The 60,948-nt window shown below is 53.1% G+C and overlaps 4 protein-coding genes across 13 annotated transcripts in view; 1 reads left to right on the top strand and 3 right to left on the bottom strand.

The window, feature by feature from the left end:
- The first annotated feature begins 2,218 nt into the window (after nucleotides 1-2,218).
- Nucleotides 2,219-5,574, top strand: Nkiras2 (NFKB inhibitor interacting Ras like 2). 3 transcript variants are annotated; one of them, XM_027947036.2, is made up of 4 exons: nucleotides 2,219-2,303; nucleotides 2,754-2,861; nucleotides 3,241-3,482; nucleotides 3,875-5,574. In XM_027947036.2, the coding sequence occupies exons 2-4, from the start codon at nucleotides 2,768-2,770 to the stop codon at nucleotides 4,112-4,114; spliced, it is 576 nt and encodes a 191-aa protein (XP_027802837.1). In that variant the 5' UTR covers nucleotides 2,219-2,303; nucleotides 2,754-2,767; the 3' UTR covers nucleotides 4,115-5,574. The 3 variants fall into 3 exon arrangements, with proteins under 3 accessions (XP_027802837.1, XP_071459766.1, XP_071459765.1); XM_071603664.1 differs by lacking the exon at nucleotides 2,219-2,303 and adding an exon at nucleotides 2,354-2,459; XM_071603665.1 differs by lacking the exon at nucleotides 2,754-2,861.
- Nucleotides 5,510-24,039, bottom strand: Znf385c (zinc finger protein 385C). Of its 5 annotated transcripts, none has more exons than XM_071603660.1 (8): nucleotides 23,991-24,039; nucleotides 13,974-14,122; nucleotides 11,957-12,067; nucleotides 10,214-10,379; nucleotides 8,557-8,838; nucleotides 7,746-7,942; nucleotides 7,344-7,454; nucleotides 5,510-6,845 (listed from the first exon to the last, which is right to left on the bottom strand). In XM_071603660.1, the coding sequence occupies exons 3-8, from the start codon at nucleotides 12,065-12,067 to the stop codon at nucleotides 6,609-6,611; spliced, it is 1,104 nt and encodes a 367-aa protein (XP_071459761.1). In that variant the 5' UTR covers nucleotides 13,974-14,122; nucleotides 23,991-24,039; the 3' UTR covers nucleotides 5,510-6,608. The 5 variants fall into 5 exon arrangements, with proteins under 5 accessions (XP_071459761.1, XP_071459762.1, XP_071459764.1 ...); XM_071603661.1 differs by having other exon boundaries at nucleotides 8,557-8,835; XM_071603663.1 differs by having other exon boundaries at nucleotides 7,359-7,454; nucleotides 8,557-8,835.
- C17H17orf113 (chromosome 17 C17orf113 homolog) lies at nucleotides 15,736-21,683 on the bottom strand. Its single transcript, XM_027947035.3, is given in 3 exon segments — nucleotides 15,736-15,856; nucleotides 15,858-17,299; nucleotides 18,589-21,683. Coding segments are annotated over 3 exon segments (2,025 nt in total). The 5' UTR covers nucleotides 19,132-21,683; the 3' UTR covers nucleotides 15,736-15,816.
- Nucleotides 24,040-59,874: 35,835 nt separating the features above from the next.
- The window catches only part of Dhx58 (DExH-box helicase 58), a 12,123-nt gene continuing 11,049 nt past the window's right edge, over nucleotides 59,875-60,948 (bottom strand). For all 4 annotated transcript variants that reach the window (XM_027947206.2, XM_071603086.1, XM_027947204.3 and 1 more), the window contains exons 12-13: nucleotides 60,797-60,893; nucleotides 59,875-60,508 (exon numbers count right to left, since the gene is read on the bottom strand). In XM_027947206.2, coding sequence (XP_027803007.2) covers nucleotides 60,323-60,508; nucleotides 60,797-60,893 — 283 coding nt within the window. In that variant the 3' untranslated portion in view covers nucleotides 59,875-60,322. The remainder of the gene's footprint in view (nucleotides 60,509-60,796; nucleotides 60,894-60,948) is intronic.

Raw genomic sequence — 60,948 nt, 5'->3', positions numbered from 1 at the left:
GGCAGCTGGTAAGGATTAAAAGGGGGACAAAAGCTCCAAATTTGGTATAAATAACAGAGCAAATGAACAGATATTCAGCCAGCCAACACTGATGCCCTCACGCTGAGAGCCTGATGAGGACCTGGACTGGCATCCCAACACTTTTTATTGTTGCTGATCCTCTGCATCTTCCTCACCACTCTTAAACTCTATAGCCACATCTTGACCCTGGTGACAGTCACAACTTCTCCCTATGACCCTCTCCTCAACCAGCCATCAGCTCCACCTCAGGAGAAGCCTGCCTTGGTTCCTGACCTGATCACTCCAATCTGAGTGAGTGTGCATCTGCTGGACTTAAAGCCTAAGGCTTGAGACTTTTGATCTGACACGCAGAGGGAATGTCTGTCATTAGCCTGTCATAATTAAGTGTTTGCAGTGCTTAGAATTAATCTAGAATGGTTTGCTGGGAATCAATCTAGAATTGTTTGCTGTGAATTGATTATGTTGTTGCAGTGTCTAACATTAAGGGTTGTCGTTTTCTCGATTAAGAACCTATAGAGTGAAATTGTATTGAGTGATTTGAGTGAATAAAGCATTGACTAGGGCACAAGTGCGTGGACATTCTTTATTTCTCCCCCTGGACTGCAAAAGTCACACCTTTTACCCATTTTGACAGCCTGCCACACAGCCTTTTGGTTATATGGCTACTTTCTACCATCAATATTGAACCCAAATGCTTGTAGTTCCAGAAAATGCCATGACTCTTGCAATGTTTTCGCCCCCCCTAGTGAAGCCAGAATTAGACAGGCAGTCAGTATAGATAGGTAAATCGAGTCAGGTCAGATCAAGGAGGCCAATTTTGAGTGATTCTGAGAAATTGGAGACTGTCCCCTGAGGGATTGAATGTTAATTCCTTCAGAGCCCTTCCTCCACCCTTATCAAGAATCTGCCCCTGCCCCTGCCCCAACCTGTTGCTATAGTAATTTATCCCAGGGAGCTATAAGATTGTTAATTAATGTGTCCTTGGCTGCTCCACCCTGCCCTTCCCCCTTCAGCCCACCTGTTTCCCACCTTTTGGCTACCCCACCAAGCATTCCTGGGCTTAGTCATCACATACCCGGAAGGAGAAAGATAAGAGGAAGAGAGCAGGAGAACAAAGGAAGTCTAGGACATATAAAAAGGGCAGAAGGCCTCCCTTCTTGGGATACCTTCTCCCTCCTAGGAGAAGTCTGTTAACCCTGTTTTTTTTTTTGGTACAGGGGACTGAACTCAGGGGTACCCGACCACTGAACCACATCCCCAGCGGCCCCCCCCCCCCTTTTTAAACTTACAGATATGGTCTCACTGAGTTGCTTTGTGCCACAGCATTGCTGAGGCTGGCTTTGAACTCATGATCCTCCTACCTCAGCCTCCCAAGTTGCTGGGATTACAGGCATGTGGCACCGGGCCCAGCTCTGTTACCATATGTGTGTGTGTGTGTGTATAAAAAGTTGTTGATTGACCTTTATTTATTTATTTATATGCAGTGCTGAGAATTGAACCCAGTGCCTCACACATGCCAGGCAAGTGCACTACCACTGAGCCAAAGCCCCAGACCTTCTGTTACCCCTTTTTAAATAAACCCTGCTTTATATGCTTGCCTCAGCATGCTTCTCTAATGTTCAAAGTTCAATATGTGAGGAAGCAGAACTCCACCTATAACTGGCGGTATCACTAGGGTACCCTTTCCCCCTAAGCCTTTCAAACCTCTACACAGACATGACCTCTTCCTGGAATTTCTGCTTGATGTTGCTGCCCCCAAGTTAAATATCCCTTTTTGGGGGCCCTCCATGGCACCTTTGTAACAGTACCCACCATAATGTACTGTAATTGTTGGTTTGGAGGTCTAGCTCCCCTAGAAGGTGCTCAGAAAACATTTGATGAAGGCTGGTTCAGTGTTAAAGCGCTTGACCGTAAAGGAAAAAAGAAACCATCTGACGATTAAATGATGGAGTAAACGCTGCGTTACTATACAATGCCAGCCTTTAGAAAGAGCATTTGAGCACAGGCAGTCTACCTTCAGGAGCCTAGAGCCTTGAACGCCCCCGCACTACAAGGCCAAGTCCTCTCTGGGATTCCCCCGCCGGCCGCTGGGGGCGCTGTGCGGCCGGCGCCCAGCTCTCCTCCGCCGGAACTCGTCTTGCGGGGGAAGCTGGAGGACGGGGGCGGAGCCCACGAAGTCTACTTCCACCCGCGGAAGAGGGAAGTCTGTGGCGGTGCTGCGGCTGCCCTGTTTTCTGCCAGCTGGGAGGGGCCGGGTAGGGGTTCTGCGGGAGCCCTAGGAGGTACGGAGCTGGGAGGCGGGGTTCGTCCTGCGTGGATAATGCCCTCTGCCCTTCGGCCGCTTTACGGGATCTATCTGTGCCTCTTTTTCCCTTTGCAAGCCTTCCTACCTGGGGAAATCTCTGGCGGAGACATACCCCTCTGGCAGTCTCTCTTGGGTATCCCTTCATTGCAGGACTCATTGTGTGGGAGGGTGTTTATGTCAGTAGCTTCCTCTGGAGAGGTTTGTTTGGGCAATCTTTGGAACTCCTGGGGGATTCAGTGTTTGGAAGTTTCCTTCTGGGGCCTCTTCGGAGAAAGGGTGTCTGAGTCTAGGTCTTCTGAGTAAGGGCTGTCCTGATTCCCAGAAGCTTTGCATTCAGTTCCAAACTTGGGTTTTTGGTTATTGGGAGGTCTGCCCTGTTTTGAACCTCTCTTTCCTCACCTCACCCAGGGTGCTTCTGTTCCTCTAGGTGGAAGGTTAAGCATGGGGAAGAGCTGCAAGGTGGTCGTGTGTGGTCAGGCATCCGTGGGTAAAACTTCAATCCTAGAACAGCTCCTGTATGGGAACCATGTAGTGGGTGAGTGTTGATGGGGCTTAGGTAATGGTGGAAGATGTTGAAAAATAAGAGGATTTGATTAAAACACGCAAAGGCTAAAAGCTGCTCCAATGGTTTTCACATTCTGAAGGGTAAAAACTAACATCATAATCCCTAGTTCTACAACATTGAATAAATCTGGAGGGAAGAATCCCAATATCCAAGATAGGAAGGAAAAACTCCTATGTCACACTTTGCTTAGTATGATACACATGTCTGTTCCCCCAAATCATTCCAGTCTTGCCAGACTCTCCTTAGTTCCCACATTACTTTCTCTCCCTGTCTGGTCAGCCTGCCAGAATGTCATCATCACTCACATTTCCCATCTCCCTTCCCATCAGATCTTCTCATTTTATCCCAGGTTCTGAGATGATTGAAACCCAGGAAGATATCTACGTAGGCTCTATTGAGACAGATCGCGGAGTGCGGGAGCAGGTGCGTTTCTACGACACCCGGGGGCTTCGAGATGGGGCTGAGCTGCCCCGGCACTGCTTCTCCTGCACGGATGGCTACGTCCTGGTCTACAGCACAGATAGCCGAGAGTCCTTTCAGCGTGTGGAGCTACTCAAGAAGGAGATTGACAAATCTAAGGATAAGAAGGAGGTGTGTGGCCCAGGCTTCTGTTGGAAACCCCAGTGGTGGGAGAGGATGGGCCCTGGACTGGCTTTAGGAGGCCTGTCGTGGCTCCATTTTTCACTCATTTGCCAAGAGGTAGGTTATGAGCTAGAAAGTCACTGAAGGGTGTTACCTCCAGGGGTATTGTTGAGACAACTTAACCAAAGAAACTTCTGTCTAAGGAATCCCTGACCTAAATCATGAAGCTCCTGCTAATCTTCTTGGTAATTTCATGCTCTTACTTTAATTCTCCAAAACCTTCCTCTAAGCTGCAGGCCTGGGAATGCTTCTTACCAGTTGTTTCTCCAGAAACTGACAGCCCAACAACTGCACCTGATCTAGTGTATACCCACAGGCTTCTGTTCTTTGTCTCTTTCCAGGTCACCATTGTGGTCCTGGGCAACAAGTGTGACCTACAGGAACAGCGGCGTGTAGACCCAGATGTGGCTCAGCATTGGGCCAAGTCAGAGAAGGTGAAGCTGTGGGAGGTATCAGTGGCTGACCGCCGCTCCCTCCTGGAGCCCTTTGTCTACCTGGCCAGCAAAATGACCCAGCCCCAGAGCAAGTCTGCCTTCCCCCTCAGCCGCAAGAACAAGGGCAGTGGCTCCTTGGATGGCTGAAGAGCTACCATTCCTTCTTCATCCTCCCAACCCTGTTCCAGCTTTTGGAACTCTAGAGGATAGGCTAAGCGTAGGGCGTGTATGTAGGCAATCTGTCCTTCCCAGTCAGCAGAGGGAGCACCCCACTAGCCTAGGCATCTGGGCTATCTCAGGCCCATGCCACTTCTCTCTCTGAACTCTTAAGAAATGCAGATAATTTTGACTAGTGCCCTCTTCCCATACTCTGCCTCCTTACCTCCCAACTTACGTCAGATTTATCTCCACTGTTGCCTAGAGTTGTGGGTCAGCATCCCTTCTATCTGCCCTGGACAGGAAATAGAGCTATCATACTGAAAGTGCCCAATTTAGGATTTGGGTCCTATTATAGGGTCCCAACTTCCTGAGCTTCCTGCCAGTAACAGACACACACACACACACACACACACACTCACTCACTCTCTCACTCTTAAGGCACTATCCTGGACTTTGAGAATGGGTATCCAGGTATTGTATGCGTGGCGTACATGTGCTTACTTGTGTTAGCATTAGGAGAAGCTCCATCCCTCACCTAACCTTCTTCCTGGCCTATCCTTGGCTGGAAGAGGCTAGTCACCTAGGAGTATCATTTTCTGTATGAATTCTTTCCCTGCTCCCAATTATTTCACTTCCTCTTCCTGTTTGGAGAGCAGATGGGCCTCTTTGGTTGAAGTTGAATGGAGAGATGACTGGGCTAAGCAACAAGCTATGACCCAGCAACGTGTTGGTTTTCTCATCTGTAAGTGATAGGAGTTGCTTAGACGATCTACATCCTTTCCAGTTGGATGACTTTCTAAAGCCAGAGGCTTGAGCCACCTGTGACTGGCCCCCTTGCTTCTCCTTCTTCAAGGTGCTATGCCTGCCAGCCCTGGAGGCTGGACACGTCTCTTCCTCCAACCACCAGGGGGCAAGAGTTCACTCTCCACTCTCAGTTGCCAGAGTGGCCAATCAGTGCCCAATCTATCCACCTGCCCTTGAGGGCTGGTCTTCATCCCTTCCTCTGGTTGTTTTCAGCTAGTAGCTGAACTATTTATATCACCTATATTTATATGCTTGCTGCCATGGTGAAAGCCGGACAAGGTGCTTCTCTAGCCCTTCTTACCTCAGATGTCTGAACAGAACCAGGCAAATCACTAGCAGCTTCCTAGGAGCTCCCAGGTCTTCCATTGGGGCTCTGAAGGATAGCTACTCACGCAGATGTGCTATCAAGTGAGCTTAAAACCTCCAACCTTCCAATGCCCTCTTCATGCTTCTGGTGTGCACACTTAACAGGTGAGACACTAGCCAGGTGACCTCCAGTACATGCCCCTTCTCCCCAGAATGGGAGAGGTAAGCAGGGGCAGGTGTCTAGGGTTGGGCAAGGAGAGGGCATCTACAGGCTCAGGCTCAAAGTTCATTTATTGATATGTTGGACACAATAAAACCACAATTGCTATTATCAAAAAGTTTCCTCCCCTCCCCTTTTTTTCTTGTTCTCCCATTGGAAATCTTTTTCAAAAAAAGATACAGGTGGACACTGGCAAAGTCCCGTATTGTGGGATGAGGGGACAGTGCTGGGGTCGGGTGGATAGGATTTGACACTGACTGGCAGCACAGAAGTGGGTCTGTGAGAGTATCGGACTACATCCCAGCATTCAGCTTTACATCAGGAGGGGTGCTTGGGAAGAAGGAAAGCTGAACTTAGTGCTGAGGACCAGTCTGGGGTGGGGAACTATTCATGTCAGAGCCCTGGGGGTGGGGGGGGCAGATTTGGTGTTAGCTGAATCCATAGTCTAAGGGGGACCCAGTGTCCCCCAGAGCTGGGGTCCAGAAGTCAGAAGGGAAAGCTGTATGTGATGGCTCACTTGAGTCTGGACACACAATACCACCTTGACCTATTCTTATCCTAGCCTCATCTGAAAGCAGGTGGGCCTGTCCTGGCTCTACTCCACCCTAGCACTGCTTGATCCAGAGTATTTGGACTTCTTTCTCCTCTGTGGTTCTCCACCACATCCCAGGGTCACCTTGTCATGAAAGCCTTGAACTCTCCAGCTTGAGACCCCATCCCTATTTCCAGCGATTTCTCCAGAGCATGGGGTAGAGGTCATAGACTTGTCCGCAGGCCAGGTGAGGCTGTTATGGGAGCTCAGATGTCCAGAGCCTGGCCATGTGGGTGTAGGTCTCAGGGAAATGACAGCACCACGAGGCTGGGGTTCTGCATAGATCTTTGGGATTTATCAGGCTGGGAAATGCAGGCGAGCCTAGGACTAGCCTCGGAAGGACCTGAAAAGGAGGGTGAGGGCTGGACGGACACCTGGTGAATCCCAGTCCAGATGAAGCAAAGGTAGCTGCCCTTAACTAGCCCAGTTCTTCCTAGACTGGGCAGGACCCCCCTCCCCCAAGTTGTAAAAGGCAGTCCTGTGGGATGCAGGAAACTGAGGTGTCTTGGGGGAGACAGTAAGTGGCTGTTTGGGAATCAGCCTTGGCCTCTTCAGTAGGGCTAATAGGGAGCAAAGACAATGGGTCCCGTGGCAGGGCGGATGGCTCCTGCTGGAGTGCGAAACAGAGCTGGGCCCAGGATGGGAGCTGGGAAGAGGGTAGCGGCTGCTGTGGGGGCAGGCCGGAGGGCCAGGGGTCCTGGCAGGGTACAGATGGCAGCGGCAGCAGTGGGCAGTGGGCTGGGCAGGAAGCGGGCTGCCAGCGTCTTGGTGAGTTGCTTCTGCAAGGCCAGTTTAGACTACAAAAAAACAAGAGAGGAGTGACAGGCCTCTGACCCCCAAAGAGCTCACCCCCTGTCTGGGCCCCATTTTGCAGGCTTTTTGCCTCATGGAGCGTGCTTTTTAGAGTTCCAAACCTAAATCCTCCTCCCTTCCCACTCCCAAATAGTCATTCCAAAGAGCTTTCTCCACCACCTGTCTTCCTGCCCAGAGGGAGGACAACCCCAGGATGGGAGAAGGGAGGAGGCTGTGGGGGATGGGGTAGAGATGGTCTCTAGGAGATGCACGCCCACCCCTCTTGCCCCAAAGATTACAATCCCAGCCCACCTCCCCGGAAATTCCTGTGGGCAGATCCCTGGGTGGCCAAAGCCCAACCCTAGCTCTCCCCCTGCTCAGACAGCCTCAGAGCGAGGTGGCCTCCTTCCTGCCATACCACCAAGCCCCCCAGCTGGCCCTCCCTTCCACCCACTCTCTCCCTCCTGACCCAGGTCCCAGCTCTGTTGCCTGGAGACAGATACCTTGAGGATACTCACAGCCAGCGCTGCGTGCTTCTGCAGCTTGCTGTGCTGGCTGGAGGGCTTTGGGGGCTTCCCAGCCAAGCGGTCTTTATGCCTCCTGCTGCTCATGTGCTAGTGGACAGATGCAAAGACAGTGAACAAAATAAGGAAGCCCAAGGGCCCCAAAACTACTCCATTACCTTCGACTGCCTGACCTTCCACTACCCGCAACCACACTTTGAATACACAGGTACTGGGAACTCGCCACGGTGGCCCTGGGAGCGAGGCAGGCTTGGCGTCAAGGAGCCCACCCCAGCTCCTTAGCCCTCCCTGCGACTCTGCCCGCTTCTGCGGGTGCCCTCCTGCCTTGCTTGCCCACCCTCTCACCAGCTCCACCCCCAGTCAAGGACTCCTTTCTCCCACCTGCTTGAGCTGGGTCTCTGAATTGACCTGGAGCTGACAGAGAGCACAGTGGAAAGGGGGGCTGGGGCCCTGCCGGCCACCCTGACCCCCTGTCACTCTCTTGGCCTTGTGTCCAGCCCCTCCCCGGGATACTGGGCGGCCCCGGCCCTTTCGGGGAGTCCCTCGTTGACCTTCCACCATCCACCGGTGCTTGGCTCCTGGAGGAAATAAGGAAGAAGACAGTCTGTCAGTACCACAGGGGGTCTCAAGGACCACAGGGACCCCCTCCAAACCAGGTTAGCTGGGCTGTCCCTTGAAGCCTCCAGGCTACTCAGAACACACTTTGCCCTCCAACCTCCTAGACTTCACCTCTTGGTATCTCTAGCTTCGTGCCAGGCTCCCCCAAAGAAAGCTTTGTGGGCAACTGGTCAGGTTCCCTTCTGCTCTGATCCCAACCCCTCCTGATCTTTTTTTTTTTTTTTTTTTAATATTTATTTACTTTCAGTTATAGGTAGACACAATATCTTCATTTCCCTCCTGATCTGTTCTAAGGAGAGATGGAGGAAATGGGAGGAGGTGCCTCCTGTTTTCTGGAGACTGGAGTAACATCAGAGATGTGACCTTCAATTCTTGCTGCCTCAGACTTCTCTTCCCAGTTCTCCCTCCCCAGGGATTAGCAGGAGGACCCAGAAATGCCTGCCCAGTAACAGCTGAGCATAGTACTTTTGTCACCCGGAGCTGGAAGAAAGTGCCCAGGAGCTCAAGCCTGCCCACACCTGGTGAGGCTCAGCCTTCCAGCCTCCCCCAACTCCAGCTCCTTGGGGGCACTGACCTGTGTTGTGAGCTTGAAGCTGGGAGGTCGAGTTCACTGTCACCTTACATGTGGGACAGTAGAGGCGCCCCTTTTCGCTCCTGCCTTCCCCACTCACTCCACTTCCCACAGCTGCCGCCACTGGCTCAGGCCCTGGTGCCTCTCTGCCAGGCTCTGGGGAGCAGGGTGGGCAGGAGGAGGAAGAAGAAGAGGAGGCAGCATCCAAAAGGTCTGAGGGGGCTGGTTCCCTGGATGGGGGGTCCGGGGTCAACGGCTGCTGGAGTGGAGGGCCTGCAGGAACTGCTGGGGAGAAGGGAGGCATGGGTGAGAGTAGAGATCCAAGATGATTCTCCAGCCCACGATTCTTAGCACTAACAATGAAGATGGTAGGGTAGGGTGGAAGGGTCCCTGGTGCAGGGATGACCAGCACTGAATTCCAGGCCCCACTCTACCACCAATTCACTAGCCAGACCTGGGCCTCAGTTTCCTCATCTGAAATCAGAAAGTTGAACAGAGTGGTCTTAGGAAGCCGCACAACCCTGATACTCAATATTGATTTGCTAATGTTAAACAGAAGTCACCAGAAAGATGTGCTAGAATGTTCATTGAGCATTATTCATAATAGCATAAAACTGGAAACTATCCAGGTGTCCATCAAACAGAAGGATTGTGATATATTCATGCAGTGGAGTACTATGTAATGAAGAAAAAGAAAATACACCTACACACAACACCTTATAGACATGATGAATGTTGGTGAATGTTCATGAGATGAACAAAAGCAAGTCAGACACAGAAACCTGTGTACTGGTATGATCCACCCAAACCAGGTGAAACTAATTTATGATGAGAAAAGCCAAGATCAGAGTTACTCCAGAGTTGGGGGTGGGGTATAGCTGATTGAACAGTTTCCCAAAAAAATTCATATCTGTATGGTCTTATCTGAAAATAGTCTTTGCAGGGCTGGGGATGTGGCTCAAGCGGTAGCGCACTCGCCTGGCGTGCGTGCGGCCCAGGTTCGATCCTTAGCACCACATACAAACAAAGATGTTGTGTCTGCCGAAAACTAAAAAATAAATATTAAAAAAAAAGAAAATAGTCTTTGCAGATATAATTAGTTAAGATGAGGTCATGCTGGATTAGGGTGGGACTTATCCAATGACTGTTGACCTTATAAGAAGATCACGTGAGAAGACACAGAGACATGGGAGGCAACGTGATGTAAAGACAGGCAGAGACTGGAGACTGGAGTGATGAGTCTAGGGGCCAAGGACTGCCGGCAACAAACAGAAGAGACAGAGAACAGTTCTCCCTCTGAGCCTGCGTAAAGGAACCAACACCTGAATTTTGGACTTCTGGCCTCTAGAGATGTGGGAAAATAAATTGCTACTGTTTTCAGCCACCCAATTTGTAGTCATTTGTTACAGTGGCCCTGGAACTAATACAGAAAGATGGTGACCAGGAGGGGGCCTAAGGCAGGCTCCTGGGGATCTGGTCACATGTTTCCTGAGCTAAGTATGCTCAGATGGGAAGTTCACCAGGCTGCAGCCCATGTGCCTTAGACTCTGTGTACGGAATACTCCAACACAAGAGAGATAATAAGCCGCAGAAATCTCTGAAACTCTGGTCAGAAGCTAGATCTGGAGTTAGGGCAGGTAGAGAAGAGTTCAGGACTGACCTTTGTTCTGTAGATCTCCAGGTGCTCCACTGGCCAGAGTTGGGGTTGGGGACACCACTCCGGCATCCTGTGTCAGGCTTTGTGGCCTCTGCTTGCTCTTAGCAGCTTCAACAGCCTTGAGTTTTCTGGCATGCTTGTGGCCTTTATAATGTGCTTCAGCCTGGTTCTGGAGAGGGGAGGGCCTGGGGTCAAAATTTCTTGCCTGGTCCACATGCCCCACCCATGACTGAAGCTGAGCAGAGGGACACGTTAAAGGGATGCAGGGTTCAGGTCACACGAAGTGCACTCTTGTCATTACATCACAGCACATAGATGACCCTGATGTTTACAGAATGTTTTTCACACAGGAGCTCCAAGGCAAGTGGCCTCTACCTTCAAATTCTGACTCAACCACTTAAGAGCTATTCATCTTTGAGCAAGTCACATCGTCTCTCTGAGCCTGAGTCTCCTCACTCATAAACTTTGTGATGATAAAGCCAACCTCACAGGGCCTAGTACATACAGTTGCTGCTCAGTAAATGTTCATTATCAAGTTTATAGATGACAGCTGGATGTGATGGTACACACCTGTAATCCAAGCCACTTAGGAGACTGAGGTAGGAGGATCGAGAGTTGGAGGTCAGCATGGGCAACTAGTGAGACCCTGTCTCAAATTTTTTTAAAAAGTGGGGAAATGTGCATCATACCGTGCACGAGGCTCTGGGTTTGAACACTAGCACCCCAAAAAAAGTTTCTAGATGCACACATGAAGACAACAGGGTAGTCATCATATGTGGGGGTCATGTGCCCTGAAACATTCACTCCTTTGTTCATGTTTTCACCACATGGTTGCTATTTATCATTTGCTCTTTGTCAGGCACTGTGCCAGGGAGAAGTGTGAGGAAGACACGGTCCCTCCCTCAGAGCAAGTTCTCTGTCCATCTCTTGGAAGGCCTCATATGACCTGATAGACTGGAGGGACCCTCAAATCTGGGCTGTCAGTGTCTTCTCTGCTTCAGCCAGGGATCCCTGCTTATTGCTCCCAGCCCACCTCCCTCAAAGGTGAGAAAGAGGCCTTCTCAGCGCCCCACGGACTCTTGCACAACAGCAGTTCTGACATCCAACCTAAACACCAGCATTGCCTGGACAGGAGGTAAACCTTTCTGAGGAGGCCAAAATGAGGCCCCTGCTCTCCCCAGGGGTAGGCTATAGTAGAAAGTATGCAGCCTTGGGGTTGGCTAGGCCTGGGTTTGCTATTTACCAGCTGTGTGGCCTCAGGCAAGTCACTTAACCTCTCTAGGCTCAGTTTCCTCATCTGAAAAGTGTGGATGATAATAGTGCCTCTATTTCTTTCACAGCTGTATCATTAGAACCCGTCAAGATGATGGGAATGACACATTCTGTAAACTCTGAGGTGCTTTAACACCTCAGCTCCAGACCAGGAGCTTACAGGGGAGCCCCTGGGACCCAGAGTGGGTAAGGGCAGTCTTCTCTCTTGCAGAAGGATCCAGAACATAGGAGAGTTGCAAAGGGGGGGTAGATGGAATCCCAGTCGTCTAGAGGTAGGCAGAAGAGGGTTATGGAAAGAGGCAGGAGAGAGGAGAGGATGGGACAGTTGAAGTATCAGAACTGTCTCTTCTGCAACCAGGGCTCGAAAATAAGGACCACAGCCTCTGAGCTCTGGAAGGACCCTAGAAGGAAACCCAGTCTCCAGCCCCCTCATTGCCCAGCCCCCTCCCAGGAGTTCCCATGAATCCCTCTCACCGCTGAGTTGAACCTCAGGTGACAGATGTTACAGGAAATGAAGAGCTTCTTCTTCAGAGGGGAGGGGACCCCAAATGTGTGGCTGATGACAGCTTTCTGGACTGGGTCCATCTGTGAGGGGGATGGGAGGGCACAGTAACTCTGGGGTTGATTCAGGAAGGACAGTACCAAATGCAGAAAACTAAAGACCACTGAGAAGTCAGCCTCTAGGAAGAACTTTCCTATCCTGTGGATGTTAGACAAGAGATAGCCTCTTCCCTGGCTGACTTACTTGTCAGCCTGGACTTGTTTGGAGGCAGGGGGATGGCCAGGGTAACCCAATGATTTTGAGAAGTAGAACCATGGGCTAGTGAACATCTTGACATCTCTTATTGTCCCTTTGGTCTCTGTTTTGTTGTTTTACAAGAATTACAACTATTGGGACAAAGAATTGGGTACAGAAGGAGGCTGATTCATAGTAGGGTAGGGAGGGGGAGCCTGGGAGGAATGGGCGAACTCTAGATAGGGCAGAGGGGTGGGAGGGGAAGGGAGGTGGCATGGGGTTAGAAATGATGGAGGAATGTGATGATCATTATTATCCAAAATACACGTATGAAGACACGAGTTGGTGTGAATATACTTTGTATACAACCAGAGATATGAAAAATTGTACTCTACATGTATAATATGAATTATAATGCATTCTGCTGTCATATATAAATTTTTTAAAAATAATTAAAAAAAAAAAGAAGAATTGGGGGCAGGAAGAGGCAGGGAAGGGACAAAGAATCCTCCTGTTGGGATTTCCCCTCCTCTAACCCAGCCTGTGTGCTCGGACCTGGGAAGATGAGCCCTACTTTTGTTTTGGCAGTTTGGGAGACTGAACCCAAGGGCACTCTACCACTGAGCTACATTCCTAACCCTTTTTATTTTTTATTTTGAGACAGGATCTTGCTAAGTTGCCCAGGCTGGCCATAAACTTGGGCTCCTCCTGCCTCAGCCTCCAGGAGACCCTTGGATTACAGGCATGCACCACCAGGGACTAGTCCTGTCTTATCAGTTCTACCTGCAACTAGGCCTAAGGCTCTGATAGCTTGTCAGGATTCTGAAAACTATGGCCAGAAAGGTGGTGGCCAGGGAGAGAAGCAACTGGAGGCCTGAGGGTTCCCAGAGCAGTCTCATTTCCTTGGAATATTAACCTAGGTGTTTTCTTTATTTTGCTTATTTTAAATAATTTTTTTCCTCTACTAAACCAAGCTTTTATGTTTCTTTTTCTCAGGAGCTTAGTTATTTGACCAAAAGCAGAAGTTCTCTGGTTTTGTCAAGAGGAACTTTCCAAACCTTCCCACAGGAAGAACACAGAGGATTTGAGAGAGCTGGGTGGGGATGAGACCTCAGAGGAAATGGCCTACAGGGCTCTCAGCAAGGAGGACAACAATGATTGTGGCCACCCTTAAGAGTCAATGAGCAGGTCAGTGAGGTACAGTGAGGAGTCTGGTCCAGAGGCCTGTCTCCAAAAGTCCTTGACTCCTTAGGATCTCTGTACCACCCTGGAGAGCAGGAGGAAGGAGGCTCCTAAGGGTGACTGAGATGGAATTAGAACCGTTCAGATACACAGGCATACACATTAATCACAATTACCCAGGCACAAAGAGTTGCTCACACACACACAGGACACCAACATACACACTCCATCCACACACAACACACAAAGATCTACAAAGACACAAACTACAATAGAAAAGCACACTGACTGCACAGAGACACGTGGCTTATCCACAGGCGCTGCACCAAAAACTCAAGGGAGACCTACCATCTCTGGGCAGTAGTGATGGCAAGATAGGGGAGACACCATCTTGTTCCCTAACCTCTACTGAGCCCAGGGGTCCCTATTCAGGGGGCTCCTAACCACTGTAGGGGATGTTGCAGGAAAATGAGCTCCTGGTTAGACCCAGAGGCTGAGGCTGACCTCTGAGCCACCCTCCCTGCCCACCTCCCCAGCTGGCCACACTCACCCACCCGCCAACCCAACCCGTACCGTGCTGAAGTTGGGGAAGAGACTGAGCGGGGCGGTGCCATTGAAGTGGAAGGCGAGCAAGTGCTTGAAGTCCAGCGGGGGCTGCAGAGGCCGAGTGGGCAGGGGCAAGGAGGCCAGCAGGGGGCTGGGGGCACTGGAGGCTGGGCCTGCTGCAGGAGGAAGAAGGGCAGGGTCTGAAATGGGGAACCACAGGGCTCTTTCCTACCTCTGTAGCCAGAACAAAAGGCCGATGGTCTTGGGTGTGGAGCCAGGGCAGAAACTCCTGTTTCTTCACAAAGTAGCATCAGCCAAGCAGACAGAAATCATAGGCCCCATTGGTGGGCTCTCACAGGTGGGCAAGCAGAGGCAGGAAGTCCACAGCTGAGGGTTCCCAGCCCAGAAGGATGACCCTCCCACACTCATAGACAGAAGCAACATAATGGTCCAAATGCACTCCCCAGGGGAGGTCAGTCAAGGCAGGGGACAGAAGAGATAGGGCTGGCCCCTGACATACATACCACCATGAAGACTGCAAAATGTGCTGGGTTTCCACTTTATTGCAAATGAAGCCCAAATTCAGGGGGCTTGGGAAAAGGTCAGCCCCCTTCCCTCTCACTCTCTAGCTGTCCCCTCCCTCTATCCATATCCCACACCATTCACAGGAAGGGCTGACAAAAGGGAATGGAAAATCCATCAGTCTAAGGGTTGTGCTCCTCAGCCCTGGTGAGGTCCCAACAACATTTCCCTGGAGGCAAAAAGTAAAATAAAAACCCTAAGCATCCTGGGTCAGGCCAGAGGCCAGCCCTTAGGGGCAGCAGGTACAGCAGCACCATGGTCTGCAATCTTTGGTCTTAAAGGTCTGAGGCAAGGGCAAAAGAGAGCTAGGAATTTGAACAACCAGATTTTAAGTAAATTAGAAATAAATCCAGTCCAGGGGTGTGGGGCGAGGTATATAAAAGAAAGAAATCCAGTCCATTTGGGACTTTTTTAGACCCTGTCATTGCACAACCAAAAGAAGTCTTTTTGATTTTTATGTGTTAACACTATGAAAGGATAGATTTATTTCACATCTGTAGATTTGTATGTCTATATACATGGTCATATACAGAAAGGCCCTCAGGCAGCCTACTGGCAGGGAGGGGAGAAAGGACACCACAATCTCCATGATCCATTGTGCCCTTGAACCATGAGCACATGCAGAGTATGCTGTGCTGTGTGTCAAAAAAGAACATGGTCTAATGAGACTGAGGCCAACCTGAAAAACATGGCAAAAACCTCCATCTCAAAAAAAAAAAAAAAAAAGTTTTTAATTTTTAAAAAAATCTGTAAAAACAAACACGGGGCTTGGGGGGTAGTTCAATAGTAGAGCAACTGCCTAGTGTGCATGAGGACCTGAGTTCCATCCACAGCACCCCAAAAAGTAAGCACAGTCATCTGCTCTCCTGTCTTACCTAAAAAGAAGAAATACTGTTGAGTGTTGGGCTAGGAAACAAAGACCAATTCTTTCCCTCAATTTCCAAGACCCAGTTTTCCTTCCTCCAACCAAGAACCCCCAACTTTTCTAGGGCCAAATGTGCGTGGGGTCCAGAAAGGGAAAGGGTAAGTTACTTCTCACCAAATTCTGGAAAGGGAGGAGGTGGGAATGGGGGGTTCCGATGCCCTGACCTTACGTAGCTAGCCTCTCTGTCCACTTGCTCAGGCCCCTCTTCCCATGCAGCCCCCAGGGTTAGGAGCTCAGCAGGGGTAGAGGGTTAGCTAGGTAGACCACAGTTAGTAGGTCAGCTTGGTTGCAGCATAGTCAAGTCTGGCTTGGCCCTTGGAGCATCCAGGGCTGCAGGCTGAAGGGGCAATGAGGAAGCCATCCTCAGGTGAGCTGGGATCCCAGGAGCCCCTCCCCCCATCCACTCTAAGAACTCCGCCGCCAGCGCAAAGTCAAACTCATGCAGCGGGGGCCCGTCCACGGCGATCTTCACCACGTGGCCTCCCCGGCCTTCCCCGGTCGCGCTCTGTCCCCACCATCGCAGCTCGCGACTGCGGCCGACCTTGTCCAGGAGGCCGGCGCCCGCGGGCAGAGATAAAGCCAAAGCGGCCAGGGCAGCGAAGTCGGGAAAGAGCTCGTGCAGCTCCGAGTTCTCGCAAGCCAGCTTGGTGCACAGCGCCCGCGGGCTGAGCCGCCCCAGGCTGAACACCACGCGCTTGAAGAGAGCGAAGTCGCCCAGCGCGCGCTGGCGCACCACCGCGGGCGCGAAGCCGCGCAGCAGCACCCGCAGCGCCCCCTCGCCGTGCGCACCCAACTCTTCCGGGGCCTGCGGATAGCGGCGGGGGTCAAAGATCGCCGCAAAGGCAGCCACGGCGTCCAGCGAGGGCCCGGGATAGGAGTCCCGCAGCCCCCTCTGCATGGAGTCCAGAAAGGCTCCCCGCAGCCGCTCCAAGTCCCTGATCGCGGCCTCTGAGTAGCCGACCAGCTCCAGGCTGCGGTAGGCGCAGCGCCCACCGCCCCGGTCGGGGTCTGAGAGTGCCAGTTCTCGCAGGAAACCCTGGAGGCGGGCTCCCCCTGAGCAGCGCTGGGCTTGGAGGGAAGCTGCTGCCGCCATCACCATGGGCTGCAACAAGGCCAGGTCGGGCTCTTCCGGCTGCAGGATGAGGGTAAGCTTCTGCACCGAGGGCAGAGCGTCCAGCAGCAGGTGGGTGAAGGCTACGAAGGTGAACTGGCGCAGGGCCAGAGCCAGGGCTGCAGCTGTCGGTGAGGCTGGGGCTGCGGCTTCCAGGGTGGACACCAGGCAAGGCCAGGCCTCTGCCACTGCTTCCACAACAGGCAAAAGGGAGGCCCAGGGCACTGGCCTTGGTCCTGCCAAGTCAATTGCTGCAAGGTCCAGGGCTGCCCGGAGCTCAGGGACCATGTGAGAACTGGGGCCACCGTGCAGGCGGAATAGGGCATCCAGTATGCTCTCATATTCACTCAGGTAGGCAGGGGGTTCAGGATCTGTCCTGCCAGGGAGGCAGTGCAGTTCGGTGAGCAGTGGGCAGGTAGCCTGGAGCTGCAGGCTGACACTCCCTAGGCGGTCACTGGGGACGGTTGAGCTGAGCCAGGCTAGCTTGGGTGCAGATACTCCGAAGGCCTGCAGGATGTCCAAGAGCTGACTAGCAGTGGCCCTGCCCTCCTGTAGTTCCACACTACCCAGGAAGGTGGTAGAAGGCTGGCCATCACATGGGGATACCGAAGTGGCAAACAGGGCTAGACTGTGGGATTCAGGCCAGTCCCTGGTCTCGTCTAACACCAGCCCCACAAATGGGGATGCCTTCAGGCGCTGGCAGGCCTCTGTGTGCAAGACACTGGCAATGGCCACCTGGGACAGCCAGGGAGAGAAAGGGAGGGAGGACAATTAGGCTTGTCCCGAAAGGGAGGTAGGCAGTGCAGGGTGGTGGAAAGAGCACAGTTCTTGGAGTCAGACAGACTTAGGGACTAATCTTGGCCTTGCCACTCACTCATTGTGTGCTACCTTGGGAAAGTCCCTTCACCACTCTGAAATTCAGTCTTCTCAGCTGTAATACTTGGTCTCAGCTAATATCTGCCCCCAGTCTTTATAAAGGGTTTTCATGACTTAAAAATGTAAATTTTCATTATTGGTCTCATAAATTTAAAAGTTCTTTATGATCTATAAAGCACTCTAAGAAGGCTAGTTTTTTTCCTTTTGTTTTTCTGCACATGGTCCCAGTCTACCTTATTCCTGGGAGTCTCCTTCCACTGTTCAGCTCAGACATTAGCAACAGACACGTTCACTAACAACTCCTGACTTTACATAGAGTGCCAGCTGGGTGCTGTTCGCCATCTTTCTATAAGATGATATGCAACTCACCTACTCCCAAGCCAGCCCCCCAGGATTCACACAGCTGAACCTAGGACACAGCTGCAACTTGTAAGCCTCCAGGAGCCATGTGAGTGAGTTTGAGCTTGAAGTGGGCCAGGGGCAAGCCAAAGGGTAAGGGGAAATGATGGCAAGCCCATACCTTGCCCTGAGAGCATGGGGACTTCACTTTTTAGTAGAAGCCACAGATCTAGATCTTTACATTCATCTCCTGGATGTTTTAAGTTAAAAACTAACACTTTTTTTTTTTTTTAAACAGGGTGAGCTGGATATAGTGACCCACTCCTGTAATCCTAGTGATTTGGGAGGCAAAGGCAGGAGGATATCAAGTTCAAAGCCAGCCTCTGGAGCTTAGCAAGGCCCTAAGCAATTTAGGGAGACCCTGTCTCAAAAGTAAATAAATAAATAAAAAGGGTTAGAGATGTGGCTCAGTGGTCAAGTGCCCTGGGTTCAATCACCAGTACCCCCACCCCCAAAAGTTGAAAACCAATAAAACCCATCTATGGGCCAATCAAGCCCCCAGGCTGCCAGGTTGCCTCCTCTGGCTAGCTAGTGAGAGGAGTGCCCCGTGTGCAAGGCCAGCCTGGCCTCTCACTCTTGTACCCACTGCTGGCCCAGTGCCAGCCTGTGATAGGCCCCAGTGAAGCTTCTGAAGGGTGGAGACAGGAGTGAAGTGCCTGGCTGTTCCACAAGGGCCTAGCATGCTGGGGCTGCTCCCAAATGGCTCAGTGTCCTCCCTCCCACTCCCAGACCCTCTGACTGCCACCCACCTGCATGTCCCTCACTCTCCTGGGGCTGTAGTAATTGCCATGCTCTGTGCCTAGCAGCGCTTGGCACAGGTTGAATCTCTGCAGCTCGAGCAGGGCAGAACAGCGGTCTTCGGGCACATCCTCCTTGGCCATGCAGTACACAGTGGTCAGCACCGCCACTTTGGCAGAGTCCACCTCTACTTTGACATCCCTGGAGGTGGGGGTGGCAGCCAGGCTGCTGTAGGCCCCACCTCCCTCAGCAGGGCCCTCGAAAGTGGGCTGGCCCTGGTTGACTGTCAGAGCCTGGCGGTGGGCCCCCGAGGTGACATGGCGCAGCAGGGCGTGACGCTGGAAGTTGTCAGTGCCCACGGTGAAGGCGTTCTCCGCTTTGCCGTGCTTGTTTCGTACCAGGGCCTGGCGACACTCGAGGCAAAACATCAGCTTCCGCTCATAGTCAAAGTCCAGCCAGGGAAACTCCTCCTTCCAGTGCTCATTGAAGTAACGCTTGCACTTCTTGTTGGAGTTGGAGGCCTCTCCTGCTGGCTTCTTCCCCGGGGGCACCATTCCTACTCTAGGGGCAGGGGACCCCCAACCCCCACCCAAATGCTTGTGCCTCCTCCCTCCCCAACCACACAGACACCTCCCTTGACAGGGGAGCTGGTGTGGAGATGAGGGGGGCAGCCCACCAGGCTAAGGGGCACCATCCATCTAACTTAGCCTGGAAAGTTTATTCCTGCTCTGCCGGTGGGAGACTGGAGATGAAAAAGACAAGGGAGAGGTGTTAGGGGGACCGTCATGGTGGGGGCAGATTCTGGTGGGGTGGTGGGGTTCATCCTGCCCAGAGTCCTCCCAGGCTGAGGAGTGAACTGGACTCAATGGGGCAGGGGCTTTGGGGAGTGTGCACTCATACCAAGGGCCAACATCAGGGAGGTACAGGCTCCCAACCCCCTCCAAGGCCTCCTTCCATCCAGGACACGCTATAGCTTGGCTTTGACAGCTGCAGCATCTCAGAACTCAGAGCCTGGAAGACTGCCACCATCTATGCAATCACATGTTATAGGACATTTTTAGGGGAAATTGAGTCCCAGAGACAGAGTGATTCTTAGGGCTCATGAGTAGTTCACGGCTGAACAAGGATTACAATGCAGACCTCGTGACTCCTAGCCCAAAGGATGACCAGTCCCCTGCAGCCCACAGCTACCTAGCTCATCAGAAGAAGGTCAGAACAGGATTTTCTCTGGCACTCCCATTCCTGCACACATGCAAGTGTATACACACACACACACCCAGCAGTGATTCTAGAACAGTAGCCTAGACCTGTGGCTGCTTGGGAGGCTGAGCCCCAGAGTGAAGGTAGCTAGCTTGTGCACCCCCCCCAAGCATGAAGCCAGGAGAAGCCATTTGGGATCAGAAGGTCATGTCTAGCCACCAACCAAACCTGCCAACTCCAACTCCTAATGATCTCATATCTAATGATCTCCATGGCTGAAAGAGGGAGGTAGGCAGTGCAGGATGGTTAGACTCAGGGACTAATCCCAGCCTCGCCACTTACAGTGTGACTGTAAGCAGTAACTATCACTCACAGTGTGAATTGAGCCAGGCCCTGTGCAGAGTACTTTACAGTGATTCCTGAAGAGGATCAAGGTTACTCTCTGTGGGTAAAGAAATTGAGGCTCCATGACTAAGTGATCTATCCCAGGTTTTGCAAACACTAAGTACCTGAGGCAGAATTGGAACTCAAGTCCTCCTGAACCCAAAGGCCATTCTGAGCTCCTGGGCTGCACCAACCTCTGCCTCCCATCTTTCCAGCCTCAGCCCAGTTCAGGCCCCACTAGCTCACATGGTTTACAGCTGCAGCCTCCATCTCTCTGCTGTCATTCCCCCCACACTTGTCCCTCACCCCACAGCCTGAGAAAGCAAGCTCAGGCACAGATCTACCTGTCACTCCCTTGCTTCTACTTCTTCGGTGGTACCCCATTGCCTAAGTCTGTGCACCTCACCAGGAGCCAACAAGACCCTCCACAGCCTCTGGATACCTCTAGAGCCACCTAGAAGTTCCCATTTGCAAAGCCAATTCCAAAAAAGCCATTCTCCACATATGCAGAGCTGGTACTTTTGTCCCTGTCTATCCTTGAGCCTCCTTTTCCTGGCCAGTTGCCACTCATGCTTTGAAAGCAGCCCAGGCATCCCCTTGTCTTCCTGATGCCCCCAGCTGGGCTGGCACCTGTCTTCTAGTCTCCTGAAGTTCCCTATGGTAAATGCAGGGATTCTCCACGCATGTCTGCACTCGGGTTCCTAGAAAGTCAAGACCAAGTTTGTTCATTTTTGAATCTCTAAGTACTTAGATGCAGATGCCTCACAGTAAAAGCTGATGGCTTAAAACAACTACAGAGTTGGGTGTAGCGGCGCAAGACTGTGATCCCAGGTACTCAGGAGGCAGAGGCAGAAGGACCTTGAGTTGGAGGCCAGCGTAGGCAACCTAGCAAGACCCCTGACTCAAAAACAAAAAAAACACATAAAAGAACAAAAGGATTTGTTATGGTTTCATGGAAGAGCTACCTGTGTCTGAAACTGCTGATTAGAAGAACCTAAGCTCTGAGACATCACTAAATGACCATCTTGTCCATTTGCTGTGTGCCCAGTCCTGCACGCCAACTGGCACATGGGGAATACATGTGGTGAGTAGGTCAAACAAGAGCAGAGGAGCAGAATTCCAGGGGCAGCCCACTCTGTGTCACCAGGTGCAGGAGAACTCCCTGGTCTTCTTCCCCTGTACTCTGAGTGGCATTTGGTGCTTCTCACTATGCCCTCCTTGAAACATTCTAATATTCTTCTTCTTTTGTACTGGGATTGAAATCAGGGGAACTGTACCACTGAGCTACATCTCCAGCCCTTTTTTGAGACAGGGTCTCACAAGTTGCTGAGGCTGGCCTCAAACCTGTGATCTTTCGGCCTCAGCCTCCTGACTCATTGGGATTACAGCTCTGTGCCACCACTTGCCTTCCAAGACCCCACATCCCCTGGTTTCCCTTCCCACTATGAGCCACTCCTTGGCCTCTGGAGTTCATTTCTTCATCCTCTTCCCAAGCTCAAACTATCTAAAGGTTTTAGAACCACCTCTGTGGACCACTCTGAAATATACAGCCCCAGCCTGGTCCCCAATCCCCTCCCTCTAGCTGCCTTCTTGGCTTATCTACATAGAACTCTTGATTGATCTTCACAAATATGCCCCTGTCTCAGTCATTTTCATCTCAGAAAATAGCCCCTTTTCCTTTCCAGGTGCTCTGGCCAGAAACCTGCAGTTCTGACCCTACCTCTCTCCCAGTCCAGGGCCTGGTCCACCAACAGGATCTGTAGATCCCACCTCCAAAATCTACCTCAGTTGCATGCCTTCTCTCCATGCTATTGCCTGTTGGTCTTGTTCAGCCCACCTTCATCTCCTGCCTGGACTAATACAGTCACTGTCTGAGAGCATTCTGGGTTTCCATCCTTATTCTTCTCTGACCAAGGGGACTTTTTTCCCCCCCTTTGGTACCAGGGATCAAACTCAGGGTCACTTAACCACTGAGACACATCCTCAACCCTTTTTATTTTGAGACAGGGTCTTGCTAAGTTGCTTAAGGCCTTGCTGACTTGCTGAGGCAGGCCTTGAACTTGCTCCTCCATCAGCCTCCAGAGTCTCTGGGATGACAGGCGAGCACCACCCATGCCCAGCCCAGGGGGACTTTTAAAAACTTATTGCTTAGGCCAAATGTGGTGGTGCACACCTGTAATTCTAGCAACTAGGGAGGATGAGGCAGGAGTACTGCAACTTCAAAGCCAGCTGTAGCTGTAGCAACTTGGTGAAACCCTGTCTCAAAAAATGAAAAGGGCTGGGGATAGAGCTCAGCCATAGAGTCCCCCTGGGTTCAGTCCCTAGTACCACCACCAAACAAACAAACATACACCTTAAATCTCTCCAAGGCTGCCTGCTGCTCTGAGGTCAAGTGCCCAAATTTCTTTGCAGTCTGTTAATGCCCAGCATTGCTGACCCCACTGGTGGCCACTCATCCCCAGGGCCTTTGCACACATGCCCAAATGTTCCTACCCTTCCTATGACATTTTACCTGGCTTCCTGTAGTTTACAAAGCTCTGCTTACTTTTGCATAGTTCTGTGGCTTCACATCCCTTCCTTTCCTCCTCGGCCCCCTCCCTTCTCTCACAGACACTCCTCGTGGGCTGGAAAGTTAGCTAACTACTTCTTGTGAACAGTGCCATGCCCAGCAGGCATGCCACAAAATTTGAGGGGGTGAAAGAATAAGGAAGAGGAAGCTTCAGACAGAGCAGTGCAGTGGGACCGTGGACCCCTGCTGTGTGGTTAAAATAGCTGCTTTTGATATGCTTTCCTCCTAAGAGGCAGTGATTCTATGACCTTGCCCAGCCCAATGCCCAAAGGATCTTAGAATGGGGGAGGGGTGCAGGACCACTATGACCTTCTGGAAGTTTCTCAGATCCTTTCTATGTACTTGGAAGCCAGCTATCCCATCCTGTTCTGCAGAGGGATAAATGATATGATCTAGGATGTTTTGATGAAAGAACCAAAGAGCAGGCAGCTGGAAGCCTGGAACGTGGAGATTCTAAAACTGCACTTCCCAGTACAGTGGCCACTTAGTCACATGTGGCTGTTTAATTGGAATTAAATACAAAAATTTAAATTCAGTTGACACTAGCCATATTTCAGGCACTTAGTAGCCACATGTGGCTAGTGACTATTGGACTAAACGGCACAGGTAGAGGGAACATTTACATCATGCCAGAAAGTTCTATAGGGCCCAGCTGCTCTAAAAACATATTAAAAAAAAAAAAAAAATCCATTGACATTACCCCCCACCTCAGGTCTGAGGGAACCAAGCTACCAGGGGTAGAGTGTAAATAAAACATTACTGTGTGCGTCCAGTTGTGAGTAAGGCTGACCAGGTGGGAGTCCTTGTGTGGTCCCAGATCCTGCATCTCCACACCGGGCAGGGTAGATGGGAACCAGCCCGAGCTTCCCTTCGGGCAGTTGTGTTGGTCTGCTCCCCCAGACACAGTAAGCCTCAAACCCCAAACTGATGTGCCCCCAGGATGGAGGTCCCTGGCTTCCTCCTCGGGCTCCTCTGGACCCTTTCATGGGACCCCACCAAGTGAAGTCCACACTTTGAGCAGAGTAGGGACCAGATGAGATGAGGCTCCCTTGCACGCCTCACCCATCCTATGGGATGCAAAGCGCTGGGGGACTTCCTCTGGGGAATGCCTCGGTTGGGTCCCCAGAGACCCTGCTTCCACCTGCCCGCCCCCCCCCCCGCCCGCCACAAGGCCCCCAGTCCCGGCTGGTCCGCCCCCTGCCTGGAAGCTCCGGGAGGGGGCGCCGGCCCAGCACCCCTGCGCCGACCGCACACACTCACAGAGACACGGGAGCCACCATCTTGGGCGGTGGACGCTCTGGCCGTGGTCTCCTTGGGCTCCACTGAGCGACAGCAGCCACTAGCGGTAATCGGGGTGAAGAGGCGCCAGCAGCCGGCGCGGCCTGGAATGCGAGCAGGGAGGCGGCTCCCCCTGGGCTCACCTGGCTGCGCCCACCTGCCGCAGCTCCCAGCCAGCGCGCTCAGCTTCGCCTCAGCCTCCTCCCACTACGCGCACTGCAGCAGGAGCTACTGAGGTCAGACCGCAAGAAGACGGAGGGACAGGAGTCCGTTCAGTCATCGCGTCCACCCGTCGGTTTCTAGAGGAGCTCACGGGCAAGACACAGGAAAAGCTGTGCCGGCTGCAGCCAGCCCCGTGCTCAAAGTTTGGGACCAAGAGCTCTGGGATCCACCGGCCGTGGTGTAATACCACCTGTAATCCCAGCAACTAGGGAAGCTGAGACAGGAGGATCGCAAATTTGAGGCGATCGAACCTCAGCAATGTAGTGACACCCTGTCTCAAAATAAAAAAGGCTGGGCATATAGCTCAGTGGTAGTGCGCCCTGGGTTCAATTACCAGTACCGGGGAGCGGGGAGGGTTCTAGGATCAGAGAAGCAGGCGATAAAACTGAAGGTCTGCAAGGAGAGTCCATTAGGTTTCAGAGCAGAAAAGTCAAGTTTTACAAGAAGAAGCGAAATTTACATGGGGAAGGGCGTTCTAGGACTGGAGATGACAAAGCAAGGTTCCATCAATGGGTCAGTAACCTGAAAGGTCACCGCAGTTCCAAAAGCTCCAGACAAAACAGGCATGGCAGGGAGAAGGGGGAGAATGCCTAATGTTGGAAGGCGTTGCTCACAGGGAAACCTGGGGATTTGGGCCTTTATCTCCCCAGGGATCCCGCAGGAGGTGTCTGGGCTCAATGGGAAGCTGTTTCTAATGAGATCCTTGTAAGGGGAAGACATTAGTGGGGAAAAGAGGGAGGTCAGGAGGTCGGAGTGACCTCTTCCTAGAGTTCTCAGGTGCACAGGGTGCCCTCTTCTGTCTGGGGTCCTCCAGATGTGAAAGGGGTAGAGGGGTGGGTTCCCTGCAGGAAGAATAAGGGGTTGTGGTACCCCAACCCTCCCAGAAGTCTGGGACAGAGCTCCAATTATATTGAGCTGTGCAGTGGATGCTTAGCTAGGAGCTGCCCATCTGTGATGAGGGAAGGAGGAAGGGCAGAACAGGAATAGGTCTGGGGACCACAGGAGGGGCTGGGTGTGGAGGCAACTGAGGAGGGGTGTTGATCAAGGAGGTGCCAATGAACTTGGCAACTCAATCTCTTCTTCCAGTCAGCAGAGTCCCCCAGAAGTGCCTTCCAGCCCGCCCCCCCATAATTGCTCTCCTGCACAAGGGCTAGGGTACAAGTTGCATCAAGGCCTGGGCCCCTCCAGTAGCTACCGGGCACTGTTCCCCAGTACCCTTCATACAGCGCTGCTCCACCACCCCCTGTCTGCCTCTGACAGTCACCATTATTATCCCTGTCCTCCAGGGCCTCTGGGATGGAGCATGAGCCATGGCACATGGACACACACGTGTGGCTGCCTGGCTCCTGGCTACACTCAAATGAAGGGAGCTGCCACTGTCGCCACACCTGCCCCAGGATGGCACACTACATGGCTGACAGGTCTAGACTCTGCACCCCAAAAAACATTGGAATGGAGGCTCTTCTCTGATAGCATTTTGCAGCAGAACATATACCCTGGCTAAGTGTTTCAGAGCAGTCCCTCCCCAACCCTGGCCAGGGGTCCACAGCCAGGAGCTACAGATCACTGGACAGCTGCCTTAGGAGGGTGGATTGCTGGCTCTGGTCACAGATGGAACAAACCAGGCTGACATGGAGGAATGGAGGCTGCCCCAGGGCTCCACCAAAGGCTGGGGTAGGGGCACAGAGCAGGTGTCTTATGAAATAACATCAGCCTGGCTGCCACCCAACAGAGAGGATCTAGGGAAACCACATCCTGCTGTTGTGCCATAACTAGAAAAGACACACACACACACACACACACACACACACAGGGACACACTCCCTGAGGACCACAGGCACCCACACAGAGCAGTAGGCATAGACAGCAAGGCACAAATATACATCTCCCCACAGCGAGACCAAGTCTTCCATCGGCACACCCTATACCCTGGAGTGTGCGGGCATGGAGGTGGTGCCCATGCAGAGAAACTTACCCACGGAGGCCACAAGGGAGCATGCACGTAGACACAGACACAGTCAACAAAGACATACTTGTACATAAGCACACCCAGAGGGGCAGATACACAGACCCCTACAGATGCATCTGTATATCTGTGTACAAAGCACACAAACATGCATACACATGGGTTCCTAGACAGATACATTTGCCCAGAGACAGGTGGGTGCAAACACTCTTATGAATCACATGCTTCTGACATCAGATCATATAGCGGAACACGACATGTCTCCCACTCCTCTCACCCCCACCCCAAGTTACAGGGCACATGACAGGGTCCTCCCAGAGGCACACACATGTGCCCCCCCACACACACACATAGCAAATTATAATGTTGCTGTTTCCATCAAATCAAATCTGCAAAGAAAAATGGGAATCTAGGGGAGAGAGAGCCAAAGGCAAGGGTGGGAGAAGGACCAAGATCTACTGCACATTGCCTGGTAGGATTCTCATCATGGCCCGGCGTTCCTTCCCACGTTCTCCCACCCTCTGGGGCTCTGGGGCTCTGGATGTGTAATGCCCAGCCCCTCAAGCTGGAGTAAGATCCCAAAGCCCAGGCACAGAGATGCTGCCCCCGGCCCCACTGTCTCGGGGCCCTTTCCCTGGAGGGGTGATGGCTGTCTCCCTGGACAATGTCCAGGCAACCCCAGTGTGGGAAGGCAAATGGGGAGATCATAGATGGGGAGGGCAGTCGATCCCAGTGCTGGGACAGGCTGTCCAGTAGCAGCCCCCAAAACCAGCCCCAGCCTCCCTGTCTGCAGGGCTGTCTCCTCCTCTGAAGCAGTTACAGCTCCCTCTTTCGCCCCCTCCAATCTGTCCCCCTCCCCTATCCCCTTAGAGGCATTGAAAGTGTGATTCCATACAAAAAACCTTTGACCCAGGCTCCCCGACTGCATTTGTCCAGATGTGCAGAGACCTGAAGTCCTGCAGGGTATCTCCAGCTCTCCCTGTCCCCTCCCTGTCCCTGTCCCCTCCCTCCAACCTTATTCTTAACCAGAGGGGGGCTACCAGCCCAGCCCTGAGCCTAACTGGCTCCGGTGTCTCAGGCAGACAACTTTGGGGGACCAGAAGTAGCAGGGAAAGGATAGGGCTGAGGAGGGTGGGAAACCCTGGCCTCTAAGCTTCTAACCCCTGTTCCCACTCCCCAGGCCAGCCATCCTCAGCACTCACCCAAGAGCATTCTCAGCCTTTGGAGGCACCGCAGCTGAGCGCCTAGCAGGAGCAAATGAAACCCAGCCAGAGTGACAGAGGGAAGGGGGATGTGAGGGACAGAAGGGGAGGGCACGAGGGAGGGACTCCTGGTCCTGGCTGGAAAGCTGCATCATTACTGGGCCCTGGCCCCCCTTGCCAGGAAGGAGCTGCCCATTCCTTGGTTGCCCCCATCCCAACTGCAGGTGGCGAGAGCAGAGTATGTCCTTCCCCAAGGGTGGAAGTGTGGGGCGAGGGGAGAACTCAGATATGGGAGAGGGTGTCAGCGGGTGTCCACTCACCATCCCCCTCTCCTGCTCCCAGAGGGACCCTGCCTAGCACCTTTTCCACTGAAGTGAAGGGTTGACCTTGTCCACAGAGACCTGAGGGACAAAGGTTCCGAGGCCACCTTGCCTGCTGGAAGGTTCTATCCCTGCTGCTTCAGGGATGCTGTAGGAGCCCCCACACTCTGCCCAGCTGTATTCATTCCCTTCCGGACATTTATCTGCTTCTGCTGAAGGAGGAAACTGAGGCTTAGTGGAGGGTTACCACTTTGTCACAGAGCACTGACCGTGGGGTGGGGGGACCAGTGGAGCCCCTTTGGATGTACTGCTTGGACCATGTCTGGAAGGGAGGTCGTTCACCTGATCAACCAGAATCTGTGACACCCCTCCCTGGCCCACACACCCCTCCCTAGTCCCTTCTCTCCTTTTGCTCCTTCCTCCCCCTCCTCTTGCTGAAAGGTGGCTCTCGACTCACCTGAGCACCTGGTGGCAGGGCAGGGGGGCGGAGGGGGAAGAGGAGCCGGCCAACCCACAGCTGGATCCAGTCTCGCATTCCAAACCCAGTCTGTGCTGGCCCCCACCCCCTCAGCATCCTGTCTCCACCAGACAATAACCTGTAATCTTGGGAGCAGCCAATACCCAGACCACAAAGCAGGTCTGGGGAGGGGCTGGCAGCAGCAGCTCCAGAAAACAGGTTTGTTCAGAAGGGGCTCTGGGGGAAGGAGTTGTTTATGTGGGGAGAGGAAAGAAACTCAAGCCCCGAGCTAATTAACCCACCCAGAGATACAGATGGAATCTTTGTCTTCTTTGAGGGCAGGGATCTGAGCTAAGCCCCCTAATTCTCTACCCAGACAGCCTTGCCTTTCCTGGTGGTCTGGGGGAGGGTGCTGATGGTCAGGGTCATACCTGGGGGAGGGAATGTGATGGAAGTCCAGGAGTCCAGGGAGAGCCCAGGGCACCTGTCACCTGCCACCAAAGAAGGATGCAGCAGGAGGCACTGGTTAGACTGCAAGAACTTCTCAGTGGCCCCCTGGGGGGAGCACAGTTTCTTTAATGGTTGCACCCAAGGGGCCGCAGGATGGGGGGGGTCAATGAGGGGGGAGCCAGCAACCCAGGGAGATGCCAAAGGATGGGGGCAGGCTAGAGGGCTTCCGGGGCCTCCTGATGGGACTGAAATTAACCCATCTGTGGGGAGCAGCGGGGTGAGGAGCTCATCAAGCCAGTGACTCAGGCGTGACCCGAGCTTGCGGTCTTTGATCTCCAGGGCCCAGAGTGCAGCCAACTTCTGTGGTCAAAGCTTGGAAAGGAGATGGAGGGACTGATTTGAACAGGAGCTAGGGGGCCTGTAGGGTGCAGGGTGGGAGGGGTGAGGCTCCACATGCCACCGACTGCCGACTGCCGTAGCTGCAGCCCTGAAATCCATCCTCCCCCTCTAGTGTTATGTTGCAATGGCTGATGGGGGGGCTGTGGGGGGACAGAAGGTGGGCCCACCCTGAATTGGATGGCTCAGTTAGTCTTGTCTAAAAGGGTGGGAACTGGTTGGCTTTAGGAAACTCCTTTTTCCCGTCCCTAGCTGGGCTAGAGGAGTCATAGGATAAAGGAGTGGCCATGGCCCTGAGCACTTGTGGAATAATTTTGCTGGGCACCAGCCTGTGGGGCGGTGGGCATTCCTCCTGCCCACTCCCAGGCACGGCAGCCCAATCTCTCTTGATATATATGCAGCTCTCCTCAATGGGGCTGGGGGGCAAGTCGGGTGGCATGGAGTGAGAGAGGGTTTATAGTCAGACACCTGGGATGCCAAAGCAGCCGTATGGCCTTGGCTATGTTACTTTACCTCTCTGAGTCCCAGTATTCCAATTTGTAGAGTGAGGACTGAATGTCATCATCTGTCCCTAGGATGGCCTGGTGGGGAGGAATGTCCTGCTGCATGTGGAAGTACTTTATGACCAGTTCCCTCCGAGCTATGCTCAGAGTGGGGAGGTCACTCCTCCTTTTTGCATGGTGCTGGCCTAAGGTCTGTACTGGGGTTAGAGCCAGGAGGCTTGGGCCAGCACACTTTTCTCTCTTTGCAGATGTTGAAAAACACTTAAAGTTGCTGGTGGGATGGGTGTATGTGTGTGCCTGTGTGTGTCAATGTCAAGAGAGTCATTGGGGTCATCCTTAGTACCACATGTGTTTCCGATGTCCATACCTGTTGGGGGTGAGGGAGATGAAAGATTGCCTCAGACATTGTCCTGAAGGATGAAAGGCCTCCTGTGGGGGGCAGGTGGGTGGGGTGGCCAGGGGAAGTTAGGGAAGTGCCTGGAGGAGGGGAGATGGGGGAAGCATGGGGTACCTGCTGTTTCCCCATCCTGTATCCCCTCCAGAGGATCCCAGCCTCACTCAGGGCTGGGAGTGAGGATTTCAGGAGTTGGCTGAGGAGCTCTCTGACCTGGGCACTGGCAAGAGGCTCAAAGAATGGGCTGGGGATGTGGCTCAAGCGGTAGCGCTCGCCTGGCATGTATGTGGCCCGGGTTCGATCCTCAGCACCACATACAAAGATGTTGTGCCCGCCGAAAATTAAAAAATAAATATTAAAAAATCTCTCTCTCTCTCTCTCTTAAAAAAAAAAAAAAAAAAAAAAAGAGGCTCAAAGAGGAGACAGCCACCCCCACCTTCATTTCTCCCTCCCTCAGATGGCCTCAGGGACATGAGCGGGAGAAGAAAGGGTCCCCGCCTCATTGTCTGTGACTCCCTGTCGCTCTGGAAGCCTCTAGCATCACAGGCCCCTAATGGAAGTGACAGCTCCAGGGAACAAGTGCCCCTCCTGCCTTCTACAGGTCTGAGACCTCAGGTCTAGGTGTGGCGCAGGGTCTCAGACAGCGAGCGGCTAGGAATGAAGCAGCGTGTCAAGGCCTCCCCTCACTTAACCTCAGCCTTCCTGAACCAGGTGTGGGGCTCTCCATTTTTCCCTAGGGAGCTCCAGCTGGCCTCACCCTAAGAGCTGTTTGTTGAGAGGGGCACAATGATCCAGTCGCCACCATGGACCAAGCCAGAATTGGTGTTCAGGAGGGCGGCAAGCCTCACCCCGCCCCCAGCTCAGGCAGAGTTGCTGGCATCTTCTTGCTGATTTATAGTCAGACACCTGAGATCCTGTGCCTCTGCCAGCCCAGCTCACAGACAGCCTAGGAGACAGGAGAGAGCCAGTGGAGGATGTGAATATTGGAGGGCCAGGGTCCAGTGTAGGTCCAGTTAATCAGGCCAATGGAGAAAGTAGGTTATCCTTCTGGAGCCCCAGAATTCCAGAGTTTTCAGAAATCTGAGGCCCCTTTTCCGTGGCCCTAGGCATAACCCTTACTCTCCCATGCTCCCCTGATGCTGGTCATTCCTCTCAGCAGGAATGGTGGAAAGGTCTGGTTTCAGGTCTGCTCATCCCCAGACTATAAGTGCCCAGAGGCAGCTCCCAGCACTCCTGAGGCAGGGATCCCGGCATCCCACACAGGGCCAGGCCAGGGCTAGCAGAGTGGTGATGGGTGGGCAAATGCCCAGATGGATAATGACATACCAGGCCCGATTTCGCAGTCTGCAATGGAGTTCCAGGTGACCCCCCCAAGCCAATCTGATCCAATTCTGGCCCTCTGGTCCTGCTCCCCTCTCAGTACCCCCTTTCTGATAACTGAGCTGCTCTCTGCAGTATTGCCATAGCTAAAATCATCCATGATGCCTCCCTCTGTCTTGACCCCACATCCCATAGGTCACCAAGTCTGGAGACCTATGTCTGTCCTGCTACACTAAAATCTCCAGAGCTGGTGTGGTGGCAACTCAGGAGGCTGAGGCAGGAGGATGGTAAGTTCAAGGACAGCCTCAGCAATTTAGCAAGGCCCTAAGCAACTTAGTGAGACCCCATCTCAGAATAAAAAATAAAAAGGGCTGGGGATGTAGATAAGTGGTTAAGTGCCCCTGGGTTCAACCCCCAGTAACGAAAGGAAAACAAAAACCAAAAAAACTCCAAAATGTGTTTCTAGACACTACCCCCTTTTTTCTCATGTATACCTAAAATTTACCCTTCTCCCTTGCCAGGGACATCTAAAAACATTAAGTTCTGCTCCAAATGCCAATCACCTTTGGAACAAAGGCTAAAGGCCCAACTAGTGAGAAGGCCCTCACATGGGGCTCACCCCATGCCCTCTGCCCAGTGCTTCCTGTCCTGTGACTGCATGGCCACTCACCCTCCTGTAGTGCTCTAGTTGTGGTCCTGCCTGGGAGGCCCTTTCCCTCTCCAGTAATCCAACATCAGTGTCACAGCTCTCTTTGACTTCTCATATCAGTATGTCTCTCTCCTTCCTCTGACGTCTTGAAGTGCCCTAGACCCACCTCTATGAGGTCTGTTACTATCTGCAAGTGGAGTTATTTAGACAGCTCTTTCCTGATAGGCACATATGATACCTTTAAAAAACACATGACTCCCCCAGGCTGGGAATGGTGTCACATGCCTGTAATCCCAGCATCTCAGGAGGCTGAGGCAGGAGGATGGAGAGTTCAAAGCCAGCCTCAGGGGACTGGGGCTGTAGCTCAGTGGTAAAGCACTTGCTTCACATATTTGAGGCACTGGGTTTGATCCTCAGCACCACATAAAAATAAATGAAGATACTGTGTGTCGATCTACAACCAAATATATATATATAAAAGCCAGCCTCAGCAAGGGCAAGGCGCTAAGCAACTCAGTGAGACCCTGTCTCTAAATAAAATACAAAATAGGGCTGGGGATGTGGTTGAGTGCCCCTGAGTTCAATCCCCAGTACCCACCCCCAAAAAACGTGACTCCCCCAAACAGCAGCTTGCATCTTGTAAGCTGTCAATAAACATTTGATGAATGAATGACTGTGAATACATACCACACATGTGCATACACTCCGGAAACATCCACCCGTCAGATACACTCTTTCTCAGTGGCACCCTTTGTGTCCAGCCCCAAATGCTTGGATGGAGGAGCTGGTTCCTGCCACCAGAACATTCCTGGCCTTTGCTTACACTGTAACCTCTGCCTGGAGTTCCCCTGGAATGTCGCCTCACCCATGTTCCCAGGCTCAGCACCCCTTCCTTCCAGAGGCCTTTCCTGGTGCTCCTAAGAAGAACCTCCCTTACACATCAGGCTCAACCCCAGTCTTGGGGTGAAGTGGTAGGCAGGGGACACTTAGGTCTTATGGGTCTCCAGCCCCAGGATACTCTTTGTGCAGAAGGCGGACATCGTGTCACTTAAACAACAGGCAGCTCTCAAGGTGTCTGAGTCCAGTGTAGCTCTGGCTAAGCTACCAAGCTGGGCGGCAAGGTGGGTTTCCCCAGCCACCCCAGGTCCAGGGCTAAGGATGTCTCCTATCTCTGCACACTGGGCCTGCTTGTGAATCTGTTTCCCTGCCGGTCAGCAGCCCACATTCTTACTGTGCCCATAGCCCGTGTGCCTGTCAGCCAGCATCACCCTCATGGATGCACTCACCCATTTCCCCCAGAAAGCTGCCTTGAGCCAGCTGCCCCTCCAGTGCAGAGCCAAACCTCTGCAGAGTCACCCCAGCCAGGGAGAGGTGGAAATCCTGGCCAGGAGTCTGGCAGCCAAGGGAAGACGGGCCTCCCCGAGCCTCAATTGAAGGGCTGCCCCTGATCTTCAGAAACCAGGGCAGGAGCCTGGGACTCCCTGTAGGGTCCAGATTTGAGAAATGCTACTTAGAGATTAAGAACCCCCAGGAGAGTCCCCAGGACCAAAACCACTTCAAGAGGAGGCCTAAAGACCCTTACATACTGAGAGATCCTGAAGAAGGGTTTGTCTTGATCACAACAGAACTCAATGCCATCGGGGGAGCCGTAGAGCCTAAGACCCCACAGAGGGAGACCACAGACCCAGAGGCCCTCAGCAGGGTCCAGACAGATCCCCCGGGGAGGACCCAGAGCAAGTGTGTGGGAGCAGTGCCCCTTGACACTGACCTGGCCCCGAGGGGGTCTTCCCCAAGCTGAGCTGCCGCAGCCGCCTCTGGTGGGCCCGCCCCCCACAGTGCACCTGGGCCTGGGCTGCAGAGTTCAGCTGGATGTTGCAGACATCACAGAGTGTGTACGACGGCCGTTTTCTCTCCCGCTTGGGCTTCGGTGGTTCTGGGGGCCGAGGGGGGCACTCAGTAGATCCAGATGTTGGGGGCTCCTTCTCACCCAGGGGAGATGGGCTCAATGGCCGCTTCATACCTGAGCAGAGAGAGAGGGGGATAAATCAATGAAGACTGAATATTTGTGAACGTAGAGAGGGAACACAGCCTCAATCAGGGGATGCCCGAGTGGGGTGTCCCAGGTGAATCCCCAGTTTTCAGAGACCCCCCCCCAAACCAAGGATGGAAAAAACCAACATAATGAGGTCTATTTCAAGAAGAGAAGCTTGGAACACAGGAATCTGGGGGAAGGGTGTGAGACACGCCTACACACAGGGAGGCTGAGACACCCAAACAACGCAAGGCCACAGAGCAAACCTCAGAGACGGAGACTCAGGTCTTGAGACAAGGTGGGCACTGGGGACATAGCAGCAAGGCCAGTGGAGTCATATTTTGGGAACCTAGAGTCCTGTTCTTAGCCCTGCGGCGGGCGCTGACAATCCTGTGACATGTGGCGCTTACTGTAGACACAGCAGCCTCTGGCCAGAAACCCAACCTTCCTGTGCCCTGCGCCCAGCAGGGTGACATTCACAAATGGTGACAGTGTGTGAAGCCATCCCAACCCCTGCCCCACATGGATCCAGATGCTCCCTGCTGTCCTGGCCACCCAGGCTGAGGCAACAGCTGGTATTCTGGGTAGAGACCTGGGCCCAGCTGACTGAGTCTGCTGAACACAGCACATAGGCGGCCAACCTGGACCCTCAGGTTACCCCTCCAGGTCCCAACTTCCAGACAGTCTCTTCTTTCCAACTTACTTCTTAGAGACTTGCCTGCCTCTAACCACTTCTAATTAGGGGCTGCCCAGCTCCTGTTCTCAGACTGAAACATGTTCATCTTCCACTTCCTGAATCTGTGCTTATACTTCCTGCCTCTGCTTCAGAGGAGGGCCTTCCTGAGGGCAGGTTCTCTCTCTCTCTCTCTCTCTCTCTCCCCCCCTCAGACTGGGGCAACCCCGAGGCTTAGGCATGAAGCATGATTGAGCCCTTCTGTTATGGGCTGAATCGTGTCCCCTGCTCCCCGCCAAAAAAAAAAAAAAAAAAAAAAAAGATTCCTATGTTGAAGCACTAACCCCCAGTACCTCAGAATGTGACTGTATCTGGACAGAGGGTCCGTGTGTGTGTGTGTGTGGGGGGGGGGTACTGGGGTTTGAATTCAGTGAGCTACATCTCTAGCTCTTTTAATTTTTTATTCTGAGGCAGGGTCTCACTAAGTTGGAACACTCCTTCCTCAGCCTCCCAAATTGCTAGGTTACAGACATATGTCACCACATCCAGCTAAGATGGAGTCTTTTTTTTTTTTTTTGGTACCAGGGATTGAACTCAGGGGTAGTCGGCCACTGAGCCACATCCCCAGCTCTAGTTTGAATTTTATTTAGAGACAAGGTCTCACTGAGTTGCTTAGCACCTTGCTTTTGCTGAGGCTGGCTTTGAACTTGTCATCCCCCAGCCTGAGCCTCCCGAGCCGCTGGGATTACAGGCGTGTGCCACTGTACCTGGCTAAAATGGAGTCTTTAAAGAAGAAATGAAGTTAAATTAAGCTAAAATTATGTCCTATGGGTGGGCCCTAACCCAACATGACAGGTGTCCTTATAAGAGGAAATTTGGATACAGTTACAGAGTGAATATCTTATGAAGGGAGAAGGAGACCATCTGCAAGACAAGGAGAGGCCTTTGGAAAAAAAAAAAAAAAAAAAAAAAAACCCATCCTGAGGACACCTTGATCTCAGACCTTGAACTTCCAGACTGTGGGAAAATAAATTTCTGTCGTTTGAGCCACGGAGTCTGTGGTACTTTGCTAAGGCAGCCAGAGCAAATTAATGTTTCTCCCTAGTGGCATTTCCTGTGTCCTCAGGCCCATGCTCACCCTGTCCAGAAGACCAGTCATGTGATGCCATAATGCTCTTGTGAGACCACACATCTAGTGGTGGAGCCCACATCTGAACAAGGAAAATTATTTCCCAAGACCACAGCCAAAACCCCACCAGCAGTCCCTGGATGCCCCTGTCCCTAGGTCTCAGTAAACCACTCAGAGTTTTTGTGGGCAGTGGCCCACGTAACATGGGCCCATCATTATGTTCATGGGAATTGCACATAGACAGAGCAGAGGGGCACAGTGGTAGAGTCAGAGCTCTATGCTGATCCACACCTGGGTTTGAATCTCAGCTCAGGCACTTACTGGCCGTTCAAACTGAGCTCATTTCTTCTATCTGCACATCTGGAAAAACGGGGTGATAAGTAACAGACCCTAAATTATACATACATTGTGGGGATTAGATGAGTTGATCTATGTAAAATGCTTCTCAGCATCCTGCAAAAGTCAGCTACTAAGCCGGGCACAGTGGCACATGCCTTTAATTCCAGCTGCTCAGAGGCTGAGGCAGGAGGATTGCAAGTTCAAGGCCTGCCTCAGCAACTTAGTGATGTCCTAAGCAACTTAGTGGGGTCCTAAGCAACTTAGTGAGACCCTGTCTCTAAATAAAATATAAAAAGGGATGGGGATATGGCTCAATGGTTAAGTGCCCCTGGGTTCAATTCCTGGTACCAAAAAAAAAAAAAAAAATCAGCTATTAACAATCCGCAGAGTATCCATGTCTTGCAGCTTGTGAATGGGGTTACCTTGTCCATTACCCTGTGTGTCTGTCATGATTGTACTTGAGTCACTGTAAATATCTCTGTTCCCCAGAGTTTGTTAAAATGAATCTGTATGACTCACTTTGTGTACATGTTACACTGTAGCTTTGTCACAGCGTGGGTGTCATTGTGTCCATACTATGGTTTAAGGCTGTCACTGAATGTCTGAGACTCGTGTGTCTTTTAGGTTGAATTGTGTCCCCACCCCTGATTCAATATGTTGCAATCCTCACCCCCAGAACTACAGAATGTGGCCGTTTGGACACAGGGTTGTTGCAGATGCCATTAGTTAAGATGCAATCTGCAATCATCTTGATATAGGGCAAGTCCCAAATCCAGTACATGTGAGTGGTGTCATATATACATGAAAGCAGGGAGATGGGAAGATGAAGGCAGAGATCCAGTAAGCATCGACAAGCCAAACACACCAAAGATCGCCAGCCACCCCCGAGAAGCTAGGGGTGAGGTATGGAACAGGTTCTTCTTTACAATCCTTAGAAGGAACCAACCTTGAAAGGCTTCGTGGCTCACACTTGAAATCCCAGTGGCTCAGGAGGTTGAGTGAGGCAGGAGGATTGTGAGTTCAAGGTCAACCTCAGCAACTTAGCAAGGCCCTAAGGAACTCAGCAAGACCCTGTCTCTAAATAAAAAATATAAAAAAGGGGCTGGGGATGTGGCTCAGTAGCTAAGCACCCCTGGGTTCAATCCCTGGTACCAAAAAAAGAAGAAGAAACAAACCTTGCCCATACACCTTGATCTTGGACTTCTGGCATCCAGAAGTGTGAACAAAATTCTGCTGAGTTCTCCCCAATTTGTTTTATTTTGTTACGGCAGCTCTAGCAAACTAATACAGCCTGCAAGTCTGAGTGGTCATAGATGCCTGGTGATTTGAGGGTCCCTTCCCTGCTGAAGGGCAGTGTGGTCAGGCTGCAGTACCAGGAATAGCTTCCAGGTGGCGCAGAGAGCATCTACAGGGAAGATGAGAGGTGGAGACCCTGTCAAAGGCCACCCCATTTCTCCACACTCAAGAGGCAACTAGGCTTCCCCCCATAGCCACATCAGGGGTCCGAGTTACAGGTCTTTCCACAGAAGAGGCAGGTTGGAGGTCATTCCCCTCCCTGTGTGCAAAGGTCTCCACCACCTGCACTTGGCATCCTTTCACCCCTAGATGGCAGTCCTCATAACTATTCTTCTGCCTCTTCCAGGAGCCTTCCAGCAGCACCCTCTCAGCAGGAAGAAGAGGCAGGAAGGAGGGCCCAGGTGCTAATGCTAGGGACTGGGTGGGTGGGGGGAGCGGGGAGTGGCCCAGGTGTCAAGAGCCAGAAGGCTCCAGAGAAATGAGGCTTTCCTGGAGGTGCCAAGGAGAGCTGCCGGCTGCCAGCAAAGGGAGAGGGAGATTTTGAAATCTCAGTGCAATTTATGACAGGCACGCTGGGGACATGGCCCAAGAGGGCAGACAAATATCTGCCACACTGCTGATTAAACCTCCATGATATACAGCCTCTGGGCTCCCAGGGCTGCCTGGATTCTGGGCTAATAGTGTCCCCCCAGCCAGGCTTCTGGGCCTGCTGTGGCCTGTCCTGCATGACCTAGCCTTCCCAGCTGTCCCCTCAAGAGCTAGCCTGCTCCTAGGATTCAGGGCTCCCACTCAGAAAACACGAATGGTGGGCAATTCTTAGGGCACCTTGGGCCTGTGGAATGGCTCCATGAACATGGGTAGGTCAGCACCCCTCCTAGGCCCTACTCAGCACCAGCATGACTCACCCTAGCGTGATCTCCACTTGGACTGGAAAGGCCTAGTCCACCCTCCTTTTAACAGATGAGTAAATCAAGTCCCAGAACAGGGCATGGAGTTGCTTCAAGGAGAAATGGAAAGACAGTGCAAGAGCTGATTCTAGAAGCTTCCTTGCCTCTCCACCCCTCAGCTGCCTAGGCTACCTTTTCTTTGTAATAACCGCTACACTTACTGAGGGCTTTCTGTGTGCCTGCTGCCTCACCCATAGAAGCTCTTTGATTTTAATTAATTAACTAATCAATTAATATTTTGTGGTACCGGGAATTGAGCTCAGGGCCTCGCACATGGTAGGCAAGCACTCTACCACTGAGTACACCCCCAGCCCCTACATAGGGCCTCACAACAACCCCGTGAGATGGGCACTGTTATCAACCTGTCACTCCACAGATCAGAGCGGGCAGGCTGTGACATCTTGGGCTGGACCTCGACTTTCACTTGTCTGACTCAGAGGCCTTAACCACTGCACTACCCCACCACTCCCTATAGCCCACCAAGCCCTGATTGGAACTACTGCTGGGTTGGGGGGCAGGGGCTGCAGACTCAGAGCGAGGATCCTAGGAGGCTCAGGCCTGCGCAGCTCCCATGTGGCCCTGGTGTCAGGTGCCATAACCTGGGAGGAAAGAGGTAGGGCCAGAGCCAAAGAGGCAGGAAGGAAGCATAAAGTGAGAGCAGAGAAAAAGAGCATGCGTGGACCCACGAACCTCTCTGTCTGGGATTTACACAGGAAGAGGATAAATCTGCTTGCCACCTTCCCTGAGAGGTAGGCTGAGGCTGTGCAGCCAGCCACCTCCTGGAAGCCTGGCTCACACAAGAGGTGGGTAGGCTCTGTCTGCCTGTGACCCCTTGTAGAACTGGGGGCAGCGGGTAGAGGGAGCACTCAGGAGGGACCCCAGGCTTCCATCTTCACCACTTCAGGGCCCTGGATTTCAGAGGGGTCCTCAGTCACTGCCTGTTCATCCAAAGAGGATGGGATGGGAAAGGTCTTTGGAGGCCTCAAAGCACGGAGCACCGGTTGTCTCCAAAGCAGCCTGGGGAGGAGGTCCTCAGGAAAAGACTGTTTCTCCTAAAGGAGTCACTGGAGAGGAAGGTTCTAGGCCTCTCCCCAGACTTTGGCAGGGCATGAAGGGCTCTCTCAGCAAACCCTTAATGAGCCCAATTACACTCTGGCATTTTCCCCCACCTCTGCCAGTAGCCACCCTCCTGCCTTCCCCAGCCAGCTTCCAGGCCCTGGCTCTGAGAAGGGAGCCTGGCTGGCTGGCTGGCCAACCTTGGGCCAGTCCCTGCCCATCTGGGCTTTGGTTTCCCCGTCTTAAAAGAGAGAGGGCTGGACTAAGCTAATCTCCTGGGTCCTTTGCCTGCAGAGTTGTGGTGGCAACACAGCAGCTGCCTCTCAGGTGGAAGGGCTGGAGGCCAAGCCTCGGGAGCCTTCCCTAGCCACAGGAAGGCCCAGGCTGGGAAAAGCTCCACTGGGTGGCAAGTGCCCATCACCCTGCAGGGCGCTGTAGAAACACCATCTCTGTTCATCCTCAGAACAGCCCAAGAGGCCCTCCAAATGAGGCAGCTGAGGTTTGGCAAGCGAATAGGATCAGGACTCCCTGTTCGGATGCAGGGACGGGATAAGGACCCTGGCAGCCTCATCCAAGTCACTCATGTGGTCACAGACAAGGAGTATGGGACCCAGCCCCTCCCCACCGACCCTGAGAAGCTTTGTTTTTTCCTATCCTAGCAGAAAGTGAACCTTTCTGGGCCTGGATGCCCCCTTAGTGTCCCAGAGGAGTCACTAGGGAGCATTCTGGCCTCTCTACCCTCCCCCTCCCTCGCCTCCTCCCAGGGCTGACACTTTTCCAGGAAAAAGAAAGGAAAACCATTTTTCTTTGGTACATGACATACATGACAATCACCCTGACCATCCTGGGCCCAGGAAACTGGGGTCCCCCACAATCATACCCTGAGACCCCCAGAGGAGCCATGGATTCCCACCTAAAGGAGTGGGATGGCCAGTATAGAGTCAGCCTTGCAGGGGGGCCCCCCACACAGTCCTGCTTTGCCAGAACAGGAGGACTGGGAGGGGACAATAGCTCACCAGGTATCAGGGAACTGGTGCAGGGTTCCATGGGACAAAATCAAGGCAACCATGTCTGTCTTCCTATCTAGAGTAGTAACAGAGGAAACCTGTTACCTCCCTTGGGATTTCTGGGTGCAGAGGATTTGGGAGTGAGCTGGCTGAGGCACTGAAAGTCCACGCTGGCTCCCAGGAAGGGAGAGACAGGGCTTAGGAGGTGAGGGAGCATGGGGAAGTCACATCCTCTGTCACTTCCTCTCCCTGTTCTGCTGTCCTCATGCCCTATTGTTTGGGTGCCCCAGAGAGCTTCATTTCCTCCTGATGCCCCCAAAGATAGGGCTGTCTCTCCTGGCCAGTGAGATTCCTCCTGAAGAAGATCCACCCTCAGGAAGTTCTTCTTGCTATCTAACCTGTGTCTCTCCTTCCAGGGCCCTCAGTGGTAAACTAGAGCATCTGCCTCTAACAAGATGTGGGAGGAGAGAGGGAGGAGTAGCCTCCATACCCCCTTTCTTCCCTCTGCTGCCAGGCAAAGCTAGGAAACCCAGCTTGTTGTCCTGCTAACTCTCAGCATTCAGGAGCCCCAGGCCCTTCCTAGGCACACCAGGGGCCAGGATCCTGGCCCAGCTCTGCCTCATACACTGCCTGCTCTTCCAGACCACCTCCCTATAGGACCAAGAAGAGTAGCATCTCCAAACCCCATTGCCTGCCCATGATAACCCCACCAGCCAGCGAGTCCTGGTAGCATGGGCGGAGGGTTGGGCGGTCCTAGGAATGTTTAGGAGCTGTGATGTGGGCAGGGCAGCCACAGGAATGACCCCTCTGCCTCTTGCCTGAAGAAGGGGTATTCAGCTCAGGGGTGTAGGGGGAATAAGGCCTCCGACGCCTGTGATGATCAGGTGTGGGTGGGGCTGGTGAGTTCCTCGCACTCTAAGTTACTAGCTCTCCCCTCCCCCACCCTTCCATTTATTCCATCCCGGGGCTCGTAGGGGCGGGTGGACAGTTGGACTCTCACAACTCCTGAGGGAAACCACGGGGGTTATCTGGTGAAGCCCGTCACCAGGGAAGGGTGTTGGGGGGAGAGGAGGCTGGGGACCCCCGGGAGAGGAGGCTGGGGACCACCGGCAGAGCGGGAGCTGAAGTCCATCTTGCCTTCATCACCCTTTGGGGTCCTCTTCCCGACTTCAGTTTTGGTTAAGTTACTGTTTTGTCCCCACCCAGCCACCCGAAGCAAAGCGGGCTAGGAGCCTCGCCGCTGTCCCCAAACCTACCTAACCATGTACAGGGGACCACGCGGCGCGTCCCCTCCCGCCGGCTCAGTCCCGGCAGCGCGTCGGCCGGGGATGCGGAGCCAGGAGCGAGGGTCCGAGTCCGGCGCGGGCTCCCGCCTGAGCAGCGCTCCCGACGCGAGCCGGCTGCACCCCGCCGCCCGCCCGCGGCCACCGGGGACATGCGGAGGTGCGCGGCTGGCCCGTCCCGGGCCCGGCTCGTCCCGAGGCAGCCGAGCGTCTTCCGAGCCCGCCCCCGGGCGGCAGAGCAGGTGCCAGGAGCCGCCGCCCTAGCCCGGGCCAGGAGAGCGCGGGGAAGAGGGGCGCCGAGGGGCTCAGCAGGGGACAAGGACCCATGGGTGAGTACCCTCCCTCCCTCTGGCTCACCAGGGCCTGGTCCCTCTTTTTTTTTTTTTCTTTTGCCGGGGTGTGTGCGGGAGTAAACTTGGGGAGGAAAAGGAGGAAGGTGACATTCATGAAGCACCTAAAAGGTGACAGGAGCCATGCACTCAATCCTCAAAACCATTCTGCCCAAAGCGGTTTGGTCTGCATTTCACAGACCAGGAAAGGAAAACATGAAAGTAGATGATCCAAAGTCACAAGATAAGTGAGCACCAAATGGGAGTCTCCAGTCTGCTCCTAGGAAAGGGCCCTGGGGTCAGGGGACAGCAGGAAAGCCTGCTGGGGAGATTTCAGTATGGGTGGCTGAGGGTCATTTCTGATTCCCTTACAGAATCAGCACCCAGGGTGCGACGTGCACACAGGTGCATGAAGACAACCAGAGAGGGCAGGAGGCAGGGCTGGTGGCATGACCCAAGAGTCCTGCCACCTTCCATATTAGGGAAATGATGAGTAAGAGAGTAAAAGGCAGAGAAAGGACCCTGGAATCCAGAGAGACTCACGTGCTGCTCAACCATCCTTGTTCTTAGGGCAGGCTGGGGTGGACAGGTGACCAGAGACAAGTCCCAGGTGGAAGCATCCTCCATGCCTTGACCACAGGAGTAGGGCACTGAGCTGCCACCCACTCCCAGCAAGTCTTCCTGGTCTTCTTCTACACACGGACTCAGCCTGCCTCAGGGCCTTTGCCCTGGCTGTTCCCTCAGCCTGGAACACACCCTTGACCTTCACAGAGCTGCTCCTGGAAACTCAGGCCTCAGCTCAGGTGTTCCCTCCCCAGGCCCCCCTTTCCCTGCTCCATCATGCTTCATCTCGCACCCTGTATATTTCCCTCTGAGTCCAGCTCCCAGGTTGCATTTCTCTCCTTTGACATTTACCTGTCTTGCCCCCAAGGTCAGGGCCTTTATTTCCTCCAAAACACCAGCGCAAAGCTTGATGCATGCCTAGCAGATGCTCAATAAACAGTTGTGGAATGAATGAATGAATGAATGAATGAATTCATTTCCACTTTAAAGACTGAACAATTTTATTTCATTTTTAAAAATTTCTTTTTGTAGTTGTAGATGGACAGAATGCCTTTATTTATTTATTTATTTATTTATTTACTATGGTACTGAGGACCGAATGCATGCTAGACAAGCACTCTGTCGCTGAGCTACAGCCCCAGCCCAAGACTGAACACTTTAAATGGGTGAATTGTGTGGTACACGAACTATGTCTCAATAAAACAGTTGCCAGAAAGTTTTTTCAACAAAAGTAAATCCAGGTTGGTCATGACAACCACGGTATATACCCTGTGTACTGGCCACCCCACGGTCCCTCATCCTTGAACTTGATCTACACTGCTTACTGTCCACACCCAGTGTCTGTCAATGGAGAACTGCAGTTGCTCGGACTTGGAAGGGATCTTAGAGGTCACCCTGTCCCTTTTGTAGCAACCCTGAGTCTCCGGTCTCTGCTTGAACATGCCCATGACAAGGAGCTCACTAGCTCACCAGAGAGGGCCATTGCACTATTAACTAATACCTTCCTGGAGGGGGGTGCAATCTGTCTTCCAATAATGCCCACCCAGGGATCTTAGATCTACTCCCTGGTGACAGGAAAGGTGCACTCCACCTTCACAGTCAGGCCGCATGGCTGCCAGCTTCTTCCAGAGAGTTCTCCTCTCCCAGCTAAAGAGACCCATCTTCCTCAGTAGTGTGACACAGCCTCCTCCTCCAGGAAGTTTTCAAAGAGGTGGCTACCGATATTCTCCCAGGGCATCTTGAGTGGGTTAGGGACCATTTATTTCTAAATGTTTTTTAATTGTCAATGGACTTTCATTTTATTTATTTATATGTGGTGCTGAGAATCAAACCCAGTGCCTCACCCATGCTAGGCAAGCGCTCTAACCACTGAGCTACCATCCCAGCCCTGGGACCATTTATTTACTGCATTTATCACCAGGTCAACTGTCTCCCCCAAACCCTGCATCAGTTGCCCCAGGACACTGAGCCCCTCCCCCAACCAGGGTCATTCTGGGACTTTCCTTTCTGCGCAGTACCTGACCCGAGTTATCAACTTAATAGAGCTTGGCGGAGTGGATGGTTTCCAAGTTCTTCGTTACCCCAGCCACACCCCTCTGAACTTATTCCGGCTTTCCCTGTCCTCCTGAGAACAGACCAGCACCTCCTCGGGCCTCCACCCAGTCCTCTATTGATGCTGCCGCCCCTTAACTTCTTCTGCGGACTTGAATTAGCTCCACACTGAGCTGAGGGTCCATGAAACTTGGGGTGATCCAGCCCCCCAGGATTTTGGTACTGGAGATGGAACCTAGGGGTGCTTAACCACTGAGCCACATCCCCAGCTCTTGTTATTTTGAGACAGGGTCTCCCTAAGTTGCTCAGGGACTCACTGATTTGCTGAGGTTGACCTTGAACTTGTGATCTTCCTGCTTCAGCCTCCCAAGTCAGAGTCATTGGGATTCCAGGTGTGTGCGCCATGCCCTGCTCCCTTGGAGTTTATTTTTTCTTTTTTCCTTCTTCCTTTCCCCCTTCCTTCCTCCATTTTATTCTCTCCCCTTCTTTCTTTCTTTTCTTTTTTTTTTAATTAGATTTTTTTTTTCAGTGCTGGGGATGGAACCCAGGGCCTCCCACATGCTAGGCAACTTTACAAGAGAGGGAGCCACATCCCAGAAGGCTTCCCGAAGGAGGGGCTCTGCCACAGGACGAATACTGAGCGACAGCCCCAGCCCAGAGTGATTTCTCAATCTGTAAGCACCAGAACTTATGTGTATGCAGCTGGCTCTCTGTTCTGCCCAGCCTGTTGAAATCACTCGGCATGACCACAGGTGCTAGCTTAGGGCCACCCACAAAGACATGGCTTCACCTAGTTACCTAGGATAACACAGCCCTAAACACCAACCCTGCACACACACACACACACACACAAAACAGTACTGTTTGTGTTCCAGACCTTTCTCACACCTTTATCAACTCGTTTTATCCTCCTTATACCATCGAAAGGTCACCAGGACTCTCCACATTTTGCAGATGCAGACAGAGAAGCTCTGAGAGGTTAATTTACCTGTCCAAGTCACACAGCTAGGGAGGCGGAGCTGGAATTTGAACCTCATCTGATTGGGGTCAAAGTCTCAGCTCTTTCCTCTATGCCAAGGTGCCCCCAAAGGCCTCATCACAGTATGCCTAGTGACTTTTCCCCCTAAAGGTAGGGTGAGGAGGAAGAAAACCTTTACATAGTAATAGTGCTCTGTGGTGCTGGCCCTCCCTTGCCCACCTACCCCTGGCTCAATGAAGGATTCAGTCCCCACACCCCCTTTCCAGTTACTGCCCTCCTCTGGCCAGAGAATGACCCAGAGTCTAAATAAAACCCCTGAGTCTCCCGTTTGGCTAGTCCAGTTCTTACCAATGCCCAGTCTCATCCCCTTATCTCCTCTTCCCCTCTTCTGTCTATGTATGAATCCCCAGCCCCAAATCAGTGCCCAGCACTCAGAGGGAAACCAATCCACATGGCTGGATTTGAGGAATAAAGCAGCTCAACTACAGGTGTGAAAGAAAATGGATCAGGTGACTTGCTCTGGCTGTGTGACTTTGGGCAGGTTACTTCCCCTCTCTGAACTTCAGTTTCCTTATCTGTAAAACATTTAATACATTGTAAAGGGCGATGTGAGATCATGCCTGTGGAACGCCCAACATCATAGGTGACCAAATAATAGTGGGTGTCACTAATTAGGTGTTTCTGGTCCCCGCTTTGGACGCAGGGACACTGAGGCTCAAAGAGGTGGACAGACTTATGTAACCAACATTAGCCAAACTTGGAAGGGGCCCATGCAGAAAGGGAGCCGCAGCTCCTTTTCCCTGCTCCAGGGGATTCCCCTGAGGGCTCAATAAATATAACTTATTCTGCAAAGGGATATGAGATGGTTCCAGTGACTGTTCTTAATAATAACACCAAGGGCCCCGGGTTACCAGGGTTCAGGTGAGGAGCCACGGTCTCCTGTCCCACCAGCAGTTTCTCCAATCTGCTGAGAGCCCAGACTGGGGTCAGGATATGCAGTGTTAATTCTGGGTTCCAAGAAGGTGGGAGAAGCCCCAGCCGTGGGCCAGCCTGCTCCACCCCATGCATCCTGGGTCCTTTCTGCTCCCACTGAAAGGGCAGATTCAATCCTGACTTGAACAAGGCCACCCCTCCCCTCCCCCATCCTTTGCCTCCTAAAATAGCCCAGAGCCACCATGTGGCCAGGGCGGCTCCCCACTGGTTGCAAATCCCCCTGAAATCAAATCCCCATCCTGCCCCAAGCAAGACGGGCACCACCTCCTGCCATCACTGGCCAGGCTGCCCCCAATGGAAACCCGGACGCTCCTCCGTCCTTCACGGTGACCGGGACATAAATCCCCAATAACAAGACAGGCGCTGGGAACACAGAATCAGACACGGTGCTAATTGGTTTGCTTCTAGGCAGAGGTGATGTCGAGACGGCAGCAACCCACCTTGGTTTCCCAGCCATAAATCGGGTGGGACGACAGGATGACCTCCCGGGTCCCAGCAGCCTCCTAACCAGACTCCTCAGAAGCACCTTTCTAGAATATTAAATGTCCCGATGTCAAAGGGAAGGGTTGGGACCTCCTGGTCCAGGTCTCGAAGGAGGCCCACCTGATCCCTGTGAAGATCTAGGAAACGAGGTGCATGGTCCTTCCCAGCGCAGGAGGGGCGGAGGGTGGGGCGGAGGTCCCAGTCCAGCGCCCTCAACCTGCTCCTCAGTGAGGTGTGTAATGGGTTCTTGGACGAGCTGGAGGTCCGAGCTGGAGGTGCTCGGTGTGCAGTAATCAGGAGAGATTAGCACATTAAACTTTCAAAGGCTTTGCTCAAAAAAGAGGCCCAGCAGCTGACACCCTCACTCCCTGACTTCCCCACCGCCCCCTCTCCTGGCCACAGTGGGAGGGGTTACAGATCCAGGTCCCAGGAGGCTCCCGTCGGCACAGCCAGAGGCAGGGGGATGGACCAGATGACCTCTCCAGGGCCCAGCAGCTTCTGAATTGGGGTGAGATGGAAGGGGAAGCTGCAGGGGAGTGGGATAAATGTGTCTGCCAGTATAATTTGGAGGAACAGGCTTACTCTGGAATTGGGCAGACTCGGCCCCTCTCTGTTTTTTTGTTCTTTTTTTCAACCTGTAAAGTGGGGTAATAATAACAACAAGACCTAATAATAACTTCCCTGATCCAAGGCTGACATCTGAGAAAATTAAGGAAGATAACATGTAAAAAATATCCTGCAAACTGCAAAATACCCCTTGCTACATGAGGGATGAAATCATTATTTACAGCAGGAGGGATTAGACTGCAGAAAGAACTTCCTCACAGCTGTGCATTGGAAACCAATGGGGGAGAAAAAGGAAAAGGAAGACAAGTTGATCTGGATCAAATGCCAAAAACTCCATCCAGATCCCCTCACCCAACCTCAGGTGCCCGTTGTAACGTCCAGGCCCCTCCTCTCTTGCCCTTCATCTTGCCTCCCAAAGCTGCCAGCTAGCCCCACTCCTTCGCAGTCCAGAGTTGCACCCAATTTGTGTTTGTTGCCAACGCAATGGAAATTATCTCAACCTTACCCAGCTTGGCAGAGCTGCCTCCGGGGGGCAGGAGAACCAGAACTGGAAGAAACAAAGCTGGGAATTGGGGTGTCTAACAGGAGGGACAACCTCTTCCAGCAGCAGTCTAGGAGGTGGTCAGCTTACCCAGAGGACTTCCTCATATTGCCCCCTGGAAAGGAAGATGGAGGCTGAGGGTCCTTGGGTCCTCACTGGACCTTGGCTACCTCCCCTCTTACTTAAAGAGCTGCATTTAGAAGATGCCTGCAGAGGCCCTGACAAGCTGCCAGGATCAACCCTGCAGAAATTAAGACCTCCTTGACCCACCCTTCATTTCCTGAAGCTTTTATTTAATTAGTTTGTCCAGCAGGACCCTCCCCGTCCCCCCCACTGGGCCTTGGGTCCTTTTCCCTCCCTCACAGTGAAAAACCACCTAACCCACTAAGGAGGGAGGTGGGAGGCTGAGCATGACCCTGAGAATCGGGTCCGGGGCAGGAAGGAGGGGAGGCCTCCATGCCCGTTGCAGGGAGACGGTGGGGTGGCCGTGGCCCACCTTGTTGGCCAGGGAGCAGCTCTGACCACATCAAGGCGCCTCCTTTCGATCAGCGCGAGGGCCTGAGCACACAGCAGAGCAGGAAGAAGGGGCCTTTCCAACCCGCTGAGGGGTTCCAAGAGGAAGGGCTGTGTCAACACGTCCTGTGCCCCAGGCCCTCCCCGCAGTCCCCAGAGGCTCCCCAGCAGAGCTGCTCTAAGCCTCCACAGAGGACAGAACCTGGCCTCTGGAGCCGTCAGGCCGGGAGCAAGTTATTTCACCTCTCCAACTGTAAAATGGGCCCAACAGTCGGTGCCTGGTGGGGCTGTGGGGACAACTGAGAGGTCATATAGGGATAGTGTCGCCCTTGGTGCTTGACACGGAGCAGGAGCAGGAGCTCGATGCATTTGCTCAATAAACGTCAGGCTTGAAGACCGGTGGTCAGGCAGGGCCTCTCTGTGGAGGGGACAGTTCAGCCCAGATCTGGCTGATAGAGGGGCAGGCCTGCCTGGGGGTCCCTGCTATGGTCACTAGTGGAACCACCTGGGCAGCTCGGGCAACTTCTGAGGCCTGAGTCCCAAGGGTTCTGACGGGCTTGGGTTGGGTGCGTCCTGAGCGTCAGGACATTTAAATGGTGCTCAGGTGATTCTGATGTGAGGCTGAGGGTGAGACCCTCACGCCTGGCAGGCTTCCGAGTACATGCTGGGCCACTGGGGAACTTGTGGCTTGCTTTGCCAGGTCCCAGGGCCTCCAGCTTAAAGGGTGAGGCCCAGTTCTGCCTTTTTCAGCAAGCATCCCGATGATTCCGAAGGGCAGACGATGTAGAGATGCATTTAGGGGGCATGTCTGGGCCCCGAGCTTGGGCCTTGTACTTGGTGTCTGGCTGGACCCTGGGTGCCAGGGGGCAGAGCTGGTTTGTCCATAGCACAGGGCACCCAGCCTGGTGCCTCACAGATTACGAACCATCCTTGTTAAAGGAATGTCCCAGCCTCCACATGGTTTCCACAATTGGACCAAGAGCGGTCGGGTTGTGACCTGCCATTCTTGATCCCGGCTCCACCACCTGCCTTGGGGCTCTGGTCCTGGGATTCCTCCTGGGGAGTCGGACTGTCTCCCTTCTGCTGCCCCCTTGCTCTGCCCTAAGGGTCTAACCCAGGCACAGGAGACAAGGTACAGTTATGGCCAGGTCATCCTGGAAGTGCCCCTCCATCTCAGTGAAGACCGAGGACCCCTCCATCCACTTCAGGTGCCTGGTCTAAGAGATGTCCATCCCTTCCCAGAAGCAGGGTGGTCCGCCATACCCCTGGGCTCGAATCCTACCTCGGCTACTTCCTCGCTGCATGCCTTTGACCACCCCCATGCCTCAGTTTCCCCATCTGTCAAATAAGGATAAATAGTACCTCACTTAGTGGGTCGTTATCGGCTTCAATGAGTCAATAAAGCTTTTAGCAAATAGGCACATAGTGATCACCATGTGAGGGTCCTGACCACGTGGGATTCAGATATCTATGTTATAGGTGAGCAAGGTGAGCATCAAGAAGTGACTTGCCCCAGAAGACACTCCAAACCTCAGGTCTGTGTCCCTTCAAGCCTTCTCCCTTCCAGCACCCCAGGCCACCTCCCTCCCTGCTCAGATGCCTAGCCTGGCCCAGGTGGGCTCCGTGCCCCACATCAACAGAGGCCCCTTTGTACTCCTACCCAGGGTCACACCCCGAGCTCGGAGCCACAGTGGGACAAGCACCCTGTGTCTGGGTCTGTTTCTCCGCCAGGTCTGTGGCTGCCCGGCAGCTCCAGCCACGTGACTCTGGGTTGGAGGGCCCATCCCATCCCTTCCTGTCCCCCACCGAAACCTCAGGAGGGCTTCCCAGACCCTTGGCAGCAGCCATGTTCAGCGTGGGGGGAGCTGGGGAGCCGGGGAGGGAGTCCCAGGGAGGCCGCCTCAGCTCTTGGTGTCTACCCTGTGCACACTGTGGGGGCCAGATTCTGGGATGTCAGAGGCCTGGAGCTGCCTTTATACTAAGGGGAAGGGGGCTGGGGAAGACCCAGGGTCTCTCTGGTTCTGTGGGGAGGGCTGTGTGGGGACTCTGGGGAATGGGACAGGGACTGCACCGTCCTTTCTACTCTCCTAATCTTTCCTCAATTCTTGTCTTTACTACCTGAATAGGGGCGGGGAGTAGTCTCCTCACCTGGTCTCCCTTTCTCCAACCCTCCACCTCCTCTTCCTACCAGAGTTTGTCACGTAGCCTGAAGGAGTATTTTTTTTGGGGGGGGGAGGGACAAGGGATTGAGCCCAGGAACACTTAACCACTGAGCCACATCCCCAGCCCTCCTCCTTAATTCTTTATTTTAAGACAGGGTCTCACTAAATTGCTTAAGGCTGAAGCTGGCTTTGAACTCATAATCCTCCTGCCTCAGCCTCTGGAGCCGCTGGGATTATAGGTATGCTCCACTGCACCTGGCTGAAGGAGGCTTTTAAAAAGCCAAATCTGGGCTGGGGATATAGCTCAGTGGTAGAACACCCGCCTAGTATGAGACCCCAGGTCCATCCCCAGCACAGCAAGGAAAAAACAAAACCGAAAAGAAAAAAAAATCCAATCATGTCATTCATCTGCCTAAATGCTCCAACAGTGTCTCCTCCACCTTGGGAACACCCCTTCCCTAGCCTGGAAGATCTAGCTTCACCAGCCTCCCTCAAACCCGTCTCTCCCAGCTGCCCCTTCCACTGGGTTCCTCCCACAGATTAATTGGGATATAAATACTACTTGCCACTAAATATATTACTGGTAGAAGTAGCACTGACAACCACTAGAACTTTCTTGCATGCGAGGAAACTCATCATTGACTAAAACGGACAGAAGCATCAAATCTTGACCACAAATATATCTATTTTTTAATTTAAATCTTCCCAAAGTGGAGGGGGTTACCCATTCAATCACATAATGGCACAGCCTCGTTCGTATCCGGATCCTGTAACTCCCAAATTGATGGATGAATCTAATTCTGGCAGCAAACTATATAAGGAATTGATGCTGATAAAAAAAATAGTTTTGGTGAAATTAAAATGGAATGAAAAACATGGAAATCTGTTTAACTGTATCATAGGGGGAAAATGGAAAAATCAGATCAAGGAATGAAGTTGGATGAATAGAGTTCAAAGTGGAAAACACCTTCCCCCCACCCCAACGTCTTCAGTGTTAGCATGTTTTGGTTTTAAATGTTTGCATTCAAAACATTCTTGGGGTCAAAATGTCCAGATCAAAATATTCTGTGTTTCTCCAATCTATTTTTGTATGACTCCCCACCTTGCTGAGGATACCCCAGTCACACTGGGGCTCTTTCTGTCCCTGGAGCCAGCAAGTTCTCAAAAGCCAGTTCTTTCTGTCTTGTGGGCCATTTTCCTACCGGGTCCTTTCTCCTGCTTCTCTTGGCTGGTGCTGAAATATCCCCTCTATGAGAGGCCTTCCTTCAGTGCTAAAGTAGATTTTCTTCCCTGCTTTCTCTCTCTCTCTCTCTCTCTCTTTGGTACCACCAGGGATTGAACCCAGGGGCACTTAATTACTGAGCCACATCCCCAGCCCTATTTTGTATTTTATTTAGAGACAGGGTCTCACTGAGTTGCTTAGCACCTCGCTTTTGCTGAGGCTGGCTTTGAACTCGTGATCCTCCTGCCTCAGCCTCCTGACCAGCTGGCATTACAGGTATGCACTATCACACCTGGCTTCTTCTTTTCTCTTATTCACCTGTCTTATTCCTCATTCAGTCCCCAGGGCAGAAGTTAGCAAGTGATACCTAGTAGGTGCTCAATAAACATTTGTTGAATTAGTCAATGTTCCTGGGGTGAGGAACAAGGGAGTGGGTTGGGGTTTATGGGACTCTGGGAGAAAAGAAAAACAGGGTGGAGACACATGGCCTTAGTTATGACACCAAGTTCTAGGGACACTCATTTTATCGGGAGAGGAGTAAAAGGAGACAAAACAGTGCTTCATGTGAGCCCTGTGCCCAATATCCCAAGGGCCATGTTCATGTGCCAACTGGCCAGCTGCCCCCGAGCTGGGCCACTCCCCCTGGGGCCTGGCTCCCACATTTGGCTGCTGGCCAGGCTATTTGGGGAAACTTCCTGATCTCCCCTCTGGCCTCTCTACCCCTACACCTCATCTTGCAGACCCGGAATAGCTGTCCCTAGCCTCAACCTAGGGACGGTTGCATTCCAAATTAGCACCCAGATGGTTAAAGTCATCTCTATAAGCTTCACTCCCCTCAGGAAGCTGGTAACTAGGACAGCAAGTCGCAGAATGAGGTCGCAGGAATGCTACCTGCCTCTGCACTCCCTTCCCAGCACAGACACAGGGACCAGGAGACCAATGGAAGGTGTGTGAGGCGGGAGGGGAGGTGGGGGAGGGGAGGCTCAGGAGAGCCGCAGGTGGCTGCAGTCTGTGGCTCCCCTGTTCCCACGGGGCAGTTGGAGGCCTGCTGGGGAGGAGCTGTGGCTTTGGGGGGTCTGGAGTTGTGGGGGTCAAGGCCAGGTTCTGATGGAAGATCCAGTCTAGGCATACTGCTTCGTCCTCTGAGCTTTGGTTGTCATCTGCAAAGAGGACTGTCACCTTTGTAGGTGCCCCTAGGACGGGACAAGGCAATTCTGTCTATGGGCCAAATTCCATAGGCATCCAAGGGATGGGTTTCCAGGGAGATGGCTTGCTCGGGACATGGGTCTAAGCCCTCTGGAGTGTTCTGGTCATCACTGTTCCCTCTGGGCCAATGAGGGAGCACAGGCAGGTGGGCAGCCTTCTCTCGCATTCTGAAGGCCACACCCCACACATCCCTCTCTGGGAACCCCTAGAAAACCCAAGGGTTCCGATTCCAACTGTTCCAGCACCTTCTCCTGGTATTTCCTGTCCCCTCCCAGAGGACCCACCAGCCTTCCCTCTGAGGCCAAAGTGTTCAGCTTGGGGCAGGGGAGGGAGTGGGCTGGCATCTGAGGAGATGGGCAGAGCTGAGATCAGGGTGTGGGAAATGAACTGGGGGTCCGAGGGAGGGCGACATGGACAGTGGGCGCAGGCCGCAGCTGGGCCTGGCCTCTTGCCTGGGCCTCTCTAGAGTAGGGAGAAGGGTCTGTGGAGTCAGGCCTCACCCCACCCAAGGAAACGTTAGTCAAATAAACAAACCAGCCAACACAGCAGGTCCTGTGCGAGAAGCCAGGAAGCGACTGGAGAGGCCAGCGGAGAAAGGGAGGCTGGGAGAGGGCAGGAGGCTGTTTAAACAGGCCCCCCTGGCCCAGGGCACTTGGCGGAAATGTTGGAACAGGGTGGGAGCGTACTGATGGTTTGGAGCAGGAGGCTGGGGCCTGGGGTGGGTGGGTTGAGTTTGGCTGTTTCGAGGAAAAAGAAAAAAGTGTCGATTCAGCCCCACTTTGGTCAACGCCTCTTCTGAGGGAGACTCCCAGTCCCAACATCCTTCCATCAGCACAAGGTCAATCAGGTCAATTAGACAGACAAGGAACTCTCTGCTGGTCACTCTGAACGCTCAGCTCTGCTCCCAGGCCTATGACCGTGAGCCTTGTCTCTGAAGAACATTTCATTGTCTGAAGCCAGAGTCCCCAAGTTCTCAGCAGAGCAGCCAACATCTGTCCCTGCAGGGCAATCCCCTCCTGCCTGTTGCCGGAGGTGGAAGGGCCAGGAAGTGACAGCAGCCCCCGGGATACTTTGCCACCTTCTTCTGCAACCCAGAGACACCTGGCTGTCCCGTTCCCCTGGGACTCCTCAAGCCAGCAAGACGCTCCACCAAATGCAGATGCAGGCTCAGAGGCTGAGATGGGGAGTTAAAGATGGAAAGAACTAGAAACTGAATGTGAGAACGTGTGTGTGTGAGAGAGACTGACAGAGAGACAGAAAGACGGAAAACATGTGAGAAAGAGAAAAAGCAAGGGGGAGAGAGAATAAGAGAGACACACAGAAAAAGACAGGAAGAGGAGCGAAGAGACAGGAGAGGACAGGTAGAGGAGCCAGGACAGAAGGACAAGGGGCAGGGACAGACAGACACACAGACTGAGGCAGGAAGAGGCTCCCAAGAACAGACAGAGCTTCGGGACCTGCAGGCGTTCCTGGGAGATCAGGGACGCTCAAGGGCTGAAGAGCAGGCCTCGTGGGACTTGGGGGGAGTCCCAGGAGGGCGGTGCCGCCGCCTCCTGTCCCCAGCTGAATCACTGCAGGCGTCTGGCCCCCAGCCACCCTCAAGTAAGCCAACCCTTAGCCACTGGAGCTAGCGGGTCACCTGAGGTGAATGAAAAGTCACTGATAAGGGAGTCAGACTGTGCGGAGGGCCTGGGGGGTCTGCACACTGTGTGTGACAAGGGAAAGTCAGAGATGGCACTTGAAGTGGTGTTTGGAGTAGGTGGCTGTGAGTCAGTGTAGGTGGGCATGCGGGCCGAGGTGAGTGTGTGTGCGTCTAGTAACACTGAGCATCTCATAGAACTAATGAGGCCAAGGTGGCAGGTTGGTCCCCAAACAGCCCAATCAGAATCAATGAGTGAGCAGAGACGGCCACAAAAGAGGCAGCTTGACTCTGTCTTCTGAACAGACGGCATGTCAGGTGCCACAGGGCATTCAACTCCAGTTGGGATCAACATGCCATTCGTTCCCGCCAGGGATGACCCCTGCTGCCCAGCCAGCTGGCCCCCACGCTCGTCTTTGTCCAAAGCCCAAGATCCAAACTCTCAAGAACCCACATTAAAGACGCACGGCCCTCCTCTGGCTGTGGGTGCAGTTCCTCTGGGAGGGCAGCAGGGATGGTGGTGTCTAGCCTGGTGTCCCCCGTCCTGTGTCCATCCCTCCTACTGCTGCAGCCCTCCTCGGCTCCCTCCTCACTCCTTGGGGCCAGTGAGGGCCGCCCCCTCGCCATCCTCTGGAGACAAGCCACTGCTCCTCCCCATCCTTTCCCACCCAAGCATCACAGGACATTTTTATAAATTGTCCCAATTTTGGGGTAGAGAATGAGGTCAGGAGGCCCAAGGGGGAACTGCTTGTTGGTGACAACTGACAATCTTCATTTCACCTTCAAACTCCTTTCTGGTCTAGGTGAGCTTGTCCCAAGCCCACTTTTAGAGGGGCACTACTATATTGGGGGACAGGGAGAGCAGGGAGGGAATTAACTAAATGGCACTTGTGGTCATAGACCGACCCCGTCATGCCACCTACAACATTTGCAGGGCCTGGGGCAAGAGAACCAATGTACCTTCCTAACAACCTGGAAGAACAAGTTCAAATTCAGATTTCTCTGCCACTTAGGAGTTATGCTCCAGAATGACACTGTGGTGTAAAGAGAGACAGCTCCTCTCTCCCTCTAGCCCCAGCCACTCCCTACCCGCTGCCAGGTCCCACTGCCAGGTCCTTTCTGTGCAGCCAGGGACTTCCATGCATGGACCAGACACCCAGCCTTGCGTCCTAGTGCCATGCACACCTGCAATCAGCCACCCTTTCATCTGTCCCTCAGGCCTACAGGTACACTCTCTAGGGGCACGACCTGCCCTCAGGAGAACGGATTCAGAGAACAGTGGCTCAGACTGGGATCCAGCGAGAGCATCCCAGCAGAGCCCTCCCAAGCTGCAGGTCTGGAGAGCGGAGTCCTGAGACACATTCACCTCCTGGATCCTGGGGCCTCCTTACTGGAGTGGAGCCCTTGAAAGCGTCCAGCCTAGGGCATGGGCACCTCCTCCCTTCACCAGGTTTAAGGGTGCTACTGGACCCAGCCTTCCCTGGGCTCTGGCCAGGGACTGAAGCTGTCTTTCCATTGGAGGGCAGCTTGGACAATCCCCAGGCAGGACTTTCAGTCACTCGTATTATTTATCTTCCTGGAAAAATTTAGTGCGGCTTGATCCCAACTTTCGGATTTCTGGAGGCAGAGAGGGGTGGGGAGGTAGTGCCAAATGGGCACTTTTTTCTCAAATTGGGTCTCCAAGCCAGAGCTTGTTCCACTGAGGCGCAGCCCCAAGTGGGCTCCTGCTGCTTACTGGTCCCTGCCCTGGCCGGGGCCCTCTCCCCACCCTGGAGATAAAAGGCGACACAAACAGAGTGACTAAGCAAGGAGGTGAGGGGCCCTGGGTAGCCCAGACATGGCCAGAGATCCAGACACCAGCAGGGGGCAGGGGCTAGTGGGGGTGATGATGAAGGCCATCATTCTTCTCTGGCCAAACTTTTAAAAAAATTTCCACCCCACCCCACCCCACCCCCTGCAGATCGGCTTTGCTGTCCTACACATGAGGGGACACTTGTTGAGCCTCACCAGGCGCCAGGCACTGTGCTAAGCATTTTACATGCGTATTCTCCTTTAATCCCTGCAACCACCCTATGAGGTGGATTCTATTATTATCCCCATTTTACAGGTGAGGAAGCAAACTCAAAGGTTAAGTAACTTGTCCAAGGTCACAGTAGGTAAAGGCAATAGGACTCAATTTTAATGAACCCTCCAACCTCTACTTTCCCCACTATAGCACACTACCTCTTAGTAGCAAAGGATTGACACCAAAGCAGAAAGGATGAAGGTCAGATAGGAGGAAGAACTTCCTAACAATGATGGTTTGTGTGGGAGGAGGCAATAAATGGAGGAATCTAGACAGACATGGAAGCCCCTTTCTCCCAATTGTGACCTGTTTTTGTCCAAAGGCTGTGATGTTCTCTGGAGGGTTCCTGGGGTCCCACCTGGAACCAGATAGCAGCACTGCCTCTGCTCTGTTCTGCAATCCAGCACTCTCGGCTTTACCCCAACCCTTCATCAAGACCCAAAGTTTGCCTCTCCTTTGTGGCTCAGAGCTCTAAGTGTCACATCCAAACTGTCAGCCTGGGATCTCCTCTTCCAGGAAGCTTTCTTTGAGGTCCTGGGAGGCAGGATCCTTTTCTAAAAGCCCAAATCTCAATAGTGGGGGTGCAGATGCACACCCTGTTTGCAATAAGGCCCCCATCTGTGATTGAGTCCACTGCCTGGTTCTGGTAGAGGGCCACTTAGTCGTATCCCAGGCCAGGCTCTCTGGGTTCACCTCTCTCTCACACACACATCTGTACGCAGATGTAAATAAATGATGCAGGTGTCCTGGGGCTCACAAGAAAACCGAGGCCCCAGCTCAGCTGTGCAGTGGCTCCTACCTCACTTACCCACAGAACAGACCCTGCCTGGTCACCCCACACTCTCTACCGCAGGGGAAGAGGTTGAGCCTGGATGAGGCACCGGGCACCCTGGGTCAACAAGGTTGCTCACTCCGGAGCTCTACAGTCACTCCCTCCCCATAACCTGCTCTCTTCCAGAAAACTGGGGTGCCCAATGCCGAGCTCAGTCCTTTCTCAATCCCTCCGAGCCCCCCGCTGCACCAGGAGATCTAGCCGGGACCCTCAAACTTCCTCAGAGTTCACTAGCACCCAATAGATGCTCAGTGTCCCGTGCACTAAGCCCAGACAGGGATGTCCTCACTTGTCCCTTGAGGTTCCCCAGGTTCGAGACGAGAGCAAGGGTAGGTGGAAGGAGCTGCCTTTTTCTCCCGTGCTGCCCTCGAGGTCCTCGGCGTGGACCAGCCCGCGTCGCCGTCTTACCTGAGGGGCAGAGACGCAGCCCGCAGCGGCCACCTGCTCTCGCCTAGCTCAGAGCGCCGCGGCTTCGGGCCGGCAGGAGGGGGCGTGGCCAGGTTGGGGCGGGGCGAGGAGGGTCGGCCCAGCCCCACCCCCTTCTCCGCCGGGTGGAGTGGGCCGGCACTTTCAGGTGGGGAGGAAGGGGGCGCGTCCGGGCCGCTGGGGAGGGCCAGGAGCTCCGGTTCTTCTGAGGACCGAGGGGGTGGGTCACATGGATCCTGAGGACCCCATGAAATCCCTGCTTCAGGCAGCGTCTTCCAGAGGCCCTGGAGCCCCAGCGACGCCCTATGAAGACCCCTCCCTTGATGCAGCGAGACTGGACACCTCTCCTTGCCTGAGTCTGCCCCATCTGAACTCTAGGAAGTTTTCCTGCAGGGTGGGTGGGAGATGGGACACCTCCTCTAAAGGTAGGCTCCCCATCCAGGGGTCAGCTGTATGGGGACTTAGGCCACTGAGAGGGCAATTAGGTGCCCAGATCATCTTTATCCTCACGCATCTCTGCCTCTGCAATACAACCCGCCCTCCCCCCCTCCCCCCAACACCAGCGCAGGTCGCTCAGCTGTCACTGTTTAGCCCTGGAATGACAGGCGTCCGGACTTCGTGAGTCCAGCCACATTCAAGGCCACTGAGCTTAGCACCCCGCTGCCCCTGCCCCCCTCCCTCTGCCCCCAGTCGCTAATTTTATTGACCTGTAAAAGGCACGTTGCTGGCAGGGGATAATAACTCAAGGCACAGTGGGGAGCGGATGGGCAGAAGGGACCCAGGAGGCAGAGTTGGGACAGAAGGGAGGAAGAGGGGGACTCCTGGAGAGGAAGAGGGGCCCTGGGAAAGAGAGGTACACTCTCTGGAGTGGATGGAGGCCCAAAAGACTGGGACTGAAATTTCAGTCCTTGATCAGAAAAAAAAAAAAAAAATGTTAGGAGAGGAAGAGTGCATTATTTTCCATCTGAGGCAAGACCAAGGAAAAAGCAGGAGGGAATCAGGTTAGATGGCAGGAAGGACCATCATCCTGCTGTCACATCTCTGCTCTAGTCTCCTTCCTTCCTCTGAAGGTGACTCCTGCCTGCTGGGCCTCTTACTACAGAAATAGCCCTTTCCCTGAAGAATCAACCTAGATCTTGCCTTTTTTTTTCTTATTAAAATGAGAACAAAAAAATGTAGGTCTTTGTAATTGTCCCCACCCCCATAATTACCTGAGCCCACCTCTTACATCCTGGATCTCTACCTTTCCCCAGTCAGGGGGAAGATGACCTGAGGGTTAAGAGAGGAAGTGGGTATTAGGGTAGAATCTGTTAGGGGGTTAGAGGAGGAGGAAGGCCTCACATACTTGATAGGCCTTGACTTGAGACTGTTTTATGTCTCCCCTTCACCCCAAAGCTGGGGATCGAACTCAGGGCCTTGCACGTGCTAGGCAAGTGCTCCACCATTGACCTATACCCCCCCGGCCCTTAAATTTAGATAATTGATGCTGTTCTGAATGAGTCTATATGATACCCATTAAAGGACTTTTTAACATTAAAAATTACCAACAAGCAGATCAGTGTGTGGGGAGGGGTAGGAGGAAGCATTATAATGGGGAATGAGGACACTTTGAGGGTGATAGCTATGTTCAGTTTATTTTTTTGGTGATGGGGTCTAACCCAGGGATGCTTTATCACTGAGCAACATCGCAAACCCTTTTAATTTTTTTGAGACAGGTTCTCATTCAGTTGCTGAGGCTGACCTCCAACTTGTGATCTTCCTATCTCAGTCTCCCAAGTCATCGGGATTACATTCAAGCACCACCATGCCCAGCTATGTTCATATCTTGATTGTAGAGCAACATACATGTTAAAACAGAAAATCGCATATTCTAAATACATGCAGTTTGTTTCCTATCTATTATACCTTAACCAAGTTAATTTTAAAATACCACACATGGCTGGAAGCAGTGGTGCCCAACTGGTTTCTTAGCAGCTTGGGATGCTGAGGCAGGAGGCTCATGAGTTCAAAGCCAGCCTCAGCAACTTAGTGAGGACCTAAGCAACTAAGCAAAACTCTGACTCTAAAATATAAAAAAGGGCTGGGGATGTGGCTTAATAGTAAAGCACCCCTGGATTCAATCCATGGTACCAAAACAAATAAAATACTACACATTTCTACTCATTTTTCCATTTTATTTTTAACTTTATGAGGAGCCCCAAGAAAACAAATAGCTTTGGCAGGAAAGAAACGTTATTCCTAGTACAGTATGGCAATTATCCTGCCTCAATTTCCCCAACTCCATCCAGTGCAAATGTGTGAGAGTGAGAGGAGAGAGAGAGACAGACAGAGAGACCAACAGAGACAGAGACAGAAAGGGCGAATATATGTGGGTCCATGGGCCTGGGGCTGAGCTGTGGCCTCCCAGTTGCTTCCTTGTTGTTGGATTTGAAGACAACCAGGGTGCCCAAGGGTTCTTTTGTAGCTGGTCAGCACAATGCCCAGGGCTAGTGACTCAGGAAGGAGAGGCTTGGACCAAGGCTTTTCCCAGAGAAAGATGATGGCTGTTGTGGACTCTACTGCCCCCTGCAGTTTGAGTCAGACATTGCAGGGATGAGGTAGTCATTCCAGGGAAAGATCAGACAGGCCCTGGGCACAGTCTTGCAGGATGTTGAAGTCAGCCACTGGGAAGGGCACTCGGGACCATTTTTTGGCCTGGATCCGCCCTCGAGGGGTCTCCAGCAGCATGCTGCGGATTCTGAGTGCTGGTAGATTCACGGACTTGTAGATCATCTGCAGACCCCAAACCTGGGGGTGGGACAGAGTGCAGGATCTGGTCTCTGCCTCAGATTGGCCTCTTCTCCTCAAGGTAGAATTCTGTGTTAGTCCTGCCTCCCACTCGAGATTGGGAGTTAGCACCCTCATCAAAATGTGGGCTCCTGACCACCTTCCTCACACTGGGAGCTTCTGGGGCAGGGCTGGCTCCCTCTTCCTAATGAGGGTTCCCTGGGGGCAGACGCTAGGCCTTCTCCCACATGAGGGCTTTTGCAGAAGGGCTCAGAGCTCTGGGGACTGGGACATGGCCCAGGCACTTACCTCACCACAGTTCCTACAGCTAATGGTACCCCCTGGTCTCCAGTCCTTGAAGACTCTGTCAATGACCACGGGCTCCCGGGAGACATTATAGTAGATCCTGAAGGGGAATGGGAGTGGACACAGCCCTTATGGACCCACTCTGCCCAGACCTC

Source organism: Marmota flaviventris, chromosome 17 (genome assembly GCF_047511675.1).
Source record: "Marmota flaviventris isolate mMarFla1 chromosome 17, mMarFla1.hap1, whole genome shotgun sequence".
NCBI lineage: Eukaryota > Metazoa > Chordata > Mammalia > Rodentia > Sciuridae > Marmota > Marmota flaviventris.
This window is presented reverse-complemented; position numbering and strand designations above follow the sequence as displayed.

Coding starts and splice junctions, on each gene's coding strand:
- Nkiras2 (XM_027947036.2), top strand. CDS start 2,768: ATGGGGAAGAGCTGCAAGGTGGTCGTGTGTGGTCAGGCATCCGTGGGT. Junction 2,862..3,240: donor GTATGGGAACCATGTAGTGG/GTGAGTGTTGAT, acceptor ATTTTATCCCAG/GTTCTGAGATGATTGAAACC. Junction 3,483..3,874: donor AATCTAAGGATAAGAAGGAG/GTGTGTGGCCCA, acceptor GTCTCTTTCCAG/GTCACCATTGTGGTCCTGGG.
- Znf385c (XM_071603660.1), bottom strand. CDS start 12,067: ATGGACCCAGTCCAGAAAGCTGTCATCAGCCACACATTTGGGGTCCCC. Junction 10,380..11,956: donor ACCTGAGGTTCAACTCAGCG/GTGAGAGGGATT, acceptor TCCCCTCTCCAG/AACCAGGCTGAAGCACATTA. Junction 7,455..7,745: donor CAGAGACCCAGCTCAAGCAG/GTGGGAGAAAGG, acceptor TCTGTCCACTAG/CACATGAGCAGCAGGAGGCA.